Here is a 55,758-nt window from a genome sequence, read left to right on the forward strand (position 1 = left end):
TGGAACCCACCTAGTGGAGACTTGTCTTCCGACCTACACAAGCACAAACACACACACTTTCTCCAGCTGTCTCCCGGCCCCCCAGGCCAGAGAGATGGTGGTGCTGGTAAGAGCACTGACTGCTCTTCCAGAGGACCCAGAACCCACTTGGTGATGTAAACATTCATCTTAACTCTCGTTCCAGGGGACCTGACGCCCCTTATGGCCTTCGTGGACACTGCACTCACACATACACATATATATGTAACTAAAAACAGAAATCTTTATTAAAGAAAAACAGAAGGGCGCCCAGAAAGTGGCTGGGTGGCTAAGAGCACGGGCTGCTCTTTCAGAGAACACGGCTTGGTTCCCAGCACCCACATGGCAGCCCACACCTCCCTTAGACTCTCTGCTGGCTTCTGTGGGCCCTGCACACAGCCAGCATGCATGCACACAGGTGTGCACATGTACTGATGAATACAAATATAACTCAAAATAAACTTGAATAAAAAATTTTAAGATGGGTTCCAATCTTGTAGCGCTGGTTATCCTGGAACTTGCTATGTAGACCAGGCTGGCCTCAAATTCACAGAGATTAACCTGCCTCTGCATCCCGAGTGCTGGGATTAAGGGTGCTACCACATGCAAAGTACATTTTTTTTTTTTGAATTTTCGAGACAGGGTTTCTCTGTAGCTTTTGGTTCCTGTCCTGGAACTAGCTCTTGTGGACCAGGCTGGCCTTGAACTCACAGAGATCTGCCTGCCTCTGCCTCCCAAGTGCTGGGATTAAAGGCGTGCGCCACCACCGCCCGGCTGCAAAGTACATTTTTAAAAGTGGGCTGTGAGGTGGCTCTTGCCACCAAGTCTCGTGACCTGAGCTGTCCCTGGAACCCACACAGTAGGAGAAGGGCACCAACCCCTATGAATTGCTCTCTGACCTGCACACGGGCAGTGGGGTACAGGTACAATTCTCCCCCAAGTAAAAATCCAGCATGTGTGGTGTGTGTGCTTTTGAGATAGGGTTTCTCTGTATAACAGTCCTGACATTTGCTTTGTAGAGCAGGCTGGCCTCAAACTCAGAGATCTTCCTGCCTTTGCCTCCCGAGTGTGGCGATGGCAGATGGTGGCCTCTCTCACCCTCATTTCTTCCTAAATGGTCTTGCTGCAGGCTCTGCTTGAGGAAAGATGGACCCCCATCCTTGACGGTGATCCTTTCTTGCATGCTCAGCTTGTGCCCCTAAATCTGTTAAATGTGTTAATATCCCACCAACCCTTTACACTAGGGCAAACTGAGGCTGGGAGCAAATAAATTCAGCACCTAGGCCTCACTGCCCCACTCCCAGTAACCCTGCCAGTCTTTGAAGATCTCCTGGGACAGTGTCTGGGTCTTCTCTTTGCTTCTTGTATAAAGTTTGAGGGCGTCTGGAAATTTCTATTTTTTTTTTCAGTTTTGCTTTTCTACCTGGGGTCCAAGCTGGTCCCTTGTCCTCTGGGGTGGCTATCTCCTGGGAAGCCTTCCAGGCATAGACGAACAGGTGATTCCCCAAAACCTGTCCTGAATGTCCAAAACCATTCAGTGTGGTCCAGCACTGGCTACAGAGCTGTGTCATAGAAAGGAAACAAAGTTGGGAGTAGGGATGAATGTGTGTTATCCCAGCACTTCTGAGGTGGGGGCAGGAGGATTCAAGGTCAGCCGCCACTACACACACTTGGTGTGCTGCGTGCTAGGACTTGTGCCCGCAAGTGTGTACTTTACGTCTGAGCTGGGCTCCCACTGTCCTGCCTCACAGATGGGACAACTGATGTTAGAGATCTCGATAAATAATTCTAGATGATCTAAAACTTTATAGACCAACCAGGTCGGCCTTAAACTCCTGAAGTCTTTGCTTTGGGGTGGAACAGAAGTGGGAAAGGCTGTATCATCAAGCCACCTCCACAGCCTCTCACAGGAGAGTCCAGGCAGGAACTCTCCCCCTGGACCACATTCCTAGCCTTACGGGGATTCTCAGCAGGCTCTGCACTGAGCCATGTGCCTAGCCCAATGACATACATTTCTTCATTGCCTTTCTCCTTCCTTTCTCTCTCTCTTGTGTATACAGTGTTCTGTCTGCATTTTGCCTGTACACCAGAAGAAGGCATCAGATGTCATCAAAGATGGCCATGAGCCACCATGTGGTTGTTGGGACTTGAACTCAAGATCTCTGGAAGAGCAGTCAGTGCTCTTAACCTCTGAGCCAACTCACCAACCCCTCTCTTTTCTTTCTTTTGTTTTGTTTTTCTGAGACTGAGGTTCTTTTTGTTTGTTTGTTTGTTTTTTGGGGAGATTTTTGTTTGTTTTGTTTTTCAAGACAGGACTTCTCAGTGTAACAGTCATGGCTGTCCTAAAACTAGCTCTGTAGGGCAGGCTGGCCTCGAACTCACTGAGATCCGCCTGCCTCTGCCTCCCGAGTGCTGGGATTAAAGGTATGTGCCACCACCATCCAGCAGGACAAAGGTCCTTGATATAACTGTTTTTTTTTTCTAAAGACAGAGTTTCTGTGTAGCTCTGGCTGCCCTTGAACTATGTAGACCAGGCTGTCCCTGAACTCAAGAGATTCTCCCTGACTCACCCTCTAGAGAGCTGGGGTTAAAGTTTTGTGTCACCCATCCTGGCCAGATGCCCTCAAGCTGCAGTTAGGAGCTCCACCCCAGCACTGGATAACCGGGTGTGGAGACACAAGGCAGTCCTAGCACAGCAGAAGCAGAAGGATCTTGCATTCAACATTTCTGCACTACAGCCCTTGAGATCAGGAGAGAAAAAAGAAGCAACACAGCTGGCTTCAAGCCACAGATCCTACTGAGTGAGACCATGTCTTAAAGTGAGTGGCTGAGTAACAGCCAGGTAAGGTGGCACACACCTGCAATTCCAGAGTTTGAGGCCAGCATGGGCTACATAAAAGCCAGGTTTCGGAGAAAACAGACAGGCAGGGCAGCTTAGTCGGGAAAGGAGGTAACGGAGTCTCAGAAGCCGTCCTCTGACCTCAGCATGCGTGTGTCCCCAGCCCCCAGATAACCAATCTTTCACATAAAGAAACAAACCTCAAAAACCAAACCAAAACACCCCAAGAAACAAACGAAGCCACATCAGCCAGCAGCTGGAAGCATCAGTGAGAGCCTCACTTTAATCAGGGACAAGATCGAAGGACTGATTGTCAATCCACAGACCAATTGATCAATTGTCAATGGGGACAACATGTAGGCAGCTCACGAGGCCCTGCACCCACTCTGGCAGGGAGGAGCCCTGACTGAGTCCAGGGGTCTGGCCTCCTCCAACCCCATCCTGGGCTCTTGGAGAAGGGGACATGGTGCAAGCACTGGCCAGCCCTTGTCCCTCCTCAGATATGATGACACAATTTTGCAGGAACCAGCCGCATGCCCACCCTCCATTCAGGGAATATGGTACAGCTTGTATAATACAGCAGGAAAGGGTTGCTTCTCCCTGGAGATCCCCTTCCTCACCTTCCCAACGGGAAAGGCAAGTTCATTTTCCCTTTCTGTCTTAGAATAATTTATATACCAACCTTAGCATATGTACAAAAAAAAAAAACAAAACCAAAAAACACACACACACACGGAGAGGGGGTTGTTCTCATGACCAGCTAGGACAGACACTACCTTTGCTTAATAAACAAAACCCTGTAAGCATTGAGGGTTGGGAGCATGGGTTAGTGGGTTAGACAGAAGGACAGCGGAGAAGGAATTGGGGGGAGGGCTACAGTACCGTGTCCAGAGATGTAACAGGGCAGGCAAGGGATGAGAACTCCCCCACCGCCCTGCTGCAGATGGCTGGAGGTGGCAGGGGAAAGCGGGGTCATTCCTTTTTAAAAGTCCCCTCACCCCATGGCTTGGAGAAAATGGCCTTGCTCTATGATATTGCTTAGGAACGGCCTGTGGCTGGGTGGTTGAGGAAGGTCAAGCTCAGTAAGGTGAGGACAGGAGGGGCGGCTTTGGTGCTGGGAGGGAAAGGGCTGCCCAGGAGGAGAGGATGTGGTGCACACCATTATTGCTTCCTCCTAGGGCAAAGAGAGTTGCGGGGGGGGGGGGGCGCTGAGTGAGACTCTGAAAAGGTGGTGGAGTGGGTACTGGGAAAGGGGTGTTTATGCTGGGGAGCTGCCCACCCAGAGCACAGGAGGGAGCCACCAAGACTTCATCTACGGCCACAGGAATCTTTAAGGCAGAAACAAGAGGAAGAAGCAGCTGGAAGGAGGATGTTCGTGCGCATGGACAGAGCCCCCTTCCTCCAACGGAGAGAATTCAAAGTGACCCAAAGTGGACCAGGAAGGAGATGCCATCCGAAGAAGGGACTTCAGCCCCCAGGCCTGAGACTGGTAGAGGGGTGAAACCAGGGTCCCTGGATCCTAAAGCAATAGCTCTTCCGACCACCTCTCATCCACATGGCCAGGGTTGTAGAAAAAAAGATAAGAAAAAGAAGAGATGGAAGACATCGTGGGAGGGGACAGTGAGCCAGGGAGAGGGACCCCTGCTATGGACCAGTCCCCTCCTTGTGGCTCTCCCTGCAGCTATTTCCAATCGGGTTCTAGATGTCCTCTGAACCCCAGAACAGCCCAAAAGGCAGTGCCACGCCTAGACTTGAGTCTCAAGAGAGGCAGGAAGATGGCGCCTTGGACTTGAGGTTGACATGATGGGTTAGGTGAGGGGAAATGGGGGACCAGGAATGGGGAGGGGTGCATCTACAGTTGCTGTGTTTCATTCTTTTTTTTTTTCTTTTTGTTCTTTTTCTAAAAACGTTACAATTAAAATTCAAAAAATAAAATCCCTTTTTGGGGACTTCAGTTCCTGGCTCCCCAGACCCCACCTCCACAAAAAAGCCCTGTAGGTAAGGGCAGCAGGGAAGGGTAAAAAAAGAAAGAGAAAAAAACCCACTTTTCTGTTTTCTTTTTTCTCAGGAGGGCCAGGAGTCGTTGAGGTGGTCCGTGGTGAGTGGGGAGAGTGGAGAGGGGGGAGGACCCACGGGTGAAGGGAACAGGGCTCAGGCAGGGTCCCCACCTGACCCCGACCTGCCTGGAGCTGAGAAGATGGCAGAGTTGTCTCCTGATGTCCCAGAGCAGACACAAGCCCTCGTGGCAGCCAGATGGTCTTTTGGGGCCTCCACCTCTGCCGCCATGGAGGGGAGGCCCAGGAGGCCCGGGGCCTCCTCTGAAGGGGACAGGGTCCTCAAGTCAGGCAGAATGGGGGTTCCAGAGCTGCAGGAGCAGCCCACAGCCTCCATGGACTCCTTGGGAGCCACACACGCTGCGACTGTCCCCTGCCTCGGGTACTCTTCGCCCTCTCTCGCAGCAGCAACTTTGACCTTGGACTGTTCTAAGGCCTGAGCTGTGCAGTCATCTGGCACGCTTAAGATCTCCTCAGCTGTGGGCAATCCCAGAACCTCCAAGGAATCCTCCTCTTCCTCTTCCTCTTCCTCCTCCAGTGTGAGCTCAAACTGGAACTTGTCAGGTAGGGATGGATGGACAAGCCCTCCCGGCTCCTCTTCCGGGGGTGGGGAAGGGCTCTGCCGGATAGCACTGTGGTACCAATCCCTGTTGTCTTCCAACGTGTCCAGGATGTCTTGGGCATCGGGATGGACGAGATCTGCCCACGTCTCCCACAACGGGTGGACAATGTAGTCAATGAAGCCCACCTAGGGAAGACGAGCAGTGTCTAAGAAGTGGTGTGGTGCGGCTAACAGCAGGGTCTACTCAAAAAAAAAAAAGCTTCTAGCCTAGCGGTGGTGGCGAACATCTTTAATCCCAGAACTCAGGAGACAGAGAGAGGCAAGGGTATCTCTGAGGCCAAGGCCAGTATGGTCTACCGAGAGTTCCCGGACAGCCAGGACTACACAGAGAAACCCTGTCTTGAAAACTCAAAAAGAAGCCGGGCGGTGGTGGCGCACGCCTTTAATCCCAGCACTTGGGAAGCAGAGGCAGGCGGATCTATGTGAGTTCGAGGCCAGCCTGGTCTACAAGAGCTAGTACCAGGACAGGCTCCAAAGCTACAGAGAAACCCTGTCTCAAAAAAAACAAAAACAAAAACAAAAAAAAAACAAAAAAAAGAAAACTCAAAAACAAAACAAAACAACAACAAACAGGCTTCTAATGCAGCAGGATTACCTTAAATTCTAAGTCAGCCTAGTCTACAGTAGCCCCTGTCTCAAAATCCAGTCAGCAAGCCAGAGAAACTTGAAACGTTTCATACTGGGCTGGGAAAGAGGCTTAGCAGTTAAGAAGACTAGCTCTTTTATTTTTTCCAAGACTAAGAACTAAGTGTTTTCCAAAGGTAAGAACACTAGTTCTTATAGAGAACCGGGGTTCAGTTCCCAGTACCCACATGGCGGTTGATAACCATCTGTAACTCCAGTTCCAGGGGATCTGATGGCCTCTTTCAGCTTCTGCAGGCATCAGGCACACGTATGGTAAACATACATACATATAGGGAAAACATTCAAACAAATTTAAAGCAGTTCCGTATGGATCATCTGGTGATTTTTTTTTTGAGACAGTCTTTTACTGTGTAGCCATGGCTGCCCCGTAACTCACTATGCAGACCAGGCTGGCCATGTGATCCCAGACATCTTGCCTCATGCTGCCTCCTATTTATTTTTAATTTTATATGTATGAACATTTTTCCTGCATGTAGGTATGTATTATGTATGTATGTATGTACGTACGTATGTGTAGTATGTGGTGCTTGACGTCCAAGGGGGACAGATGAGTGAGCTGGACCCCCTGGAACCAGAGTCCCAGCTGTGAGAGGCCATGAGGCTGTTAGGGGTCCCACCCAGTCCTTTAGAAGAGCCACCATCTTTCCAGCCTCGTCTCTGCCTCTTGAGTACTGGGATTAAAAGGACGTGCACCTGCACACTTGGTCTTTGGTCCCAGTAGTGGGAGGCTGACGCAGGCAGATCTCTGAATTGCAGGCCACTCTGGTCTACACAGTAAGTTCCAGGCTAGCCAGGGATACATGGGGAGGCCTGGTCTGAAAATTAAAAAACAAAACAAAAAACCCAAAATCTTTTTTTTTTCCTTTGGATTTTTGAGACAGGGTTTCCCTGTAGTTTTTGGTGCCTGTCCTAGAACTAGCTCTTGTAGACCAGGCTGGCCTTGAACTCACAGATCCGCCTTCCTCTTCCTCCTGAGTGTGTGCCACCACGGCCTGGCCCCAAAAGCATTTTTATCAAATTTTAATTAATTTATTTTGGGGGCATGTGTGTTCCTTGGCATGGTGTGACGGTCAGAGGACAGTCTTGAGGACTCATTTCTATCCATTCAGTCCAGCACCTTTACCTGCTAAACCATCTCCTTGACCCATAGACAGGATCTTGTTATGCAGTCCCAGCTTGCCCTGAGGTTCTGGACTAAACTATACCTCCTGCTTTCGTACAAAGAGCAGCTAGCACTACAGGAGTGCCACTTCCACAGTGGAAACACAGGTATATACCAAATCTGTGGGGCTCACGTCATGTTTGACACTTAAATTACTGCGCTTAAGAGATCTATAAAGCACAAACAACCTCTAACCTGTAAGCCCCACTTGCCCGAGGACAGGTAACTTCCTAGAATGCTGGGGACTGCTGTTGATGTAACATAACAAGCCGTGTGTTTTTGCTTCTGTGAACAAGCAACTACATAAACATACTTGATCTCATGTAGGCAGGAGGTACACAGGCAGGACATACGTCAGGACGTACCCTGGGCCCTGATTGGACAAAGGTGAGAAGAACGTAGCCTTATGCTCTTGCCTTCATGAGCCTCTAAAGAATGTGGTTTGCGGCTCTGGGAACTCAGATACGGACCTGGCCAGTGTCCATCATCCTGGCCAACATTTACTAAACTTGCTTCAATAAATGCTCAATTGGCTCAAGAATTGTAGTAGTGATCTTACTCTTCGGTGAGATTAGTAACACAGCTTGATTTTTTTTTAAGCCCATAAAGGGGAACTGGGGCTGTAGTTCAGCTGGTAAAGTGTGCTTGCCTAGCATGCACGAAGCCTTGGATTGCATTCCCAGCACCACATAAACCAGGTGTGGTGACGAAGGCCTATGATCCCAGTACAAGAGAGGTAGGGCAGGAAGATCAGAGATTCAAATTTATCCTTGGTAATAGCAAGTTTAAGGCTGAAATGTAAAACAAAAACAGCCCTGTTCCCACCGCCCACTCCACTCCAGACAAAGCATTGCTCTGAAAACTGCCTAGGGTTGCAGCAGACCTGGATGCTGGAATAGGTGAGAAGCATCAGAGATCTGTGAAACTGAACCATCAAACATGAGAGGATTAAATGCCTCGGAGGATCATGCTACAGAGAGCAAACACAGCTCCTTTCCCACAGAGACTGCAAACTCACAGAGGTGGGCCAAGCGAACCCTGTGCTGTGCCCTGCGGCCCTGGCCCTGTACCTGAGACTTCTCCACAGAGGCCGTGTGCTTGTCACACATGGGACTAATCTCCATTCCACGCTCTCGTTCCCGGTCGCCCTGCTGGAAGAACTCGGCCATGATGCGGTCAGTCCACTGTCGATACAGCTCCAGAGGCTTGGTGGGGTTGCTGAGGTCCGCACAGTGCACCATGTTCCTGAGGACCTGGTGAATGCAGGGTCTGTCAGAGACCAGGCTGAACCTCAGTTCGGGGGGCCTCTGATTGTTCTCCCCGTGTTATGAGACAGGATTTACTATATCGCTAAGGATGACCTGGAACTTTGATCATGTCCCCATCGTCCAAGTGCTGGGATCAAAGGCATGTAACACCATTCAGATCTAGTTTTTTTTTTTTTTTTTTGATTTTCGAGACAGGGTTTCTCCGTAGCTTTTGGTTCCTGTCCTGGAACTAGCTCTTGTAGACCAGGCTGGCCTCGAACTCACAGAGATCCGCCTGCCTCTGCCTCCCGAGTGCTGGGATTAAAGGCGTGAGCCACCACCGCCCGGCTCAGATCTAGTTCTTAGTGGCTTGGTTTTGTTTTTTTAAAGGGTCTCCAAACGGAGTCCCAGCTGGTTTCAGACTGTGGTCATCCTCCTGTCTCTGCTTTTGGAATGCTGGGATTATGGGTACTCACCGGGGTTAATGTTTTCTTAATCCCACCGTGTGTGTGTGTGTGTGTGTGTGTGTGTGTGTGTGTGTGTGTGTTGGGCGTAGGAAAAATGGAGTGAAGGAAAAAGTAGAGGCGAGAAGCATATGTAAGGAAAATGCAGAGGTGAGAGAAATGAGGGGCAAGACAGGGTAGGTCAGGACTGTGTAGCGAGCCGTGGGGGTCAGAGAGCAAAGGGCTTCATCAACAGAGGCAAAAAGCAGCGTGAGAAGAGAGGGAGGGAGGGCACACATGGGTTGGAAAAGGAAACCGGACGGGAGAGGCAAAAACTAAGAACATGGAAGAGGACGACACCAAGGGCCATTCAGGAGGCAGGGTCTGAGCGCAGTGGCACCTGGATGCGGTCAGCATAGTTGTCCAGCAAGAGAACTCCCGAGCTGGTCACTTTCTTCGTCTCCACCATAGTCTTCAGGTCAGCCAGAAGGGTCATGTGCTTGGACATGTCTGTGGCCAGCACCTGCGGGCAAGGTGGTGTCAAGTCAAGTGGTGAAAGCGTGCCCACACTCCCGTTGTCACCCACTGGGAGCCTCTGCAGATCCCTTTGCAACGCCCTCCACGCCCTGCCCTTTAAGCCCCGCCCACCGCACTAGCCCCGCCCACCATGTCGATGACCATCTTGCGCAGGCTCTGTCGCTGGCGCTTGCTGAGGTTCTGGAAGATGTCGCAGTTCTCTTCTTGCAGCAGTTTAAAGCCCACAGCCAGGTGGTGGTTCTCAAGCACAGACTCGTCGTTGTACATTAACGCCAGCTCCGAATCTGCGGCGAGACTAAAGTCAGGGGAGGAGACTTTGGGTACCATGCCCCGCCCAGTGTGGGCCTTTGTCCAACTAGCTCCACCCTCAGTATGACCAGCCCCAGCCGGAGCCACCCAAGTCCAGGAGAATATCTTCGTAAGCTCCGCCCTCAGGTTGGCTTTGCCCCGCCTAGGCTGCTCATGCACCACCCCACCTCATTTGGTGGGCCTCACCCCACCCCAACTGGCCCATCCCATTCACTCATGCCCCCCCTCATCTGGCTGGCTCCACCCCTAGTTCAGTTGGTTCAATTCCGTGTCCATAAGCCAGGTTCACAGGCAGGTTGGTTCCCACCAGTATATTAAGCCCCCAAAGCTAGCCTTGTTAGCCCCTACCCTAGCCGAGTGGTCCAGTCTCCACAGCACGACTGGCTCCACCTTCATCCGGATCAGCCCATCCCAGACTAGCCTAGCATTCTCTCAGCCGAGTCTGTCAGTCTATACTCTGAAATGTCACTCACTCGTGTTGATAAGGAACTGGTTGGAGACGCCAGGGTGGTCCACGTCGTGGATGGCAGCAGCAAAAAGGGCAGCAAGAATCTCCAGGTCTGTGAACACAGCCTGGAGGCAAGGAGGAGAGGTGAGGGAGCACAGACAGAGATGGGGCCACTGAGAGATCCTATTTCAAAAACCAAGGTGTTAATCTCAGCCCTCAGGAGGGAGAGGCAGGTGGATTTCTATGAGTATGCTCTACATAGTGAGTTCCAGCTGAGAATATCTCAGAACAGAAAGGGGATGCTGGGGAGATGGCTTAGTGGGTAAAGCACTTGTAAGTATGACCTGAATCCCCAGAACCCATACAAGCCACGGTGTATATCTGTAATCCCAGTGTCCCCACAGTGAGATGGGAATCGGGGCACAGTTTAGCTCTTGGGCCAGCTAGCTAGGCCTGTGCTGCAAAAAATGAGATCCAGTCTTCAAACAAGCTGAAAAGAGAGAACTGACTGACACACAGGCGTGTTCTCTGACCTCCACACATGTGCAGTTCCCCCACCACACAACACACACACACACACACATGCTTGAACACAAGATAAAAACAAAAACAAGCCAGGCAGTGGTGGCGCACGCCTTTAATCCCAGCACTTGGGAGGCAGAAGCAGGCGGATCTCAGTGAGTTCTAGGTCAGCCTGGTCTACAAAGAGAGTTCCAGAACAGCCAGGGCTGTTACAGAGAAACCCTGTCTCAAAAAACAGGAAAAACAAAAAACAAAAACCAAAAACAAACTAGAAAAAAGTCGGGTAGTGGTGGCGCACACCTTTAATCCCAGCACTGGGGAGGCAGAGACAGGCCTGTGAGTTCAAGGCCAGCCTGGTCTACCAAGTGAGTTCCAGGACAGGCTCCAAAAAAGCTGGAGAGAAACCCTTTCTTGAACAAACAAACAAAACAAAAACCAGAAAAGATAAAATTAGAGAGAAAAACAGGATAGAGAAAATCAGAGGGATACATGGGAAGAGGGGACCAGCACAGAAAGAAGACTGTGACAAGGGGAGGTGGCAGGCACTCACATCCAGAGCCGGCGTGGCCAGTAGCACATGTGTGGACTGCAGAACATCAGCTGCGTGCAGGCTGTTGTGGTAGGCCACATCAGCGTGGTAGTGGTCTTCCAGGGTTAGCATGTAAGTCATCATGGTGTCCAGGGGGATGCGGAATTTCTTCAACAGGTCCCGCTCCTGGGAGCCAACAGGGCAGGGCAGTGACCCCTGTTGTCTCAGTATCCTGTCCCCTCCTCTTGTACCCCAGCCAGCTCCCTGTTGTCCCCATCACCTGGAATACTGTATACATGATGCAGCTGAGCGAGCGGCCTCCAGCGTACTCCGACACACAAAAGATGTTCAGGCCCCATTTGCTCAAGTTCTCCAGTTCCTGGCAGTGAAGGCGGGGAGAGGTCAGGAGCCTGCATGGCCTAGAGACCTGAAAGCCGCATCCTAGGACTCTGAGCCTCACTACTGCTAACATAATCTGTCTCAATGCGTGGACTTTCTTATTTTTTAACTTTATTTCCTAAAAGATTTGTTTGTTCATGTGTGTGAGTATTCTATTTGCATGTATGCCTGCATGACAGAAAAGAGCAGACATAAGAGGGCGTCTGATCCCATTACAGATGGTTGTGAGTTCATGTGGGTGCTGGGAATTGAACTCAGGACCTCTGGAAGAGCAGTCAGTACTCTTAACCACTGAGCCATCTCTCTAACCACCCCAACCTCTTTTTGTTTTTGGAGACAGGTTTCTCTGTGTAGTCCTGGCTGTCCTAGAACTCACTCTGTAAAGCAGGCTGGTGTCAAACTCACAGAGATCCACCTGCCTCTGCCTCCTGAGTGCCGAGATTAAAGGTGTGTGCCCTCACAGCCAACCAGATTCATGGACTTTAATACAGTACTATATTTGTTAGTGTGTGCATATGTGTGTGCAGGGTGCAGCCCATGGAGACCACTGGTCAACTTTGGGTGTCTTTCTCAATCAAATCTCCTTCTTAAAATTCATCCATTTATTTATTTATTTATTTTTATTGAAAATTTCCACCTCCTCCCCTCCTCCCACTTCCCTCCCCTCCTCTTTCCCCCTCCCCCTCCCTTTCCAGTCCAAGGAGCAGTCAATGATCAAAATTCTTTTTAAAAAGCCAGGCGTTGGACTGGAGAGATGGCTCAGAGGTTAAGAGCACTGACTGCTCTTCCTGAGGTCCTGAGTTCAATTCCCAGCAACCACATGGTGGCTCACAACCATCTGTAATGAGATCTGGCGCCCTCCTCTGGTGTGTGGGCATACATGGAGGCAGAATATTGTATACATAATAAATAAATAAATCTTTAAAAAAAAGTCAGGCGTTGGTGGTGGTGCACATCTTTAATCCCAGCACTCAGGAGGCAGAGCAGATCTTTGTGAGTTCAAGGCTAGCCTGGTCTACAAGAGCTAATTGTAGGACAGCTGGGACTGTTTTTTAATATTTAAAATATTTTTTATGTACCACTTGTATGCATGGTGCCCAATGAGGTCAGAAGAGGCATTAAATCCCCTGGAGCTGCGATTACTATCAGTTGTGAGTCCCTGCTTTCCCCATCATGGGGAGCTGGGAATTGAACTGGAGACCTCTATAACAGCAGCAAGCACTCACCGGCCGAGGCATCTCTCTAGCTCCTAACGTGTGTCTGTATGTCTGTGTAGGGGTCAGAGGACAACTTCTGGGAGTGACTTCTCCCTTTCTCGTATTGGGGTCCTGGGTACTCCTTAGTTTTTGAAACAGCCTCTCTCAGTGAACTGGGAGCTCAGGTTTGGCTACACTGGCTGCCCATTTAGCCCTGGGGACTGTCCTGTCCTGTTTTCACCCCTGGTGTTTTATGTGGGCACTGAGGATCTGAACTCAGGTCACACTTTAAACCCTATCTTTTTTTGAGACAGGGTCTCCTGCAGTCCACACTGCCATGAACTCGCTCTGTGGTGGAGGATGACCCTGTTTGCCTGATCCTCACTTTCTACCTCCCCAGTGTTAGGATCCCAGCCGTGAGCCACCACACGGGAATGGACTCTGGGAACTCAAGGTAGGCTGATTCCCAAGCTGAGTTTAAACTTAAGCTAACCTGATCATGAGACCTCAGCTGGTGTCAGGGTAAGGGCAGGAATACTGGTCTCCTCGAAATACAGGACACTGCAGGTGCTTGGTTATAATGGGTGACTGTCCATGGGGGCACTAGAACTGCTCCAATGAGTTAGAATGAATGGCTGTCTGCTCTAGGCCCCTGTTGAGTCAAGCCTCCCCTGCCCATTTTTTACTTCCATTCTGAAACAGCTCAGGCTCTGTGTCCTGGGACTCTGCGTTAGATGAGCCCCCAAAGACCTGTCCTTTGCTGAAGGCCTCCCAGACAACGCTGCCCCTGCTGAGCCCCCACCACCTACTTGTGCTAGGAGTTCCTCTTGATCTGTCTTGACTCCAAACCGCGGGATACTGGTGTTCGCGCTTCCGGTGTGTACCAGCTTCTTCAGCCCTGTGATCTGAGACATGGGCTGGGACTGTCGCACCAGCGGTGGTGTGGGCTGCTGGAAGGCTCTCTGGCGAGGCGTGGGTGAGGGGATATCCATTTCATTATGTTTGTCTGCCAAAGATCAAGTAACAAAGCATGAGACCCCCTCCTTTCAAGGAGGCTCCTCCACATCCCTCAGCTCCTGGCAACGTCCTTGGGCATCTCACTTGATGTGAGGCAACCCTTCTGGGGGTGACGCTGGTCTCTTTTCTGAGGCTGGAGGCCAGGACACACGTAAGAAGCTTTCTGAGAGATGCCGCCCTGGCATGGGGATATTAGGGATGGTCCTGGACTATGGACTACCCTCAGACTGGCGCCCAGTTTGGGCCACAACATGGTATGAGACATGAGGAGGTGGGAGGGGGGTCCCAGAGGGAGCTGCTGCTGACTCTGGATAGCCAGGGGACTTTCTTGGCTAGGGAAGACACCCCTATAAAGGCAGGGAGAGGTGGTGGGAAGGGGAGTCGCTGGTAGGTGGGAGGGAAGGGGGGTCTCTGGGTCCATGACCCCCCCTCCCCTTGGCACCAGCCAGCCTGGGGACCAGTCCCAGAGATTCTTCCTGAGCTTCTGAGGGCCACCAGACCTACTCCACTATGACCTTGGAGAACCTAATTTGCATACTGCCCTCCCACTGGCTGCATCCTCAGAATTCTGAGCTGTACCACACACTCACTATTGGAGGGAGGCTTAAAACTCAGAATCTCCCAATTTTGAAGCATATTTTGATAACAGGGTCTTATAGGGTAGACCAGGCTGGCCCGGGATCCTCTTGTCTCAGCCTCTTAGCCTTTCAAGTGCTGGGATTTTACAGGTGTGCTCCACCATCCCAGCTTTCTTAAAGTTTATTTTTATCTGTACTTTAAAAAAAAAAAAAAAGGTTTCTTTTATGTGTATGTATGCTGGCCCTGGGAGGCCAGAAGAGGGCATCAGATCCCCTGGAACTGGAGTTACAGGTGGCTGTGAGCTGTGTGATGTAGGTGCTGGGAACCCAAACTGAGTCCTCTGCAGGAGCAGCACTCACTCTTAATCACTAGCCCATCTCCCCAGAGCTGCATTTTCTTCTTTTAGTGACTTTTTGTTTATTTTGTTTTGATGAGACAGTGTGGCCTTGGCCATCCTGGAATTCATTCTGTAGACCAGGCTGGTCTTGAACTCGGAGCTCCTTTTGCCCCTGCCTCCTGAGTGCGCCTCCACACCTGGCCCATGATTAATTTGTTGTTCTATTTTGTTTTGGTTTTCAAGATAGGGTATCTTTGTGGCTGGCTAGAACTCTTAGAGATCCATCTGCCTTGGTCTCCTGAGTGCCATGATGCACCAAACGGGCTCACTTTAAATTAATTTTTAAAAAGTATTTATTTTAAAAAAATAAATAAATAAAAAATAAAAACATAAAAAGTATTTATTTGTCCAGGTGGCGGTGGCAAACACCTTGAATCCCAGCATTCAGGAGGCAGAGGCAAGTCAATTTCTGAGCTCAAGGCCAGCCTTGTCTATAGAGTGAGCTCCAGGACAGACAGGGTCTCAGACAGACCCTGTCTCGGGGTGAGGTTGGGTGAGTGGGAGGAGAGGTGTTATGTATCTGTGTTTATGTCACATGAGGCCACATGGACACAGAGGTCAGAGGACAATCTTGGACGTCACTCCTCTACTTCCACCACACTCTTGTTTGATTCTGAGACAGTGTCTGTCTGTCCTTGGTTGGTCTGGAATTTCTTTATAGACCACACTAGCCATAAACACACAGGGTCTTCTTGCCTCTATTCCTGGCCGTCAAGTTAAAGGCTGTATGTCAGAGATGTTCTATTTCTCTTACTTGGCTTCTTGAGACAGCATCTCACTTTGCAGCCCAGATTGTCCTTAAATGAACAATTCTTAGACTTAACATCCTGAGCGCCAGGATTATAGGTGTGAAGTCACTCCCTGCTCTTTGCCCTACTGTGTGTGTGTTTGATTTAGTTTTGAGACAGCACCCTTTTTTTTTTAAAAGCCTAGCCAGCTTCCAATCAGTTATGTAGCAAACTATGACCTTGAACTTCTTCCTCTATTTTCCTGGAGTGGTGGGAAGACAGGCCTGTGCCACCAGGGTGGGTTTCTGCTATGCTGGTAAAGGAGCCCAGGGTTTTGTGCATACCATGACAGCGGCTCTACCCACTGAGCCACCTTCCTGGCTTCCGCTTGGAGGCTTTTCAAAGTTTAAGAATTCTATTTGAGTCTGGTCTACATATCGAGTTCCAGGCCAGCCAAAGCTATACAGCAAAACCTGTCTCAAAAAATAAATAAATAAATAAATAATGAAAACTAAACAAGAATTTCATTTGAATTCTTATGAAGATTTTGATTTTATATTGGTATTTTATTTGTGCACACGCATGTACATGGAGGCCAGAGGTCAGCCTTCAGCGCTGTTGCTCCAACACTGCCCACCTTGCTTTCTTTCCTTTCTCTCTCTTTCTGTTTCTTTCCTTCTTTTTTTTTTAAAGACATATGTAGCCTAGCTGTCCTGAAAATTGCTACATAGATCAGGGTGGCCTCAAATTTACAGAGATCCTCCTGCCTCTGCCTCCTCCTGATGGGATTAAAGGTGCAGCCACCACCACCTCTGGCTAGCTCTACCTTGTTTAAGGCAGTGTCTCTCATCAAACTTGGGGCTCATGATTTTGACTGCATTGCCTGGTCAATGTCTCCATCTACTCAGTGCTTGGGTCATACGTGTACAGTGTGGCCCTGGCTCTTTACGCGGGTGCTAAGGATCCAAATGCAAATCCTCATCCTTGTGAGGCCAGTACTTTAATGACAGGGCAATCTCCTAGCCTGAGATATTTACCAATACGGGCTCTACTGAAAGTGGGTGGTATCACTCAGTCTGCAAAAGGCTCGGGAATAGAGAGCTCTTGAACAGGAGACCCTTGACCCAGTTCCCCACCCCCATCCGCTTGCTGCCTTGCACTCACCCAGGAATGTTGTGGAAATGTACTCTGAGACCTGGTTTCCGGACCTGCTCATTTCCGACAGGTGTGTCAGTTCCCGGTTCAGCATCCTTTTGAACTGAGGAGAAGGAGCCGAGGAACAAGGGGTGATGGGGGATCATTGTGGGGTGCACAAGTGTGTGAGAGCCCTTCCTAGCAAATTCCTAAAAGGCTCCATAATTTCTCGACTCAGCACCCCCAGTTAGACTGCTTGATGGGTGCAATTAGCTTTTCCCCTTTTCTTGGCTCTGGAGGGGGTACTGCTCTAACTTGGAAGGAAGGGATTCCCAGTTGAGGAAAAAGACACCCCCTCCCAAAGAGGAGCACCTGTGGAAGGGAGGGGCTTCTGCTAACCACAGAACCAATAGCACACCAGGAGACTCCTGTCGCCATGGTGATGGGAGTCTCCTTAGCAACTCCCCCTCCAACCAGCTGCTGAGTCCAGAAAAGGGGGGCAAGTCTGAGGCCCCTTAACCCTTGCCTTCCCAGAGCTATCCCAGGGCCTAGGTGTTGCCAAACATGATCTCAATGGGGGGAGGGTGGAGTTGGAGGGGAAGGATGGGGGTCTGCTACTCAGCCCCAGATGAATCTAAAAGGTTGCAAGTTTCTTAGCACCCAAGCTCTGGAGAGGAGAGGGTTTGGCCAGATGCAGGGAATGAGTGAGCCAAGGAAATCCCAGTCCCATCACCTGGGGAAGGGGGTCACATCAAAGTCCCCCTCCTCCTTAGGGGGGTAGATAATGTACAAATGGGTGAAATATGCCCCCAGATGGGTTTGGGGGTCCCTTCCTGGCCCCCTCATGTCCCTCCACACAAGCGTCTTTTGTGACATTGGGCTTGGAGCAGAAAGGGCATTTGCTCCCCACCCCCAGCACCCCATAGCAGGGACAGACTCATATGGGCAAGGCAGAGGGGGTGGCAGACAGGAGGAGGTGACCCACAGCGGCAAGGGGTGGTCACTCTTCTCAGTACTACTTAGACCCTGGAAACAGACACACATACACAATCCACACAGCAGCACATAATCATAGAGTGTCACCTACCTACCTACCTACCTACCTACCTACCTACCTATTGTCACATAGCTCAGACACTCCAGCTGAAAGGTACACACCCCAATAAGTAGTCATTGACATTTGGGGGTCACACACCCCAAGAAACATCAGATAGCACCACATTTAACACACAAACCCCAGCACACAATGTCTAGTCCATTCCAGGACCAGACAGGACACCCAGCCATTACAGACACGTACACGTCCAGGTACAGGTCAGTCACACCCAGCCAGAGAGACACCTTCCCCAGTGAGGCTCCCACATACACTTGCACACAGACATTGCCATCCAAACGCAGCCCTGGGTCACTCAGAAACCACAAAGCATGTTATATGGGCCACCCATACATGAACACAGCTGCAGCCAAGTGCCCATCCCATGAGGTCAGAAGTCCCTGATGTCATCGTTGTCACCGCCTCCCCCCCTCCGGACCCTGCACTCCCCTACCTGGTCCCACCAGCCCACCAGCCAGGGCTTGGAGCAGGTCTCGCAGAAGAAGTCCACCAGAGGCATGTTGGAAGCTCAGCTCAGCTCTGGGCTGACAAACAAGTAAGGTAGGCTTGGCTGAGTCCCTGGGTCAATGATGCCTGGGCACTGGGGGCACTAGGGAGAGCTGGGCAGGTAGGGACAACTTCCAAGGGGAGCCGCGGAGGGGCCTGGGCCAGCCCAGCAGGACTGGGGGCTCCCTTCCCCTCCGCGCTCCCAGCAGCAGCCCTGGTTACATGGTCTGCCAGCCCCTGGTCATGATAGGTCCCTCTGCAGCAGAGGCAGGAGGCAGTGGGAGACCTGTGCCCATGGGGACAGGCAGGGTAAGAGTCCTGGGAAGGAAAGCTGTGCGGAGGAGACTCCGCATGTGCACTGTGTGTGTGTGTGTGTGTGTGTGTGTGTGTGCACGCGCGCGCGCGCACGCTCTCACTGCGGTACTGGAGGCTGCACTTGAAGTCAGGTGGTGCTGGGGGTGGGGGGGGCGTTAAAGGGGCATCGGAGCCCACGGGCCTCAGTCAGGACTTAGAGGAGGCTGCTGCGGGAAGGCAAGGAGGACACATCTCATCCAGGGATAAGCAGATAAAGAAACACACTCCATACCACACACGTCTTAAGACATACTGTCCTCAAACCAGACACTGAATACAGCCAGACACAGAAATGAAATGCGCTCTCTCTCTCTCTCTTTCTCTCTCTCTCTCTCTTTCTCTCTCTCTCTCTCTGTGTCTCTCTCTCTCTCTCTCTTTCTCTCTCTCTCTCTCTCTCTCTCTCTCTCTCACACACACACACACACACACAAATCAAATTTTCAAGGCCACAATATAGCCCTGATCGTACATTTAAACAGCACACAAAGGTTCTCAGTCCCACTTCCTTAAAGAGCCCACAGGCAGCAGACTGAGGAACGGCCCAGAACCTGACACACTAGGTGCAAATCAACACACATTCCCACAGAAACACTCACATGTGCAAGAAAGTGTGTACTCTCACACAGGCACACACTTTTAGAGACAGCTAACCCATCCTCAGGGACACATTTGTCCTTGAACTCCTTTTCCAGACAAGCCTCCACCCACATAGATCTCTGCATTCCTGAAGAACACCCCCACCTGCACACTCATTTCCTGAGAGACACCCGCCCACAAGGGTTGCACAGATCCCAGAACCCTCATTCATGGGCCTTGCCTACTGAATGGTGCCCCCCACACTTCACACAGCTGGCCAGGGAACCCATGCCCTCCCCTTCTGAGGCCTAGAACTGTAAAAACCAGAGGTTCTCAGATTCAGACCCAGATAAAACTCACACCCTCAGACACACCCCTCCAGCACAGCCTGCACACACATAGCATACTATGTGACTACTTGTGCACAACCACACACCCTTCTGAAGGCACACACCTGCATACAACCCCTCACAATGACTCCAAACACACTTGCAAATGAGTAGTCAAAAAGCCAGCAGCCGTACAGGTTGGACGCCGGGGCCATATACAACCACACAACCTCCGTGAGAGACAGTCATCTGTAAAAACCATGTACAACTAAGCCAACACCTTCACACATACACCCCAGCAACTTCCCCCAACACCTGGTTTCCACCGCTCGGAGCAAAGCTTGAGTTACAAGCTACTTTTGTTGTTCTAAAAGCACAGTCAAATGACAGGCCCTTGGCCGGGCGGTGGTGGCACACGCCTTTAATCCCAGCACTTGGGAGGCAGAGGCAGGCGGATCTCTGTGAGTTCGAGGCCAGCCTGGTCTACAAAGGGAGTTCCAGGACAGGCTCCAAAAGCTACAGAGAAACCCTGTCTCAAAAAAAAAACAAAAACAAATGACAGGCCCTGTTTCCTGCATCAGAGCTCAGCCCTGCTCACCACGTGAATCTGGTGATTAGCTGGCACACGGTCCTGCTGCAGGGCCGGCATTCACCCCACTTCCCTACACGGGGATCGGTTGGTCCTGCCACACTGGACCTGAAAGCTTCTGGCATCATTCATCATCATGCCCTAGGATAAACATACAGGTCCTATCACGGAATTGGGTCCACCCATGGATTTTTTATTTCCCCCGCAGCCCTGCCCACCTATTCTGAAGGATTCAGGACGCTCACTGGCCCCAATCCACAAGCTTCACCCCGGCGACTGGTTCCACCCACCCCATACACACACCTTGCCCGGTGGTCCTGCCCACCCCACATTCACCTGCCACTGGCCCCGCCCATCCACCAAGATTTGGCCTGCCCAGCATATTCACCCAGCCCTCCAGGCAGAATTAGCTGCTCTCCGGCCCCACCCACCTTGTGCGAGGCCATTTCGCTGACGGAGCGGTAGGTCTGCATGGTCTCCAGCTGTTCCAGACACCAGTCCAGTTCTTCCAGTGTCTCCCGGGCCAGCTGCTGGCATGTCTCCTCTGAGAAATGGTTGTCCAGGGAAGTGACCCAGAGGGTCCCCAGGCAGTCTCCCACCCCAGCTAGAAGGGTCCACCCAGGGTGAGGGGGCCTTTCCCCAACCTCTAGACTTAGCTACCTGACAGCGTGGCCTTGCAGACAGCGGGTGGGCCGCCCAGTGGGGACCGCCTGAAAAACAATGGGACTCCAATGTCAGCCTGGGTTCTCTCAGAATCAGCTTCCCTCTCCACAAGCAACACCGGTTTCCCTGGTTCTGAACTCACAGAACTTCAGAGCCTGAATTTGTCCTTTTGTGAGACAGTCTCAGCTGAGGCTGGCCTCAAACTCACTAGTAGCCAAAGATGACCTTGATCCTCATAAACCCACTTTCTCAGCGACGGGATTGCCGGTGTCACCACCTTTCCCTGTGTGTGGAGTGTGGGGGATAAGAACTCAGGGCTTCATGCACGTGAGGCAAACTGAGCCCCACCCCAGGTATTTATTACTTATTTATATTTGTTTAAATTCTGGTCCCTGAATTATATACCCAGCCCACGAGCCCAAACAGAGGGAGGACATGGAGGTTCAAATCAGTGACACGAAATTCTTCTGAAGGAGGCAATGCTTGCAAGAGGGCCTTATTAGAGCACAGACTGGACTGGGACTCCGGCCTCAGTCTCCTCCTGGGCTCCCACGTCTGGCTGGAATCTATTTGCTTTAGACTACACCAGTGCTCTGCAGTAGGGCCAGATCCTATGTTTTCAAATTTCCTGTCCTCTCACCTTCTTAAGCTTCTGAGGACGGCCATCACTACCCTCGGGGACTGGGGAGCCCCAGCCACCCCTCTGGCCTAAGATAAGAACTGTCTCTCCCCTCCTCTTTTTTTTTAAGACAGGGTCTGACTGTGTAGCCCAGGCTGGCCTTGAAAGCACTATGGAGCCCCCCCCCAGGTTCTGCCTCCAGAGTGCTCGGATTAAAGGTGTGCACAACCATGCCCGGCCCGTACCAACTTTTAATTTTATTTTTAACTGTGTGTGTGCTTGTGTACGTGTGAGCGTAGGTGCCTCCAGAATCCAGAAGAGAGCACTGGACGCCCTAGAGCTGGAGTTACAGACGGCTGTGCGTTGCTCCACACAGGTGCTGAGAATCGATCCAGGCACTCTGCACGAGCGGCACTCACTCTCAGCCGTCCAACCATCTCTCCAATCCTCATACCTATTTTTTTAAAACTTTTTTTCCATATTTATCCTGTGGACAGGGGGTATGAGTGCCATGTGCACATGTGGGGGTCAGATGGCCCGTGGGAGTGAGTTCTCTCTCCACTGCGTGGGCTCTGGGGATTGAACTCGGGCTGTCGGGTCTGGCAGCAAGCACCTTTTATCAACGGAGCCATCTTGCCTGACTTGAACCATCCTCATTGACTGAGCATATACTAGGTACCAGGCAATGTTCTAACTCTTTCTGCATGTCGTCTTTGGGTTTCTCACAGAAGCCTTCTAATCAAAGCCCGTCTGCAGCTTTCATTTACAGCAGAGAAACACAGGCGCCCTAATTACCATATGTCTAGAGCTGTGTCACAACCTGAAGCTCAGGGCTGGAGCTGGAGCCTAGAGGCTGACCATGGTCCTGTCTTAGAAGGGTTGCTTCAACAGAGGAGTCAAGTACTGGCTCGCCTGGGGTCACAAGGCAGGACTGGAAACTGAATCCAGATTTTCTTTTTTCTTTGCCTCCACTTTAAGGAAAGGTCTCATGTAGCCCAGGCTGTCCTGAAACTCCCTATGTAGCCAAGGATGACTTTGAACTCTTGGTTCTTCTCCCTCCATTCCTGACGACAGGTGTGCATCGCTACCCCTGGTTCATGGGTTGCTGGGGGTAGAACAGAGGCAAGCATTCTGCTCACAGAGCCACATCCCCGACGGCTGCTCACTCCTACACACCCATGAGTGTGGGTGCTGGGGACTCAGCTCCACTTACTTGTTGCTGGGGATGGGCACATTGGTTAAGAGTGAGAAGTTACTTCGAACGCTGCGGAGACTGGCCAGTACCTGGGGTGGGAGACAGCTGTAAGGAGAGATGTCTACCTGCAGGGGCCACCAGGATGGGCCCCTGTCCCATGAGGGGAGGAGGTCTCACCTGGGCAAACGGTGTTACAATGAGGTCTTCGGCATGCCTGAAAGTAAGAACGGGGGCAGATGAGGAACCAGGTCTTCAGGGGGGACACTGTGGGGTGAGGACTAGCAAGGAGGAGACAGGACAAGGCAACAGGAGGAACATACCATAGAGGCCAGAGTGGGAAGTGTATACCCAGGACATGGGGCCCAGAGAAAGGAAGGTGGTAGATGGGACCCCCATCTCAACAGGGGCTTGTAAGCAAGGGCAGGCTAGAGGGGTCCCAGAAGTAGGGTTCCTCGTTTGCTGGAGAGACAATTGCATAGGGCTGTGCTGGGGATACAGGTCAGGGGTACGGTCTTGCCCACCACATGTAACTCCCTGAATCATTCCCAGAACCAAACAAAAGAGAAGAGAATGAAACCTAAAAAGAGCCAGGTCTGTACCATATGCTTGTAATCTCAGCTACTCCGAGGGCTGAGGCAGGAGGATCACAAATTTCAGGTTAGCTTGCCTGGTCATGGAGATGCAGCTCAGTTGGTAGAGAGCTTGCCTAGCATACAGGAAGTCTTGGTTCAATCCCCAGAACGGCATAAACAGGGCATGGTGGTGTACATCTGTCACCCCAGCGCTCCAGCAGAGGAGGCAGGAGCTTCAGCTAGATGGGAAGCTACAGACCCTGTTTACAGGAGGAGAGCGAGAGCCAGACTTGAAAGCAACCAATGACTGGGTGTGAGCGGAGCTAGTGGGCATGGCCAAACTTTCTAATCTTCTAAGTCCTGTGTAAGACAGAAAGGGGCAGCTTACCCTTCAATGGGGAGGACAATGTGTGTGTACTGACCAAACAAGGGGGATGGATGCCCCACTCTTTGTTGGAAAGGACAGCTTGTGGCAGGGCCAGGCTTAGGGGATCTGGTGAGTAGGGCAGGGTTTGCTCACGCTTCGCTGGTGACAGATGAGTTTCTGGACATAGTCTTGGGTGACATGTCATAGTCGCTGTCTGAGCGATAGAGGAAGGACTCTCGGCGCTGGCTGGTGGCTGCCCCAGCATGTAGCACAAGACTGGGGCTCGCCTGTGAGTCCAGGGGGCTGCGGCCAGGGGACGGTGTTGGCCCATTTTCTGCCTCTACGCTGCAAGAGACAGAGGGAAGAGGAGTCAGGGGGACTGAGATGGTGCTGGCGAGATTAAGAGGTGTGAAAGAGGCTGAGGAGGTTTGTGGCAGAGATTGGGGAGTCAGGGGAGACGGTGTGGAGAGACAGCACAGCTGGTGAAGAACTTGTCACGCAAGCGTGAAAGAGACACGTTCAGTCCTTGAAGGTGCCCGCTTTACTTTTCTTTTCTACACACGCACACAGCTGGTGTGCTGGCTCACACCTGTAATCTCAGCACGTGGGAGGCTGAAGCAGCGAGAGCAATGCCACGAATCTGAAGCAAATCTAGGTATATGGCCAAACCCTGTCTAAGGTCAATTAATTTAAAATTTTAAGGGCCACTGAGATGGCCCCCATCCTCTGACCTCCACTTCAGCACCCCTGTACTTTCACACACACATGTCCCCACGAAGTAAATAAGAATGTACTAATTATTAAATACCCAATCTGAAGTTGTCCCAATAGCTCACAGTCCAGGTGCCCGTATGGAGAATCCAAAGAAAAATATTGCGGGCTGACGGAATGCTGCTGGCGAAATGTCAGCTCTTAGGAAGGGGGATGTGAAGATAAACCTTGGCTCCAGCTTTTAGCAAACCAAGGTGACCTTGAGTTCATTGGCAAGACCATACCCTTCAAGAAAGTTTTGGCCAGGCTGGTGGTGGCGCGCGCCTTTCATCTCAGCACTCAAGAGGCAGAGCCAGGCGGTTCTCTGAGTTTGACACCAGCCTGGTCTACAGAGTGAGTCCCAGGACAGAGAAACAGGTTACACAGAGAAACCCTATCTTCAAAAACAAAAACCAAGCAGAAAAGTTTTTAAAAATCAATTGAGGGCTGGGTGGTGGTGGCGCAGGCCTTTCATCCCAGCACTTGGGAGGCAGAGGCAGGTGGATCTCTGATGAGTTCAAAGTCAGCCTGGTCCACAGAGTCAGTTCCAAGACAACCAAGGCTACACAGACAAAACAAATCAATCACCTGAGGGACTAGAGGGGTGGACTCGGCTGTTAAGAAGCACCAGTCAGTTGCTCTCGCAGAGGACCTGGGTTTGATCCCCCAGCACCTACATGATCACAACTGTCTGTAACTCCAGTTCCAGGGATCTGATGCCCTGTTCTGACCTCTGTAGGCATCGGGCACATATGTGGTACACAGACACACATGCAGGCAAAACACTCACCAGTTAAAAAAATAAGGTTTCTTTAAAGTAAAATCTTGTTGAGAGACTTGGCTGGCTAAATACAGAAAAACCACTCATAAGGCCAAAGGCCAAATCTGGACAAACATGTCCACAATAGCTGTCAGCTACCAAACCCAAACTAACCAAAACAATCCAGCAACTGATGAACTGATATATTTTAGCAAATTCGACTGTGGAATAGTGTACATCGTGAAAAAATGGATGATTGACACACAAAACTTGAGCGTGTCTTATTTGTTTGTGTTCATGGACACACACGTGAGTGTGCGCGGTGTACGTACACACATGATAGTGCACTATGGATGCACACACGTGAGCGTGTGCTATGGCCCCTGTGGTGGTCCGAGAACAGCTTGAGAGAGTCAGCTCTCCTTCCACCATGTGGGTTCTGGGGATTCACTGCCAGTCTCTTACCTGCTGAGTAACCTTCAGCCTTTCTGCTCAAATGAATTTTATTAAAGTTACAAGGCAGGGATGAGGCGATGGCTCAGCGGATACAACAACTGCTGTTCAATCATAAGAAACTGAGTCCCAGGGCTGGAGAGATGGCTCAGAGGTTAAGAGAACTGACTGCTGTTCCAGAGGTCCTGAGTTCAATTCCCAGCAACCACATGATGACACACACCCATCTATAATGAGATCTGGTGCCCAGAACACTATATACATTATAAATAAATTTAAAAAAAAAAGAAAAAGAAACTGAGTCCCAGTCGCCAGCATCCATGTAAAAGCTAGGGGCAGTGGCATGCATCTACAGGGTCTACATGGAGAGTAATAGAAGACACCAGATGTTGACCTCAGACCTCCAGACATGCACACCTGGGCACATGTGCCCACCCACCCCACATACATGATACACACAAATACACACACCAAAGAAAAGGACAAAACTAGAGTATATTCGTGCTACATTATACATGTCAAAACTCACAGAACTAGCCCAGCAGAGTTCCAGCACCAGGGAGTGAGGCTGACACGGGAGGACAGCAAGTATAAAGTCAGCTGGACCACATACATAGTGAGACCCGAAGGAATCAAAGCCTAGGGAGTGGTAAGGCATTGCCTTTGAAGCCCTGGGTTCTGGGGTGGCGGCGGTGGGAAAGAGGCTTACCGCCAAGCTTACACAGAGGTTTGATTCCTAGGACACACACAGTGGAGAGGAAACTGACTCCTAAAAGGTGTCCTCTGACCTCCACACACTCCTCAGAAGGCGTGCATACGTGCACAGACGTGTTTAAAAATAAAAATAAAAGCTGAGCATAGTAGCACACGCCTTTAATCCCAGCATTCGGGGAAGCAGAGGCAGGCAGCTCTCTGAGTTCAAGGCCAGCCTGGTCTACAGTGTGAGTTTCCAGACAGCCAGGGCTCCACAGAGAAACCCTGTCTTAAAAAAAAAAAGGAAAATAAGAGCCCTGAAGGTGAAAGGAAACCACACATGAACTTTTGCCTTTGATGGCAGCGGTCATCTGTGAGTACCTGCAGCACCATGTGCATGTTCCTCTCGGTTGCATTTCCACAACCAGCGTTTCTGATTTGTTTGTTTACTGTATGTGAGAGTGTTGGTGCCACACGGTTGGGAGGCCTGAAGCCTTGCACTCTTCTACCATGGAGCTCAGTGGCAAGTCTCTACCCGCTGAGCCATCCTGCCCACCCTCCTCTCAAGCCCTTGCTGTCTGCCTCTCCTGTGAAAACGCTCTGTTTAGACTGACCCATTTATTTCTGCACCATTTGTTGAGGACATGAAACCTGAGGCACAAAGTGTCAGTGGGCACCTGGAGGCCTAGCTGCCTGATGGCCATATCCTGAGTTTGCTCCCACTGAGGACCTGGGCCCTTTACACAGGAGCTTAGGGAGGATGAGACCCACACAGACCTGCGAGGGCTCTCAGCTGATATCCTTGTGGCAAATCTGCCTGCCCCGAGGGAAGCAGTGAACGTCAGTGGGAGCTCATGGGCCTTTGTGGTGAGCAGATGGTCCCCTGGGCACTGTTGTTTGTGCTTCAGGCCTGAATGTCCCCTGAGCTGAGGGCAGGCACAGGGGACAAGGCTGGGCTGTTGAACTGAAGCCTGGGGCGACACAAGGGGTCAGCTGATCCTAGACTGCAACCAAGCATAGAGACCTCAGTGTAATCCCTGGGACTTACATCCTGGAGGAAGAGAAGGAACTCCACAGCGCCCTCTAACCTCCACATAGGGACCGTCAAACACACGCCCATGCACATCCACACACAAAATACACACAAATGTAAGGAAAAATGACCCCTGCCTCTTCTGTCCAAAGTCAGCCAGAGAAATCTCAACAGGAGGCAAAGTCACAAGCTACATGGAGGAGGAGCAGAGGCTGGAACTAGAGCCCCCAGCCTGGTCAGCACAGGTATAGTGACCTGCACTAGACTCTCACTTCAATCTCAAGAGGCAACATAGTCAAGTACTGGCCACAGGGACCTAAGTCTGGACTGCCAGCAGCAGCCCTGGGGGACGAGACAGGTCCAGCAGCAGTACACACCTGACAGAGGGGCGCTGGGAAGGTGAAGACAGGATGCCTGGATCTCCCTGGCCACGTAGCCTTGGCCAATCAGGGAGCTTCAGGTTCTGTAACTGACCCTGTCTCAGGAAAGTAAGGTGAAGGTTTAATCCCCAGGACCCAAACAGTGGGAAGAGAAAATGGACACCTGAAAGTTGCCCTTCAACCCCTGCATGTATCACTCCAAGAAATTAAATAAATGGGGGCTGGAGAGATGGCTCAGTGGTTAAGAGCATTGCCTGCTATTCCAAAGGTCCTGAGTTCAATTCCCAGCAACCACATGGTGGCTCACAACCATCTATAATGAGGTCAGGTACCCTCTTCTGGCCTGAAGGCATACACACAGAGAGAATATTGTATACTAAATAAATAAATATTAAAAAAGAAATTAAATAAACAAATATACACAAACAAATGCTATTAAGTGCCCCGTGCTAGGCGCTAAATATGTCCCCATATGCATTAATGCCCCATTTTCTAGGCCAAAACCAGCCAAACAAACAAACAAAACCCTGACAATGGCCAGGCGGTGGTGGCGCATGCCTTTAATCCCCATACTCGGGAGACAGAGGCAGGCGGATCTCTGTGAGTTAGAGGATAGCCTGGTCTACAGAGCTAGTTACAGGACAGGCTCCAAAGCTACAGGGAAAACCAAAGTGAACAAACAAAAACCTGAGGATGAGGAGGTCAGAGAGGATAAGCAGGGCTGGGCCTGGCTCGTGGGTGAGGTACTTCCTCGAACGCAGCTCACGAAGACCTGGGTTCAAGGTCATCCTCAGCTACACAGCAAATTGGAGGCCAGCTTGACTACTAAACAAGCAAACAAAGGGGCTAAATAAGCTGGTCAGGAGTGGCTTTGAACCTGGGGCTGCTGGGCTCTGCGCTCTGGGGACAGAAACAGAGGCCCAGCCTGTGGCCTTCCAGGCTCCTTGCTTGTCTCCACCTGATTGCCTCAGAGGAGGTGCCAGAAAGCTTCCATGAAAAGGACTGGTTTGCTCTGTGAAGGTCACACTGAGGTTGAGTGTCGGCTCTGGCAAGTGTCTGCAGCGGGCTCACAGTGCCAGGTGCCACTGATGTTTGTGGGACTGGATGTCAAGGCTTGGAGCATGTGATAAGTCTAGGCAGGGGATTCCTGTGTGTCCACACTTGTCATGCAGAGGTACGCATGAGGGGGAGGAGCAGGTGTCCCAACTGCCCAGGTGTCTGTCTGTCTCCATGTTCCTGTGACCTCATGAGAATGTCCCACAAAAACACTGTGGCTGTTCCTGACCCAAGTGGTTATGAAGTGGGGGAGGGGGGAGTCTTTCCTGCCTGCAGGAATGAGTATACAAGAGGTGACAGTGTCTTTCTGGGAAGCAAGGTGTATACCGGGCTGTTCTGAAGGTATGAGCATCTGTGTTCACCTGCCACGGTTATGGGTCCCTTGCATGCTCTCTCCTTGACTAACCTGGAGACCCCAGTCACGTCTAAAACAGCAAATACCCGTGACCTGGCTTAACCCAAATGTGGGTGTGGCCACGTGTGTTCTCACTGGACACGGGTGTCTGTGTCCATCAAGGTGTCTGACCAGACTGTGCAGCGAGGCATGGAGGACTTCCCAACTTAAAGGTCACTTCCTGGCCGCAGCTCTACCCATCCAGTTCAAAATGCCCTCTGGGTTCTCAGGCACCTTCCCCCACACACCAGGGCTTGGCCTGCAGTCTGACAGCCCCAGCTCAGGGGAGTTGTGTGGAGAAACCATGTAAGGCCTTAGGGACCTGGCTCTTGGCCAGTGACTTGGGAATGGAGCCCAGGTGCCAGGCTGGACACCCACGTTTGCTGCCGGGGAGAGTGCTAGATACTCAAGTTGAGGGGAATGGAAAGTGCGGAGGAACCCCAACCTTGAGTAGACAGTTGAGGTGGAAACTAGCACCCAGTTTTGGAGCCCACCCATCTGCAGGCACCCACATTTTTAAGGCAAGGGCAGGGAGCAGGGTCCCTTGCTAGATGTGGGAAGTTTCTTAGGGGATCCCCCACCCCCGAAAGCTGGCTACTCTAGAAAGGCTCCTCTTTTCCCAAACATGCAAGTACACCTTCAAGTCACAAAGAAAGGCAACTGGCTGCAGGCCACCCACCTGACACATCTGCGGGGAGGGTGTCGAAGAGTGTCCTCCTCGCTGAAGGAGAAGTGGGTCAGTGACTCTGGTCCCAGGGGCAATGCCAAAGCCGGGGGTCGGGGCCGGGCCCGGGGTGCTGCACTGGAGCGCATGGGAGCCAAGCGCCGTCGGGGCCGGCATTGGGGACCGCCTGCTGCACAGGGGGTGTGCGGCGCTGCACGCCAGGCCTTAGGCGCCAGCGATCGCCGGCACCGCCTCCACACTTGTCGTGTCCTAGCCCCTGGCACCACCCCTGTAGCCCCCCAAGGGACACGATCCCAGTGCTCGCGTCCTCCTCACGCGTGTGTGTCCACAGCGCCTGCCTCCCTCTTGCAGAAGGGCCCTGTGAAACTGAGCACCTACTTCCCGCCGGTCCCTCCCCGGGCTTTAGGGACGCCCGGGGCTCCGGTTTCCCCGGCTCCTAGCCCACGGCCCTCCCCTCTGCCCCGGCCCCGCCTTCCACCCCTCCCCGGCCTGACGTCGAGCTGTGCCACCTCTAGGTCTCAGATCGCCACCAAGCGCCCGCGGGGGAACCAGACACACCCCAGAGGCGAGTGCAGGGCGGGGTGATCAAGACCCTAAGGAGGGACTAGGTGACAGATGCTGGGAGGTGGAGTTGAGTTGGGCAGTGGAGGGACAAAAAAACAAAAAACAAAAAACAAAAAAAACAAAAAAAACGGAACAGGCACAGACAAACCCAAGACACACTTATGTCCCCCACACCTTGCCCCATCCCAAAGGTCAGGCCTCTGCTCTCCACACACCCCCCCCACCCCCCCCACCCCCCCACCCCCCCCCCCCCGGCCCACTTCTTGCCCAGTGCCCAGAGTGGCTTCCAACAGTCTCTGTCCTCAGCAAGTATATATAGAGAACAGAGGACCGTGCCAGCCGGGAGGAGACCCAGCAAAAACCTGGGCCGATCTCCAGGCTACCACGAAGTTCAGTTTCCAGGAGAAAGGGATGTTTGGAAGGCACACCGGATGTGGTTTCTAGGCCTGGCTCCCTCAGGCTTCCTGTCCCCACAGCCCATCACATTCTGGTCAAGCAACCATCCATCCCTCATGGCATGAGGTGGTATCACTACCAAATAAGACCCGGGGGAGGGACTGGGTGACACACTGGGAGGCAGAGCTAGGGAGAAGAGGGACACAAGACAAACCCAGCCGCATAAGGCAACAAAATAACGTCATTCAACAGACAGATAGCGGCTAGAAGAACTCAACACCAACTTGTTCCCAAGTGCGGTAGCTCATGCCTGCAACTCTAGCAATCTTGATTCAGCCTGGGCTACAGAGTGGGACTTTATCTCAAAAGCCACAGCTCAGCTAGTAGAGTGCCTGCCTAACACACACAAAGGGTTCGGCCTGAATCTGCACGGTGTGGTGTGAGTGACTGTAACCCTAGTGCTCAGGAGTGGCAGGAAGATAAGAAGTTCAAGGCCATCCTTGGCTATACAGTGAGCAGGAAGCTAGCCTGGGTTACAGGAGCCTGTGTCTCAAAACAAGGTCCAAAAACCACATCTGGAGAGATGGCTCAGTAGTTAAAAGTACTGGCGGCTCCTCCTGGAGACCTGGGATTAGATGCCCATATCTACATGGAGGCTCACAAGCATCTGTAGGGACCCCATGTCATTGTCTGGCCTCCACAGGCACCAGGCACACACAGGGTGCACATACATGCAAAACACTCTCTCTCTCTCTCTCTCTCTCTCTCTCTCTCTCTCTCTGTCACACACACAACACACACACACACACAAGATTTAAAATTAAAAACAAAAAAAAGCTAAATTTAAAAAAAGACAAAGTCAAAGAAAGAAAGCAAAGAGAGGGGCATGGTGGCACAGATTTTAATTCCAGCCTGGTGTGCATAGGGAGTTACAGACTAGTCAGAACTGAGCAGCCTGACTGAATGTGGTTCCCAGCACCCATACTGGACCTCACAACTGCTTCTAACTCCAGATCCAGGGGACCCAGCATTCTCTTCTGGCTTCCACAGGCCCCTGAACTCAAGTACAGACATATAAGCACACAATCCTATGTTTATGCTTGTGTGTGTGTGTGTGTGTGTGTGTGAGTGAACAAGCCATTGAATACAGGGCTTTGGTCCTATGTAGCTGGCGGTACCTGTGTTTGTGAGCCCCCAGTGTGTGATGTGGTATTGGGAATTGAACCTCAGCAAGTGCTCTTAACCTCTGAGCCATCTCTCCAGCCCCTAAAAAAGAAAAGAACACAAGTCCCAGGGTCACACCGGATGCTGGGCTGGCCTCAAGTCCCCCAAGGCATAACCACAGCTTCAAGTAGGCGCAGGAAGTGAGAGACCCTGCGTTTATTGAGCACCTATAGTATGCCCTATCAGATTTCTCCACAGCAACCCTGGAGGGCAAGATGATTTTTATCTCTACCTCACACGGAAGAGGAAAAGCGAGGCTGCAGCAAGCCCCCTCCCCAAGCCCAACAGATGGTCATGCTGGTGAGCGCAGAAGGGCCTCGAACCCGTGGCCAAAGGGGCGCGCACTCACCCGGCCCATGCCTGCCGGCCCCAGTCTTGCACGCTACCACGGAAGAGCCGCAGGCGTCTGTGGGGCGTGGAGGATGTGTTGCCGAAGAACACGGAGGCTGCGGAGGGCCCGGGCAGGAACGCGTCGTCCTCGGCCGCCGCCTCCAGGCAGGCCGCCGCGCGCGGCTCAGGGATGCGGCCCCAGCCCCGCCGCGCCATGCGCCTCCCGCAGCCTCGGCCCTTCCGGCTGCGCTCGGGCCGCCCTCGGGGCGGGGCCGGCCGGGGCGCCTCAGACCTCAGGAAGCCCAACCACCTTCCTCCAAGGCGCGCCTCCCGGGGTAGCCACAGACCCCTCAGTGTCCCCCTTTTCCTAGCACTGCCACCGTTTTCTGAGACATCCCACTCCCAAAGACCGGTGCACACCAGAATTCTCAGAGTGCACCCACAAATCCGGGTGGTGTTCTGAAAGCCCACGGAGGTCCCTCTGACACCAAGACCACTGACACTAGCCTCTCTTTACTCATTCTTGTTTGGGGGTGGGGAGCGTTAAAACTGGGTCTCACTATGTAGTTCTGACTGGCCAAGAACTATGAGACCAGGCTTTCCTTGAACTCACAGAGTCCCTTCCAAGTCCTGGGATTAAAGGCTGTACGCCAGGGGCTGGAGAGATGGCTCAGTGGTTAAGAGCACTTGTTGCTCTTCCAATGGTCCCTGAGTTTAATTCCCAGCAACCACATGGTGGTTCACAACCATCTGTAATGAGATCTGGTCCCCTCTTCTGGCCTGCAGGCATGTATGCAGGCAGAACACTGTATGCACAATAAATAAATAAATAAATAAATAAATAAATAAATAAATAAATAAATAAATAAATATTAAAAAAATAAAGGTATACGCCACCATGGGCAGCTGGCAGACTAGATTTTCCAAAACTCTCCTAAAGCGTGCGTAGACACCATCCCCAGCATCCTAGACTCACCTCCCACAGGCAAAGGCAATGTCCACAAGCCAACTGGAGCCCCCAAATCCTAGAGTCACTTATGGCAGGAAATGTTTCCCTCCACCCTGCAGTGGCTCCACGGCATCCTACAATGTCCCCCTAAAGTGCTGAGACCCCCAACATAAGCTTAGGGGTATCTCCAGACACAAGGCACGGGTGCAAACCATGGTGACATAGCAAGGGTGTGGGATCCCAAAACGCCAGGTGTGTGTGTGTAAGTAGGTTAATCCACAGCTCTTGGGCCAGTCCTAGACTTTAATTCTTTGTATTATTTCTTCATTGTTCATTATTTTGTTATTGTGTGTGCGCATTCCCACTTGCAAGAATGCAAACATGCACGCATGATATAGCACACATGTGAAGAGCAAAAACCTCCTGGGTAACTCCCAGGAATCCCGGGGTGGGGCTCAGGGCATCAGACTTAGCAGCAATCGTATTTGCCCGCTGAGCCATTTCACTGGCCCAGTCCCAAGTTGTAGGTCATAATCTGATAATACATCTACAATCTTGGAAATACCTCCTCATGCCACCTATAGTTCACAAGATGTCCCTAAGTAATCTCATGCAGTCCACGCTGACCTTAAACTTGCTATGTGGCAGTCTGAGTTTAAACTCCTAGTCCCCCTGCCTCCACCTCCTCTAGTCTGGGATTCCAGGCATGAGCTTCCCTGTACTCCAGGAGCTCAGGCTGGCTGCAAACTCGAAATGCAACTGCCTTGGCTTCTTGGGTGCTGACATTATGCCTCATCGTGCAAGACGTTTGCTCTATATCAGAAAGGAGCAGGGAGTCTTTCTGTCTGGAGTTATGAGCACCGATGCCACAGGGCCCAGAGACTGAGGAAGGTGAAGCTGGGGCCTAGCTTTACCATCACTTTATCCACTTGGACTGAAATCACTTCCACAGAGCATCAGTTTGTCGAAAGGTAAAGCAGGTACAGTGAGTCGACCTGATGCAGGGAGTCCACTCAGCTGGTGGAGTGCCTGCGGAGTACACACAGCCCTGGGTTCCACCCCAGGACAGCCAGCAGGCTCCTGAGGCAGAGACAGAAGAACTGCCATATTAAACTACTTAGTGAGTTCCGGGACAGCCTGGGCTACATGGTCCAAAAGACCCAGAAACTTTGGGATGTAGTGTGGACTCACTCAACAGCTACAGCTGCTATTATCTGAGAAAATGTTTGATGTCTTGCTGTGCAAGCCGAGGGCGACAGCATGTGTCAGGGATGGTCATGGCTAGGACCTGGACCTTTCTTTCTGGGAATTGAACTCAGGACCTTTGGAAGATCAGGAAATGCTCTTAACCACTGAGCCATCTCTCCAGCCCCTATTTTTCTTTCTTTTCTTTTCTTTCTTTTTTTTTTTTTTTTTGGCAAAACAAAAGTTTTCTAAGACCAATCTGTGGTAGTGCACGCCTTTACTCTCAGCACTTGGAAGACAGAGGCAGGCAGATCTCTGAATTTAAGACCAGCCTGGTCTACAAAGCGAGTTCCAGCACAGCTAAGGCTGTTAGGCTGTTACACAGAGAAACCCTGTCTTGGAAAGAGAGAGAGCGAGAGCGAGAGAGAGAGAGAGAGAAAGAGAGAGAGAGGGAGGGAGAGAGGTTTTCTGGCCATGGAGAGGACTGTGCTGAATCTACATAGAAACGATGCTGTTTGAAAAAAATAACAGCATCTTGAAATTTGCAGCCAAATGGATGGAGCTAGAAAACGTCATTTGGAGTGAGGTAACCCAGACCCAGAAAGACAATTATCACTTGTACTCACTCATATGTGGCTTTTAAACATAAAGCAAAGAAAACCAGCCTACAAACCACAATCCCAGAGAACCTAGACAACAATGAGGACACTAAGAGAGACTTACATGGATCGAATCTACATGGGAAGTAGAAAAAGACAAGATTTCCTGAGTAAACTGGGAGCATGGGGACCTTGGGAGAGGGTTGAAGGGGCGGAGAGAGGCAGGGAGGGGAGCAGAGAAAAATGTAGAGCTCAATAAAAATCAATTTAACAAAAAAAGAAAAAGAAAAGGAGCCAATAATTATAAGGGAACCTAAAAACTCCCAAAAAATTAAGTAAAAGGCTATGAAAGGGGAAGAGGGGATAACAGATCTTTGGTTAAGTTTCAGTAGAGGAGACTTTGTCAAGCAAAAACCCCTGTTCAAACTTTGTCTTTTTGGAATTGAGACATACATTTTTTTACTTTTGGGCAAAGTTTTGTGTTTTCTATGAGGTTTAAGTGTGAATAGTGTGTGTGCACATGTGCGCGTGCACGTTGAGCCCGCACACGACTGTATACTCCACATCTGATTTTGTTTTGGCTTTTGCACAGCCTGTTACTGCTGAGTGGTAATGAATCAGTTAACCTCACTAAACTCCACTATGGTGCTGTACCCTCTCTACTTCCTTCCTATCCAAACAAAATCTATCACAAGCTGAACTGCACGGTTTCAAAATACATTGCAACTTCTGAGCTGCCCACTGCTCAATCCGCAGTCACTCGAATCTACATGGGAAGTAGAAAAAGACAAGATTTCCTGAGTAAACTGGGAGCATGGGGACCTTGGGAGAGGGTTGAAGGGGAGGAGAGAGGTAGGGAGGGGAGCAGAGAAAAATGTAGAGCTCAATAAATATCAATTAAAAAAAAAGAAAAGGATCATGCTTTTCCTTTATAGACTTTTGACACCAGTTCCTTTAAAAAAAAGAAGAAGAAAGAAAGAAAGAAAGAAAGAAGGAAGGAAGGACACCATGCTGCTGTATAGAAGCAATCAGAACGTCACAGGCCGCAGTGGTGGTAGGGGCGTACAACTTGATTCTGACCTAGGGATGTCACTCAGTGCCCGAGCACTGGCCTAGCATGTGTGAGGCCCTGGGTTTCCTCCCTGTGTGGTAAAATAAATAAAGAAAATAAGCTTCATTTTTTAAACCTGCACACAGAAACCCCCAGAAAGAAGCAGTCTCTCTCCCTTCTCTTCCATTGCTGCGAACTTGGGTTTCCCACCCCTGGCCCTACTGACACTTGGGGGTTAAGTGACCTTTGTCATTCTGGGCGACTGTCCTGTGTAGCAGCAGATACAGCCCCTTGCCTTACCCACTAGAGGTCAGTAGCACACTTTGTCTGTGACAGCTGAAAAATGTACAGCCTTGGCCACAGTTCCTTGAAAGGTGAGAAGACTGACCTTAGGTTTGAGAATTCCTGCCCTAGTTTGTCTAAGGTCCAGGCCAGTCATCAGGAAGGACCTAGGAAAGTTCCAGTTCAAACCAGAAGCAGGGCATTCTTGCCCACTCACTGGCTAACGTTCCTCTGCAAAGCCCTTGGTGGTGGTGGTGGTGGCTTGTTTGCTTCAGTTTCTTTTTCTTTTGTTTTCTCTCTCTCTCTCTCTCTCTCTCTCTCTCTCTCTCTCTCTCTCTCTCTCTCTCTCTCTCTCTCTCCAGGGTTTCTCTGTGTAGCTTTAGATGTCCTGGTACTCACTCTGTAGACCTGGCTTTGAACTCACAGAGATTCGCCTGCCTCCTAAGCCCAGCTAGAAGAAAGGCAGTGGTGGGTTCTTTTTTAAAAGATTTATTTAATGTGCATTTGTGTTTTGCCTGTATATATATACTCTGTGCGAGAGTGTCAGGTCCCCAGGAACTGGAGTTACAGACAATTGTGAGCTGTCATGTGGGTGCTTGGAGTTGAACCCTGGTCCTTTCAGAAGAATAGTCAGTGCTCTTAACCACTGAGCCATCTCTCCAGTCACTCCCCAACCCCTGGTGGTGGGTTCTTATTAGGACTATTTCAGAGACACAAAAACCAGAGGCCAGAAAGGGCAAGTCACTTGGACAGGGCTATCTAGCCTAGAAGAAATAGAGCTGAGGCCAGAAGAGGCTGTCAGGCCCCTGGAACAGAGCTGCCATGTGGGTGCTGGAAACTGAACTTGGATCCTCTGCAAGAGCAACCGGTGCTGTTAGCTGCTGAGCCATCTCTCCAGACCCCTAGGGCTGGAGTTCCAAAAATAAAAATAAATTTATTTTAATTTCTTAAAATTTATTTAATTCTCGCCAGGTATGATAGTGGACCCCGTTGATCTCAGGAGAGGCAGAGTCCGGTGGATCTCTGAGTTTGAGGTTAGCCCTTTTACAAAGAGAGTTCCAGAAAAGTAGTCAGGGCTACAAAAGAGAAATCTGTCTCTGAAAACAAAAATACAAAATTATTTTCTCTTTAATGACGTGTGTTGTGTGTGTGTGGGGGGGTGGATATGAATTCGTGAATGCAGGTCAGAGGCTGGAAGAGGGTGCCGCAACTCCCGGAGCTCTGGTCACAGGGCAGAGGCTGGAAGAGGGTGCCGCAACTCCCGGAGCTCTGGTCACAGGGCAGAGGCTGGAAGAGGGTGCCGCATCTCCCGGAGCTCTGGTCACAGGGCAGAGGCTGGAAGAGGGTGCCGCAACTCCCGGAGCTCTGGTCACAGGGCAGAGGCTGGAAGAGGGTGCCGCATCTCCCGGAGCTCTGGTCACAGGGCAGAGGCTGGAAGAGGGTGCCGCATCTCCTGGAGCTCTGGTCACAGGCAGTTGGGAGCCTGTCCTGGGAACTGGACTTGGGACTCCTATAAGAACGGCATGTGCTCTAACTGCAGAGTATTTCTCCAGGTCCTGGAATGTTTGTTTGTGTGCTTGAGACAGGGTTTCATGTAGCCCAAGCTGGTCCAGAACTGACTGTACTGTAGGAGCTGAGACCTTGAATCTCTGATCCTCCTGCCTCCACATCGGGGTTACATGTGGCACCACCATGCCTGGTTCATGCCGTGCTGGGCTACAAGTCCAAGTCTTATGCATTCAAGCAAGCACTCTACCAATTGAGCTATAAGCCCTGCTTCTTCTTTGTTTTTAAGATTTTTTTTTTGCCTACATGCATGTTCACTATGTGTTTGCCGTGCCCACAGATGCCAGAAAGGGTACCGAATCTCCTGCTGATCCAAAGGACCCAGGTTCAACTCCCAGCAACCACACGGCGGCTCCAAACCAGTTGTGACTCCAGTTCCAGGGGATCTAGTGTCCTCTTCTGGCCCTGGCAGGCACTAGGAAGCACATGGTGCACAGACACGCACGCAGACAAAAACACCCCTACATGTGAAAATAAAAGTTAAAAGACTGTATCAATCTTCCAGCCTTAGCCTCCAGAGTGCTTACGGTGCGGCTGTCCCACTCAACCTCAGCCCCTTCCTAGGGCGCCGCTCCCGCTCAGGACCTAGAAGCCGCCTGTTTGCTGCCCTTTCCCTCTGCCACCGAACACACCCATACCACATCTTCCCTAGGTCTCTACTCAGATGTCACCTCCGCAGAGGGGACTTGCCTGACCTCAGGATTCCTCTGTGCTTCCTCCCCGAGGCGTCATCTACAGTTATCTGATGGCTTTGTTATTTCTGCTCAACCACTCTGAGAACTCCAGACAGCAACACTTTTCTTTTCGTTTGTTTTTTCAGACAGGGTTTCTCTGTGTAGTCCTTGCTGTCCTAGAACTTGCTCTATAGACCAGGCTGGCCTTGAACCCACAGAGATCCACCTGTCTCTGCTTCCCAAGTGCTGGGATTAGAGGTGTGAGCCACCACGCCTAGCTTTCTTTTTCTTTTTTGAAACAGGGTCTTATGTAGCAGGCCGGCCTGGAACTCACTACGCGGCAGTGATGAGACGTGATGGCAGGCGTGTTTCCTGGGGCTAGGGATGAACCCGGGGCTTCTGGAGTGCTGCAGGAGCACTCCATCAACTGAGCGCAGACAGCAACAACTCTGAGTCAGAGCCTTAGCGGCACATGTCTGGGAAGAAGGTTCCTGACACATGAGGAAGCTGAGGACATCAAGCAAGGGAGGGGTCAGGGTGGTTGCCTTTGATTTCTTTCATACCAAGAGACTTGAGCCGCAAGCCAGGGGGCCTGAATTCAGTTCCTGGGACACATGTGGGAGGGGAGAACCAGTTCCCACAAGTGTCCTCTAACCTCCACATGCTTGCTATGGAGCCTCGCACCTCCCTCAACACAAAATAAACCTAAAGAAATGTAGTAAAGGTAGTAAAATCAGCTAGAGAGATGACCTAGCAGTTAAGAGCACTTCTGGTTCTTACAGAGGACCCAGGTTCGATCCCCAGCACCCACAGGTCACTAAGTACTTGAACTCCAGTTCCAGAGGATCTGATGTGCTCTTGTGACCTCTGAACACACTGCACATACATAGCACACAGACACAAGATGCAAGCAAAACAACCATATACATCAAAAATACAAATAACTAAAATCTTTTTTTTTAATATTTATTTATTTATTATGTATACAATATTCTGTCGTGTGTATGTCTGCTGGCCAGAAGAGGGCACCAGACCTCATTATAGATGGTCGTGAGCCACCATGTGGTTGCTGGGAATTGAACTCAGGACCTTTGGAAGAGCAGGCAATACTCTTAACCACTGAGCCATCTCTCCAGCCCACTAAAATCTTTTTTAACGATTTATTTATTTAAAGTGCATTGGTGTTGTTCTTGCAACATGTCAGTCTGTGTGATGTCTGTCTGCCTGTGTGATGTCTGTCTGTGTGATGTCTGTCTGTCTGTGTGATGTCTGTCTGTCTGCCTGTGTGATGTCTGTCTGTCTGATGTCTGTCTGCCTGTGTGATGTCTGTGTGATATCTGTCTGTCTGTCTGTGTGATGTCTGTCTGTCTGTCTGCCTGTGTGAGGGTGTCGGATCTCTTGGAATGGAGAGTTAAAGGGGAGGAGGAGGAACAGACCTAGGCCTAAGGCAAATACTATATGAGCTGCTATGTGGGTGCTGGAAGAGGCGTCAGTGCTTTTTCTGTCTTTTTGTTTTTCGACACAGGATTCTTCTGTGTCTAACAGTCCTGGCTGCCCTGGAACTTGCTTTGTAGACCAGACTGGCATCAGACACACAGAGACTGCTTACCTCTGTCTCCCGAGTGCTGGGATTAAAGGTGTGAGCCACCACATCTGGCAAGAGAGACTGCAGCTGGGAGGGACTTCTCTTCTGACTGATAGCATTTGAGGAAATGCTTTTTCCAAAGAATCCTTGGCTGCCCAGGCCCCATATCATCAGACCACAGGCCCAGGGTAGGCTTTTCTTACTCATTCTAGCTCTGTCTGGTGAGAGGAAGAGGCTTGAGGCCTGGGGATGGAGCTCAGTGGGTAGCACACCTACCTAGGACCCCTTTAGCCCTGGGCTCTGCCTCCAGCACCAAGTGAGGGGGACACAGAGATCTGTACTTGTAATCTCAGGCAAAATCATCTGGAGTTTAAAGCTATCCCGAGCTACACAAGAAACCATTTCAAAAAACAATAGCAGGGAGGCCAGGCGTGATGACACACACCTTTAATCTCAGCACTCAGGAGGCAGAGGCAGGCAGATCTCTGAGTCCAAGGCCGGCCGGGTCTACAGAGTGAGTTAGTTATAGGACAGCTAGGGCTATGTAGAAAGCCAAAAACTCAAAACAACCAAACAAACAATAGCCAACAACAGCAGAGGATGAAGACACGGCTCCCGAGGAGCGCACTCTCTGTGCAAGCATGAAGACTTGAGTTCAAATCTCACACTCACGCAGAAGCCAGGCCTGTAACCCAGTGGTGGGGGCCAGAGAGAGGACAATCCCTGAAAGTCAGTGAACCGGAGAGTCCATTGGTCAGCTAATCCAGCAACAATGTAAGACCCCAGGATCCACCCTGTCTCAAGGGAAGAAAGCAGGAGAGCAGTGTCCTCCTCTGGCCTCTGTAGGAGGAGCACACACAGACACCACGCACATTCGCAATACATACTCAAAGTACAAACAATGAGAAGGCTGGGAGAGAGCCTCGGTCCAGGGATCTACACTGAAACAAAGAAATCGGGGTTGGAGATTTAGCTAATGGTCGAGTCCTTGCCTAGCAAGCTCAAGGCCCTGCTTTGGTCCTCAGCTGGAGGGTGGGGGATTTAGGGACTGGAGAGATGGCTCAGCACTTAAGAGCACTGGCTACTCTTTTAGAGATCACAGTGTTTGATTTCTAGCACCCTCACAGGGGCTTACAACCGTCTGCAACTCTGATGTAACACCTTCTTCCGGCCTCCATGGGCACAACATGCATGTGCTACACAGGCATGCATACAGGCAAAACACCCATACACATAAGATAAAGAAAAATAAAAAATGTTTAAAGAAAGAAACCTGGCAGGGGCAACAGCTTGTAATCTCTGAACCAGGAGGGGTGGAGGCCGGGGAGACACTGCCTCCAAAAATCAGGTCACCCAGCTGTGGGGACACAAACCTCTGAGGTCAGCCTGGCCTAAGACAGACATACAAACAAAAATAGACGGCTTTGGAAGAACTAAACCTGAAGGTGACTGGGACTGCCACTCACACAGACACACCTGTGTGGGGTCAGCAGCCACGCTGGTTCACTGGAAGATCCCATGCCAAAAGCAACGTGTTGGCCTAGAGACAGGCTTGGCGGCTAAGAACATCTGCTGGTCTTGAAGACTTGGGTCTGGCTCCTAACATCCCCACTGGGCAGGTCAAGCTCCTCTTACGCCAGCTGGGGAATCTGACAATCCTCTTCTGATATTTGAAGGCACCTACATACACCTAGTACACACACACACACACTTAGGTCCATACACATAAAATAAAACAATTCTCTTTGTCTGCCAAGAAACCTCAGTGTGTAAAAACACTTGCCACACAGGGTTATGAACCCAGTGTCATCCACAGAACTCATGATGGAAGGAGGGAACCAACTCCTTAAAGTTGACCTATGACCTCCACATTTGCACTGTGCCCAAAGTCATACCCAGATCACACACAATAAAAAACAAATTATTATATATAATAAAAATCTTATATAAAATGCAATACATGCTGGGTGATGGTGGCACACGCCTTTAATCCTAGCACTTGAGAGGCAGAGGCAGGCGGATCTCTGTTGAGTGTGAGGCCAGCCCGATCTACAAATTGAGTTCAGGAAATCCAGGGCTTGTTACACAGAGAAACCCTCTCTCAAAAAACAAAACAAAACAAAAGCAACACACCAAAACTAAGGCTCAGAGAGAAACAGTCCTTGTTCCTAGATCACAAAGAGAAGACACCATTCAAACCTCCCTGAAGTACTGGAGCGGAGACCTGGTTCTGTCTGCAACTTCAATCCTGCTTCTCTGGGATGCTGGCCACCTCTGTCTGGGAAGAAGTTCTCAGAGATGGCCCAAGGGTGAAGATCTGGTACTGGTCTTGCAGAGAACAGGAGACTGAATCTCAGCACCCTCTGGGATTGCATTCCAGGTGATCCCATGCCCCTGGCCTTTGTGGGCACCTGCACTAACATGCATATACCCACCTCCCAACATAGAATCTAAAAAATTCAAACACCCAGGCATGGTGCCACACTGCTGTAATCTAGCACTCAGGAGGCAGAGGCAGAAGGATCTCCACGAGTTCAAGTCCAGTCAGGTCTACACAGCCAGCTCCAGAACAGCCAGGACTACACAAAGAGACACTGTCTCAAAAAGAAAAAACAAAAACAACAAAAGGCAGGCACAGTGGTGCAGGCCTTCAGTCCCTGAACTCCCAAGGGCAGGGGCAGGTGGGTCTCTTAGAGTTTAAGGCCAGCTTGGTATTCACAGTGAGTTCCAGGACAGCTAGAGCTACACAGTGAGAACCTGCCTCCCCCTCCAAAAAATAAAAGGTGGACAGCCAAGGAGGTTGCAAGCTGTACCGAAGAGGTTGGAGTCAGGACTCCGGTGCTTGCTGGGACCCAGGCTCAGAGGCAGGACAGGCTGGGCCAACTTTTCTTTCAAGTTCCACCAAGAGTGTCCGCCAAGAGGCTGTTCCTGTTGCAGTGGCCTAAGGCGCGTGTAATTACGGGACACAACCCTGTCCTAGCCTGCGGTTGGCCAGTCTGGCGCCCAGCTCCCCGAGGCTTTCAAAAGGCATGAAATGATAATGCGAGTCAACGCCGCACGTCTCTCACAGTCCAGCAGAGGGCGCTCCAAGAGCCCAGCTCCCAGCTCTGGGCCAGGCCTGTGGGCGCGCAGCAGGGAACTCAAGGGCAGAGGACCCCAATGGAAACAGACATCACCCACAAGAGAGATACCAGCCTGGTTGTGTGCACATGTCTCGTTGGGAGCCAGAAAGAGTTCCTCTGGAGGAGAGAAAGTGGGAAGGTCCAATGTGTGGTAAGAGACCAACCCAGTGCCCCCTCTCTCCCCTGCCTCTGCCTCTCCTCTCCATCTGTCTTTTGACAGATCGCAGTGGGAATGTGACTCAGCCCCAGGGGCCGCGCCAGGAGCGCCGTCTCGCGCACCCCCAGCCAGATCTGAGGACCTAGTGCAGACTCCATCTCGAAGAGGAAAAGTGCCTCCCTTCTGGGGTTCTTATAAGCCTAGTAGGGTGGCTGCACCTTCTCTGCATTAGTTGCCTGGACTCCACAATGGAGAGTGTCGAGGATCTCGTGTGTGCGCACCAGCTCAACTGCGTTTGTTCTCGGTCCCCTTCCTCTTTCTGTGCAGGGCGCTGGCACCAATGCCATCTCTCAGTCCACAAGGCAACTCAGCTGTCCCAGCTGCGGCCTCTGCAGGCTACATACTTCCCGCAGGGAAACCGAAACCCGAGCTGGTTCAGGGATGGGCTGAGATTCCTGTTTCTGATTTCTCACTACCGGACAAGCCGCTTTCACTGCGGCCTCCTCCGTTTTCCTCCAAGTTCAGGGACTTTGAGCAACAATCCCTGCAAAATCCTTCGCACGCACCGTGAGCTCAGAACTCTCAAACTGACTGCTCCTGGGTAGTGCCTAACTTCTGCAAAGGTACCTGGGATATTTGGACCAGAGCTTGAGGGCATCGAAAGGAATTTTTGATCCGCAGTTTCCTCATCAGTCCAACAGGGATCCCAGCTACTGGCAAGTAGTGGGGTAAATAGGTAAAGGGGTGTGTGTGTGTGTGTGTGTGTGTGTGTGTGTAGAAAAGGCCCCAGGCCTGAAGTCCAAAAGCTAGCCATTAAGGAAAGGGCACATGAATTATAATTATTACCACTCAGTCACTGTTCATCAGACAACAGGGGGCCAGGAAGTCCCTAGGGCCTTAAAAGAGAATAGGGCCTGGTTTCCTGGTGCTCCACCCCCTGCACCATCTCAAGGGCTCCCAGTCTCTGGGTTGGCATTTCCTGTTGATGTGAGTTTTGTGTGTGAGTGTGTGTGTGTGTGAGAGAGTGTGTGTGTTTTGTTTTCATTTTCCCTCTCCTAGTTCCCTCTGAGAAATCTCAGGAGCCTGACTCAGGCAGCAGGGCCTGGGGAAAATAAAGGGGGGGGGGTGGTCCTTGAAGAGCTGTAGGAACTGGGGGGAGGGCGTATCCCAGAAGGATCTAGGAAGGCTGCAGTCATAGTCTGAAGGGACCTTGCTTGGGGACTCCAGGCATGAGAAAGCCAGATATGCCATCTTACGGGCACTCCAAAGGAACGCAAATGTTAGCTGTCAACCACCCAGCGGCCTGAAGACCTCCCAGTCAGAGCCAGGGTACCTTTTATAGTGGCTTCCATCACTTGGACTATCCTAGGTCAAGAAGATACTCGTAATTAGGAGACCCAGGGCAGATGGTGGTGCATGGCTTACCAGAGTACTGATTGTCAGAACTGTCACTAAACTCAAGTGACAGTAAAACTGTGCACGGTAGAGTGAGGCAGGACTATCACATGTTCAAGGCCAACCTGGGCTACTGAGTTCTAGGCTAGCCAGGCTACTTTCTTTGGGAAAAAAAAAAGCAAACAAGGGTGGTCACATTGTCTCATACAGTCTCAGGTCCTAGGCACACACCACAGCCCCTGACAGCAAAGAGGTGGCCCCTGGAACATGGAAACCATCATGTATTTATTGTTCTGGAAGCACATAGCCACTATGCCACATTAACCATGTCTCATGAAGACACAGTTACTCTGTCAACACCACAGACAACTATCACTGTCACCTGGGTGCAATACAGCCACGCAGATGACAGACACAGACATGGTCACCCTGGGACAGGCAGAAGCACACTGCCACTCTGCCACAGTAACTGTCCCCAGAGCAGAGTCAGGCAGAGCCCCGAATCCAGGCAGCCCGAGCCACTCACATACCTAAGGATCCTCTCTCTCTGAGACGACCACAGCAGTGATCCATCCACACTGTCAGGTCAGAAGGCTGGGAACTGCTCTTTGATGGGACCTCAAATGCCCTTGGCACTGGTCCAAGAAGCCCTCAATGTCTGGAAGGGGCTTGTTCCAAATCTTAATACAGAACTGGATAGTGCTCCCCAGAGGACTCCCCCTGGATTCCTAACACCAGTTACTGTAGGGCTCCCCTAATGTATGTCTCCACTCCACCTAGAGTGCTACCCCACCTGAAGTAACCAGCGTGGTTCTGCAGGCACCCCTACAGAATGATCACTAGGGTATCACACAATGACCCCAGCCCCCAGGAAGTCTCTCCAAGTGGTACCCTCTCTCCGGCAGCTGCACTGGACCATTACTGGCTAAGCTTGTAGAGAGCCCTGAAGCTACACGAAATCCCCAAACCCCAACTTCACCCTGGAACCCTCAACAGTAGAAGAGCTTCTGGTGCAGTGGCTCCCGCTCTCACCACCCACGCGGGTCACGCTGACCCCACCCGCCCCACAGCGCCCCCTTTGGCCAGATTTGCGCGTGGCGCCTCTTGCGCGCCTGGGCGCTCTGCGCGCCGGGGAGTCTCACCGCCTGCTGCTGCCTCCGCTGGTACCGGTGCCGTGGAAGGACGAGGGCCAAGACATGCGGGTAGTCCGCAGGCCTGGCCGGTCGCCAGTGTCCACGGCGTCGGCGCGCTCCATGGGCCGGTGCGGCGAGCGCTCCGGCTCTGAGCGCTCGGCACTGTCCGAGTAGCCGCGCTGCTGGATGCGGATCGGGGTCCTTGGCTGCCGCCACAGGTGCTGGGGGGGTGGCTTCAGGGTGGCCTGGCCCTCCCGAGGTCCAGGGAGAGAGAGAGATAGGCTCCTCTCCGAGGGGGCGGCCGGAGGCTCCATGGCTCCTGCTCTGTCTCGCGGGACGCTCTGGGGACAAGGCGTCCCCTGACCTGTCCGAGATCAGCGGAGCCACGGCCGAGGCGCTTGGGGACCCACGGGGGCTCCTGGCCTCAGCGGGGCCATGGCGCCCAAGGGCAGAGAGCGCGGACGGCAGCGGCGCCGGAATCCTCCCGGCGCTTGGAGCCCGCTATGCTCTCGGAACCCGGCGCCAGCCGCGACTCCCCGCCCCGGTCCGCCCCTCCCTGCCCCACCACCCGCCCGGCGACTGTCACAGCACTACCCCCTCCTCCTCCAAGAGGAGGAGGGTGTCGGCCCTCCGCACCCACGCACAGCCCAATCCCGCCGGGGAGGGGGTGCCTCCGCTCGCCTATCTCCGAGAGCCCTTTAGAATAGCAGGCACGCTCAGGGACCGAAGAGTTAAAGGGTTAATGACATTCGGACTGAGACATTCGACTGGTTGGCGGGGTGTCACTCAGCCGCATCCATCAAGGCTGGGGCGGAGTCAGGGGCTGTCGTTTCCTCGTCTCTAGAACCCCAGTCACCCTTTCTCCCAGGTTCCCTTTTCGGGGAGTGGTCCTCGTGCCTCCATGGTGCAGTGTCTGCAAGCCAGTAGTGTTGCGCATAGGACAGTGACGGCGTGTGGCTCCCCCACAGCTTGGCGGGATGAGAGCGCACGTGGCTTCTTCCGAGGGCTGTCAGTGTTTTCGATGTCGCCTGGAAGTGTGTGCGCGCACGTGGTGGCTGCTCCCGCTGCGGCTGTCGGGGGTGTAAGGATGCGCGCGCACGTGTGCGGCCCGTCGGGAGGGCGGAGCGTCCCATGGGGGTCTGTTCCGGTGGCCCCAGGCTGCGCACACCTTCCCACGCGCTCGGGCTCTGTATTGTGATTATGATGGGAGGATGCTGGTACGAGTTTTCCACGGAATTTCTCCTCTGTTGTCTGTGACTCCCGAGGGTGTATTTTAGTGCAAGTCTGTGTGGTCGGTCTTTTGAGGTATGTCTGTGTCGGGGGTGTGTCCTTTTGGGTCCCTCTGTGATTCCTGAAAAATAGTTATCGCTACCTCTTTTTTTATCTTTAAGAAAAAAATGTATTACATTATTTGTGTGTGTATGCGTGTGGGCACGCGTGTCCCCCACCTCACCATCCAAATGCTATGTAACTCCTGAAGCAAGATTTGGTCCAGTTGTGCACCCTTAATCCTTGCGAATGTCCGTTAGATGCCTCGGAGAGGCAAGGTCAGAGGACAATCCACGGGAGTCAAGTCTCACCTTCCACCTTGTGGGCCCCGGGAAGCTTGGAGGCAAATGCTTTTATCCACTGAGCCATCTCGCCGGCCCAATCGCCGCCCCCTCTTCTTTTAATTATTAAAAACTTCAAAGTTTTTCTGCGGAAGGTAAACTGAGGCAGATGAGAGGGGTAGCTGGGACACGAGAGCCTAGGAGGGTACACCCCACCTCTGTCGTTTTTAGGCGAGTAAACAAGCGGAGCCTCTTCCCCTCGTTCCCCGCCCTCAGAACCCCCCTTCCGGCACCTAAATCCGGAGTCGCCGTGACTCACGCTCCCGCCTCCCTCAGCGCCGTGCCGAGCGAGCGAGCGAGCAAAGAGTGAGCCGGGATTCAAGCGCATCCCCAACCCTCCTCCCAGCTCTGGCTGAGCCCTGATGGCTGCTGGGTTGGGGGGGGGGTTGCTGCTTGCTATCCCCGGTGCCCCACCTCCCTTCCAGGCTGGATCCTTGCTCAGACGCTGCGGTGTCCCCGTCCAATCCCTCGCCCCCGTACATCCCCCCCCCCTTCTCCTGATCGCCTAGCAGGACAAGCCTTGCATTCCCCCCCCCCCCCAACTCCCGTTCCTTTTAACATACAGACAACAAATCTTTCCCAGTCTCCAACTTATTCAACCACTTTTTCTCTAGCTGGAGGGGACTCCAAGCGTGGGCTAATGAACGAAGAACTGCCCCCCCCCCCCGCCCCAGCAGCCCCAGGTGTTCCGCGAAGCCACTTTTCTCAGGAACCTTCCCCCAGGCATCTAAGCGGGATTTGCAAGTGCTGAGGGTGCCCAGCTGTACCAAAGTCTTTGGGAATGGGGCTGAGAGGTGTAGCCTTGGCTCCAACTCTGGATGATGAGGGTCGAGGTCTTGTGATTCTCGAGTTGGGGCATAGGGGAGCTGCAGGTGGAAGGCTCGAAGCTGTGAGCCAAGACTCAAGCCCTGAGGTGAATCAAACTGGACTTGAACCAAACACAGCCTGGAGGGTGGGAGAAGGAACTTTTTCCTCTCATCTGAAAGAAGTATCATGACTTAAGCAGAGACCCTCCAAGGGAGTGGATGGAGGCTGGGACTAGGCGAGACTGCTATTACAAAGATGGAGGCTAGGAGAATGAGGGCTGGGCAGGGGTGGGCTGACAGAGCCAGCCAGCCCAGCCGTTTGGCTCTCTAATTGAGCTCCCAGCCAAGAAGTGGGAGTAGGTTGCCCTGGGAGGACCCCCATGAGAAATAGCGGAAAGCCAGCTAGTGCGCTGCTGAGATGGCTCAGCATTTCAGCATGGAAGGGCGTTTGCTGCCAAGCCTAATGTCGTGAGTCAGATACTCAGGATCCACATGGTGGAAGGAGAGAACAGACCCTCAAGGTTGTCCTCTGAACAACATACACACATACACACAATAAATAAACAAATAAAAATAGATAAATGTAATAAAAATTTTTAAAGAAAAAAAGTACAGATAGGACTTAGACCTTTTTCATACCCTTTCCCTCACCCCCGTGAAAAACACAAGCTGTGGACCTGCTCCAAGCTGCCACCATGCTGGCTAATGCTGCCAGCAGGAAAACTGAAGCAGCTGCACCACACGCTGGCCAAAGACCAGCCCCTCCGCTCTGCGAATTTAGGGGCGTCCTGAAGGCTCTGGAGGTGTGCAAACCCTTTTCCTCTATGTAGGCCCCTGCTGACTTGTATGTAGGCTTGCTGAGGCTGCCAGGGCACCTCCGAACAGAGCTGTCCCAGCCAGAATCAGCGGCATTTACAAAACGCTGGCCACTCAGGAAGGGCTCCTGGTTGGCTTACTCCTCCGTGCTCACTTTCCACTTCGATCCCCCTCGTGCCTACCTGTTGGCCTCCGCTCTGCGGATAATTATTCGAGGCAGGATCAGCGGCCGCCGTAGGCTCTTTGGCCTTGGCATCGGAGGGACCCCAGGATCTGAGGATCTGAGGTCCTGACCAGGAGATGGTGGCGAGGGCAGCGCAGGTCCGCCCCTAGCATGTTGACACAGCAGGACTCTGTGGCTCCCCTGGGCCTCTGTGGAGGGACATGGGTGGAATTGGGGTGTGTCTTGCGGGTCTAAATGCCGCCCCCAGGAACACAACTACTTAACTACCCCAGGGAGCAGCTAATGGGCACATACAGGCCTCTCATTTCTGAGCCTCCCTTGGAGAGTGCCCTCCCACACAGGTGTGAAAGAGCCTCCTTAATTCATATAATTTAAGTGTGGGGGAAACTTATTATGTAGCCTAGGCTGGCCTCCTGCCTCAGCTTACCACCTGCCGGCGTTACAGTCCTGCGCCTCTACGCCCCTATTTCATCATCTTTTTCTACCCTACTTCTCTCTTTCCTTCTTGTAGCACAAGCTGGCCTTGAAATCACTGCCTGATTCTCCTCCCAAGCGCTGAAATTAAAGGCCTACATCTCTACATTCAGTATCACCCTTCGTAAGTGATCCACTCATGTTTTCTAAGCAGTTTCCCCCTCCCACCTTATTTTTCCTTACATCTGAAACCCACGAGACCTCATCTTGGGCGACTTTTCCTTCACCAGCTGGCCAAAACTGTCTCCGCACCTGAGAAGCCACAAAAAAGGCTCCCGGCCCACCTTTTGTGTGTGTGGGGGGGAGGGGGTTCGAGACAGGGTTTCTCTGGAACTACCTCTTGTAGACTAGGCTGGCTTCGAACTCACAGAGATCTGCCTGTCTCTGCCTCCCAAGTGCTGGGATTAAAGGCGTGCACCACCACCATCCGGCTCTCCCTGTTCACTATTTTTGGACTGAGAATTTATAAATCTGGAAAGCATGTGTGTGTGTGTGTGTGTGTGTGTGTGTGTGTGTGTGTGTGTGTGTGTGTGTGTAAGTGCAAAGGGGTGAACCTAGGCAAAAGTACGCCCTGCTACTGTGCTCCGCGGGGACTATAGTCTAAGCCCCGCCCCACGCCCAGGTCCCGCCCCCTCCGGGGGCTTGGGTCAGAATCACAGACTCCCCACTGCTCTTCTTCAGTTTCCCTTAGTTCATCCCTTGAACCCGCGTCAAGGGTCACCTGCCTGTGCGGAGGTCGAGGGTCAACTTCCCATCGAACCCGCGGGTTCCCCCTGAGGACCAGGTCCAGAACCTTCCCAGCCCCTTCGCTGATCACTCATCTCTCCCAAGGGTGAGTGTGACGTTGGCGCACGTCAGCAAGCAGCTGACTCAAAGCTTGCGGGAGATGACGCCCTCCCGTTACCATGATGACAGGTGACGCACGCGCGCTCGGGCGGGTGTAGGTGCGGCGGCTGACCACTGGGGGCGCGGTGGTCCCTCTGCTCGCGCTTCGCGGCCCCACGCTGGGACTTCCCCGTCCGGGAATCCCACAGAGGAGCCGGCCGCGTGCTGCGCGTGGTCCGAGCCGGGGGCCGGAGGAAGCGTCCCTGCGAGCTGTTGGGCTTTCTGCTACACCCAAAACGCCCAAAATAGCTGCGGTGTGCGGGGGCCGGCGCGGAGAGAGACGGCGGCTTCTGGGCACAGATGGGGGACGCACAAGGCAGAGGCGCGGAGACAGACAGGGACTGGTGGAAATAGAAACAGACAGACAGGGACACAGACGCAGCTTGCGGTGACAAGGGAGGGAGAGGCTGGCTCATTTTACCTTCGCACCCTGACACTGAAGATGTGGGTTGTGTAGCATGGGTCTCCGACTTAACCTTCCTGAGCCTCAGTTTCCCCTCTTCTTTCCTGGCTAGCCTCAGACTTCTCCTAGTGACCTTGAACATCTTGTCCTTCTTCCTCAACTTCAGTGCTGGGGATTACAGGCTTGCAAGACCAAGCCCATTTAAGGGATCCAATTTAGGACTGCACAATATGCTATGCAAGCGCGCTATCAACTGAGACATATCCAGACTTTTTTTGACAAGGTCTTTTTATGTAGACCAGACTGGTCTTGAACTCAAAGATCCACTTGCTCTGCCTCCTGAGTACTAGGATTATAGGCATTCATCGGGTAGGTTTCTGCTTCATATAAGATTACAAGCCCCTGGAACTCCTGTTCTCCTGCTTCTGTAACAGGGAGGGCCACAGTGCTGCTGTGTTACATTTATGACATAATCTGCCTACACTGGAATATCACCTGCAGCCTGGGCTGAGATGGAATGAGAAAAGTGCTCGCTATGCAAGCATGAGGACCGGAATTCAGATCCCCAGTACCCACGTAAAAGCTGGGTGGTGTGGGGTATACCTCTAACTCTCCATGCTGGTATGGGAGGTGCATATTTGGATCGTGGGGCTCAGTGACCAGCCAGCCTAGAGAAATTATGATCTTGAAGTTCAGTGAGAGACCCCGTCTCAAAAAATATGTTAGGCGTTGTGCTGCAAGCCTCTAATCCTTGTGGTCAGAGGCAGACACAGGGGATCTCATCTGTGAGTTGGCAAACAGCCTGGGCTACACAGTGCAACCCTGTCTCTAAAATAAAAATAAGGCAGGAAGCAATAGAGAAACACACCTATTGTTGACCTCTGACTGCCATATGCACCCACATGTGAATGCACCCACACACACGGGTACAAACACATGAACACCAAAATGAAAAATGGAATATCAGAACCAGATTTGGTGGGACACATCTTTAATCCTACCCCTTGGGAGGCAGAGGCAGGCTGATGGCTGATCAATTTCTGTGTGAGGCCAGCTTGGTCTACATAGTGAATTCCAAGCCAGCCAGGACTCATACTGAGGCCCTGTCTCGAGAAAATAGAGCATCTGGTATAGGACAGCAGGAAGAGATTACCATTTTTTTCCCCAGACAGGATTCCACGTAGCCCAAGCTGGTTTCAAACTTGCTATGAAGTACAGGCTGAATTCGAACTCCAGATCTTCCTGTCTCCAAGTTTGTTTGTTCCCAAGACAGGGTTTCTCTATGTAGTCCTGGCTGCCCTGGAACTAGCTCTGTAGACCAGGCTGGCTGCAAACTCAGAGATCTGCCTGCCTCTACCTCCTGAGTGGTGAGTGTGTGCCATCCGCCCAGTGTGCCTCCATTTTTTATGTGTTATTTATACCCACCACACCCAGTTATTTCTGTGTGCTGGGACTCATTGAGATAATTTCCAGTCTATCAGAAATGAGATTATTGGGGGCAGTGCTGTGCTACGTATTAACGCCAGGGTTTCCTCCTGCGTGCCAGGCAAGCACGCCACTACTAAGGTATAAGATCCTCCCTGCTTTGTATGTGGTGTGTGCTGTGGTGTAAGAAAGAGAACTCTTGATCTGTATCCCAGGATGGTCTTCCTGCCTCAGCCTGCCAAGTGCTGAGGCTACAGATGTGAACTAACATCATTCTGTGTTGTCCAGTTGGCTGCCAGCTCCTAGGATCAAGAAGCCCTTCTGGCTGGGCGGTGGTGGCACACACCTTTAATCCTAGCACTCGGGAGGCAAGCGGATCTTTGTGATCTTTGCGAGTTCGAGGCCAACCTGGTCTACAAGATCTAGTTCCAGGACAGGCTCCAAAGCCTGTATGGGGGGGGGGAGGGAAGAAGCCCTTCTGAGGCCGGGTGGTGGTGTTTACACACATTTAGTCCCAATACTCATGTTGCAGGCAGAGGCAGGCAGATCCCTGTGAGTTCAAGGCTAGCCTGGTTCACAGAGTGTGTTCCAGGCCCAGCCGGGGCTACACAGAGAAACCCTGTCCCCCAAACAAAACAAAACAAAAAAGCTCTTCTGCCTTGGTTTCCCAAGTTTCTAAGACCACAGTCAAGTGCCATGGTGCTCAGTCAGACATGGTTGTGCACTGTCATTTCCCCTCCATGTTATAGAACAGCAAAATAAATTCTTCCTATTTTTTTTCTTGTCTTGTTGCAATGGCTGAGACATTGATGCAAGAACTGTTAGAAGAGTTGAATGTGGGGGCTGGAGAGATGGCTCAGTGGTTAAGAGCACTGGCTGCTCTTCCAGAGGTCCTGAGTTCAATTCCCAGTAACCACATGGTGGCTCACAACCATCTGTAATGAGATCTGGCGCCCTCTTCTGGCATGCGGGCATACATCGAGGCACAATGTTGTAGATAAAATAAATAAATCTTTAAAAAAAACTTGATAAAAAAAGAGCTGAATGTGAATATCTTCTGACTGTATGTGGAAATGACACCCACTCCTTGTGCTCCAACAGACAGACCTAAAGATTGTTAAAGCAAGGAAGGGAAGGGGGGGGATGGAAGAATGTAGTGTAACTGCAAGGGATTCTGATAATACAGTTTTGGGTTTTAAAGGCTTTGGAAGGACAGGAGGGAGGAAGGGAGGGAGGGAGGGAAGAACTTTCAAGAAAGTCTGGTAGTATAGTTTGTTTTTTTGGGGGGGGGGTGTCGAGAAAGTGTCTTGCTATGTAGCCCTGGTCATCCTGGAACTCACTATGTAGACCAGACTGGTTTTGAACTCAGAGATCTGCCTGTCTCTGCTTCCCGAGTGCTGGGATTAAAGGTGTGCGCCACCACATCTGGCGCTGATGTTCTGTTTTCATTTTGGTGTTCATTTGTGTGAACCTGTGGGGGGGTACGTTCACTTGGGCACACATATGGACGTCAGATTTATTGTTTACATTTTATGTGTGTAGCTGTTCTGTCTGTATGTAGTCTGTGTACCAGGTGCATGCATCAACTGCTCTGGAGTTACAGGAAGTCGTGAGCTGCCATGTGAGTTCTGATAATTGAACCTGGGTTCTCTGCAAGAGCAGCAAATGCTCTGAATTGCTGAGTCATCTCTCTAGTCACCGAGTTTTGACACTTAAAGGCTCGGGAAGAAAGAAGGAAGGGAAGGAATGAGTGTAGCTGCCAGAGAGGCTGATAATACACTGAGTTTTGAAGGCTCTGGAAGGAAGGGAGGGAAGGAGGAAGGGAGGGAGGGAGGGAGGGAGGGAGGGAGGGAGGGAGGGAGGGAGGGAGGGAGGGAGAGAGGGGCGCTACAGGAGAGTCCGGTAACAGGGTTCAGTTTTGCAGGTTCTGAAAAGAAGGAAGAGAGAAAAGGAGAAAGAAAGGTGGCTTTTCTCTCTATGTACACATCTAAACATACTCAGTCCCAACAGAGGAGAGGGGCCCAAACTGGCCTTGCCCTGTAGTCAGATTGATGACTATCTTAAATGTCACCATAGAACCTTCCAACAACTGATGGAGACGGGGCAGAGACCCACAGCAGAGCACTGGGCTGAGCTCCCAAAGTCCAATTGAGTGGAAGGAGTGAAAATACGAGCAAAGAGATCAAGACCATAATGGGGAGATCCACTAAAACAACTTAGCTGAGCTCACTTACCTGGGAGCTCACCAGCTCTGACCGGACATGGAAGGAACCAGCATAGGACCAAGCTAGACCCTCTGAATGTGGGTGACAGTTGTATGGCTGGGCCAGACTGAGGGGCCACTGGCAGTGGCACCAGGATTTGTCCCTGCTGCTTGTACTGGCTTTTTGGAACCTATTCTCTCCGGATGGATACCTTGCTCAGCCTGGATATAGTAGGGAGGGCCTTGGTCCTTCCTTGGAGCAATGTGCCTTGCCCTCTCTGGGGAGTAGATGGGGGGTGGTGTTGGGCAGAAGGTGAGGGAACGGGAGGGAAAGGGAATGGAAATTGGAATTGGTATGTAAAATGAAACAAGATAGTTGTTTGTTTTTTTTTTTTTTAAAAATAATGCTCAACTGCAAAATAAATAAATGGATAAATATGTCCAGTCCCACAGAGAACAGAGCTGGTGGTATGACACCTGGATTCTATAATCAGACCAGCACGGCTACCGTCAAACCCTCCCTCTGCCACTTCCTGGCTGTGTGACCCTGGATAAATCATCCAGTCTTTCTGGGCTTCAGTTTTCTCATCTGTAACAAAAAAATACCTTTTAGTTAGCCAGGCAGTGGTGGACGCCTTGAATCCCAGCACTCAGGAGGCAGAGGCAGGCAGATCTCTGAATTCAAGGCCAGCCTGGTCTACAAAGTGAATTCCAAGACATCCAGATATAGAGAGACCCTATCTTGAAAAACCAAAACCAAAAATAAAAATAAAATAACAATAAAGTACCATTGCAGTCACATATGCTGAGGTGGATGTGGAAATAAAACAAGGCAAGGCACAGGATG

At 51.6% G+C, this 55,758-nt stretch overlaps 1 protein-coding gene across 7 annotated transcripts; it reads right to left on the reverse strand.

Annotated features, from left to right (window-relative positions):
• Nucleotides 1–3,114: 3,114 nt before the first annotated feature.
• Pde4a (phosphodiesterase 4A) lies at nt 3,115–46,657 on the reverse strand. Of its 7 annotated transcripts, none has more exons than XM_075966663.1 (16): nt 32,427–32,645; nt 29,888–29,929; nt 23,843–24,034; nt 22,928–22,964; nt 22,769–22,839; nt 20,934–20,983; nt 20,705–20,817; nt 16,856–16,949; nt 13,780–13,976; nt 11,656–11,754; nt 11,397–11,561; nt 10,350–10,449; nt 9,697–9,851; nt 9,431–9,553; nt 8,411–8,593; nt 3,115–5,659 (listed from the first exon to the last, which is right to left on the reverse strand). In XM_075966663.1, the coding sequence occupies exons 1-16, from the start codon at nt 32,621–32,623 to the stop codon at nt 5,009–5,011; spliced, it is 2,469 nt and encodes an 822-aa protein (XP_075822778.1). In that variant the 5' UTR covers nt 32,624–32,645; the 3' UTR covers nt 3,115–5,008. The 7 variants fall into 7 exon arrangements, with proteins under 7 accessions (XP_075822778.1, XP_075822775.1, XP_075822772.1 ...); XM_075966660.1 differs by lacking the exon at nt 32,427–32,645 and adding an exon at nt 28,446–28,583 and having other exon boundaries at nt 29,888–29,957; XM_075966657.1 differs by lacking the exons at nt 29,888–29,929; nt 32,427–32,645 and adding an exon at nt 46,115–46,657.
• Nucleotides 46,658–55,758: the final 9,101 nt, after the last annotated feature.

The sequence above is a fragment of the Microtus pennsylvanicus genome, chromosome 3, assembly GCF_037038515.1.
Source record: "Microtus pennsylvanicus isolate mMicPen1 chromosome 3, mMicPen1.hap1, whole genome shotgun sequence".
NCBI lineage: Eukaryota > Metazoa > Chordata > Mammalia > Rodentia > Cricetidae > Microtus > Microtus pennsylvanicus.

Bases quoted from the DNA above. Each gene is read 5' to 3' on its own strand.
- Pde4a (XM_075966657.1), bottom strand. From the start codon at position 46,419: ATGGAGCCTCCGGCCGCCCCCTCGGAGAGGAGCCTATCTCTCTCTCTC. The intron at 20,984-22,768 runs GTAAGTGGAGCT...ATTGTTTTTCAG, and splicing joins GTGCCCATCCCCAGCAACAA to GCGGTCCCCACTGGGCGGCC. The intron at 16,950-20,704 runs GTGGGTGGGGCC...CCTTCTCCTCAG, and splicing joins GCGAAATGGCCTCGCACAAG to TTCAAAAGGATGCTGAACCG.